A 72,089-nucleotide genomic window follows, 5' to 3' on the forward strand; every position below is an offset into this window, starting at 1 on the left:
ATGCATATGAAAAGATAGTATTTACTTGCTGCTCAAATTCACAGTATTGCATATGTATTAAGATGCTATACTGTTTCAAAGGACATTATTTTGTGAATGAGAATTGTGAAAAAGAATAAAGAAGAGATATGCAAAAAAATTTAAGCACATCTGATTTCTAGAGCTATTTCCTACCTTAACCTTCAACTATAAGCAAGATTTTTGTGCTAATTATCTGTGTGAAGCAAAGGCAATATCTAACTACATCATTTGTATAATCATAAAATATTGCAAAGGTTTTACATTTTCCAGATTAAAATGTAGTCTTTTAATATGTACAAAATGGTTTGGAAAACTGTGGGCAATGTTTCAGAAGCCTGAAAAAAAATATTGTCTTCTGTCTCTGAATTCCTCTTCCTGTAAGGATTAAGCATAAAGAAAATAGAGAAAAGAACCTGGTTCTCTACTTGTGATGTTAATAAGGCCATATGATACAAAAAAAAAGTTTTTCCATCATGGTTGCACCTGATTGGCATGAAGCATCTTTTAAAGGCATCCATCTCTTTATGAATGGAGTAGTGATCCATCACAAATAGTTTTCTTTGCTTAAAAATTAGGAAGCGAATTAAATATACTTATGCTGATGTGCTAGTTTTGGCTGCAGCACAGCTGATTTTCTTCACAGTAGCCAGTATGGGTCTGTGTGTTGGGTTTGTGCTGAAAACAGGGTTGATAATGCAGGGATGTTTTCATTACTGCTGATCAGCGTTCTCACTTTTACCCTTTGGATTTTCTCCCCGCTCATGCTGAGAGGCAGTGAGCAAGTAGCTCTGGGCCTTAGTTGCCAGCTGGTGTTAAACCATGGCAGCTGGTTTTCTTCTGTCTCTCTTGAGATTATTCCTGTCACCTGTTTGACACTCCTGAGTAGACATGATTGTCTATTTTTATTATGCAGTTCTGTGCAGGCATCCAGAGGAAAAAAGTATTAGCAACTGAAGTAAAGCACATCAAATGAGATACATGTCATCTGACATCCAATGTTCTGTATCTGCCGTAATCTAGTTGTCTATATTTTCTCCATAGCAAACAGGCAAAACTAGTTAACGTCATCTGGTCCTTCACAGGTAGCGCTTTTTGAGCTTGAATTTGTTATTTTTAATCTGTTTCTTCTTGCCAACAGACATAATTAAGCAATTCATTTTAGGCACTTAGCTAGAGTTATGTGGGATGGTTAATAACTAAAACAAATAAACAGAAAATTCAATGAAATTAACCAGAGGTCTATTAATTTTTTTCAAAATTTACAGATGAACCCCATTTCTATGTGCAACTGAATTTAAAGCTTAATATCCTAACATACAACCTTGTTGATAATCCTTCTGCATTTCAATATTTAAAATTGATGTATTCTAATAATATAATTGGATATTTATGTATTATTGCACCCATTAAAATCCCATAAAAATCATTGGTATTTGATTGCATTAAAACCAGAGGGGAAAAAAGACACCTTTTTACTTACTATAATGTAAAAATCCTACCATCGTAATTTTGGATACTATTTGCCTGGCTTTGAATAAATTAATGAACTTTAATGCACTACATTACAGCTTAATCAGCAAACATCTGGAACGAACTGGAACACATCATTAAATATCCAGGTTAGTTCGTGTCTTGTAACAGAGGAGCTGCCTTAGTGAGTTAGTGAATTGCTTCATTTGCTCCAAACTCTTGTTTCTAGATCTGGCTAGTAGTCAGTGTTTCTTAACAAAAAGTTCTTGCTGTTTGAAAAAAACATCTTTACTCTTATAGCAGGGAAATGTAGAGACTGATTTAGGCTCATCTCTCCTGCTATGGAGAAGCAATGAATAGTCTTGTAGCAGGCTAGCCAGTGCTAGAAGCAGATCAGGCAAAGTTTGCTAGAATCACAATTAAATCATAAAATGGGAGAACATAAAAACTTACAAATCCCTTATATTATTCACAATTAACATGCATTTTTGTAGTTCTGATGATTGAATCCTTTCCCAGTTCACCTTCAGTTTATACCAAAAATATACTTTTTTTAATGCAAAATGTACTGTCCAAATCTATTACTTCGAGTGACAGCATATTTTTTCCCCAGTATTCCCTTTTCTCTCTTTTGGGTATGTTTTTATCACCTTTTTGGATCATGAATTTCAGTGTCAGGAATACTTATGTGAATTACAAGAGGTAATCGGAGCTGTTAACCTCTTATTAGAATACAAAATCTATATGCAGTGTCACTCACAGGCCACTGTCTGAATTTTAAGCATTCATAGCCATTTATCTCATAATACAGTTCAGGCTTTCTATCAGTGTTTAAAAGAGTCAAAAATAAAAACTCTTATGGAAGTTAAAAAAAAAAAAGAAGAAAGAAAACGTCTTTCAAAAGAATAATCTCACAGTCTCCTTTAGACTTTTCTAGATTGAATAAACTGAGAGAATAATAGTTTGAAGACTAGCTTTCTTACACAGCTACTCAATTAAAGAATATAAGCAGAAAAATATGGGGAAATTTGGTAAGAGGAGTCCTTCAGAACCTCTAAATATGAACATAATGTAAATACATTTTCATAAAAAAGAAGGCCTCTGTGTGGAAAGCCTCAAAGAAAGGCCTCAGTATTGCTTTGGATTTTCTGCTGGTTTTTGGTTGTAAAACTGTCCTAGTCACAGGGACAGGAGGCAGAGTGTAGCATTGTGTTGAGGTTCCATGAGTGTGTATTTTACACTTCTCCAGCTCACTGTTAGTGGAGTGCGTTTTGAAGGCGCCCGGGGAAGCAGCGCCGTGGTCATTCTGCTCAGGCCCGGGGCTGGGAGGGGAAGGGGCTGCCTGGCTCCCACCAGGGCCGCCGTGGGCACGGAGCTTGCCCAGCACCCATCGCCCATCGGCAGAGCAGCTCCTGGTCCAGACCAGCTCTCCAGGTTTTGTCCTGCCCCTGGATTTGCATTCTTCCTTGGCTGGGAGGAGGAGGCTGAGCCACAAAAAGAACCTCTCTGGTGCGCTATCCTTTGCTCTCATGAGCGCCACATGGCGGACGGCACACGGGGGCAGCCGCAATTTTGGTTTTTCTCTGGACAAGGAGGGGGGCACGTGATATCTTGCCTTTGTTGGTTAAGCCATTCTTCTTTTGCGAACTCATTAATTATTATTGTTGCATTTATTACAAGCCTCTTTAGAAAATTGTGACTCTGACTTGTCTCCCTTAGCATTTATTTCTCCATGCTAGAAAAGGGGTTGTCTTGAGTGGCTTAATTTCTCCATTAAGTTTTTTAACCCAGGAAAAAACTAAATTAAAAAGTGTGAGTAATCCATTTCCATTTGTCCTTCATAAGTTACTCAACTTCCCACAGTATTCTTTTTTCCTCTTACTTTGTCACTGTAACCTCTCATATTATGTAAATCTTACCTTATCATTAATCGTTTGTGTCGCCTTTCCATGAATCTCATTAATCTCTGGTACATCTTTACTGAGATGAAGCAACCAATCTCAAAATAAGGTCATATGAGGACTTTCTTATACATAGTATTTTCTATATATATTTGTATTTCTATTTATCTGATTTATTTTATCTTGCTTTAAGAGATTTCTTTGGACTAGTTTGTTGATTTGTTTTGTAAGAAAAATGTTTCTTTTTCTGTTTCTTCTGAATTTGCTTGAGTAAAGTAAAAAGTTCTCCTTCAAACAACCTTTACTGATAGCCAACAAAGTAGTTATTGATGTATGATACACTTCAACATCTGCAAGCCCAAACTATAAATAATGCATGATACTGAATAATAATTTTTGTGGTGTGATATCATTCAACACAGCACTACATGGGGTACTGTACAATCACACACAGTGCTGTAATTTTAAGTTAGGCATTTTATTTTTCTGGAAGAATTTAGTAATTCAGAAATTATACCGTCACAAAAATTAGATAACAGAATCAAACTGTTGAAAAACTTTATATTCTGTTTAAACATCTGAATTGATGGCAACAATAAGTTCTTTATAACTGTAGATTTGATGTCACCATGCAAATAAAAATAATCCAATTTTTTTCTAGAATCAACATCTTAGATGAATTATTACAATAATTAATGCAAATAATTACAAAATAAAAATAATCATTGGACTAAAACTTGTTTCTACATTTACCTCACTGACCCAATAATATTTGAGGCACTTGGCAAGAGAACCATCTGTTGGTATCAAACTGATTGTTTTTAACAGTAAGAGTATTTTCCATTAAGTAGTACTGTAATACATATCTAAGATCCAGGGTTCTTTTTATTCCACATAATCAAAGAATAATTTAAGTTGGAAAAGACCTTTGTGATCATTGAGTCCAATATTTTACCAATAAATAGCTTGTCAACTAGACCATAGCACTAAATGACATGTCCACTTGTTTCTTGAGCAACTCCAGGGATGGTGACTCCACAACCTCCTTAGGCAGCCCATTCCAATGCCTAACAACTCTACATAAAGAAGTTCTTTCTGTTGTCCAACTTGAACCTTCCCTAGGTCTGCTTAAGGCTCTCTTGTCCTGTCACTAGGTACCTGGGAGAAAAAGCTGACACCCACCTGTCTAACACTTCCTCTCAGGCAGTTTTAGAGTGATAACGTTTCCTTGAGCATCCTCAGGCTAAGCACCCCCAGCTCCCCCAGCTGCTCCTCATGACTTGGCCTCCAGACCCTTCCCCAGCTCCTTTGCCCTTGCCTGGACTCACCGCAGCCCCTCAGTGTCTTTCTTGCTGTGAGGGGCCCAGGACTGGAGCCAGGATCTGAGGTGTGGCCTCCCCAGTGCCGGGTACAGGGGGACGATCCCTGCCCTGCCCTGCCCTATTTCTGGCACAGGCCAGGATGCCATTGGCCTCCTTGGCCACCTGGGCACAGCTGGCTGGTGCTCAGCAGCTGCATTGCCCTTTTCTGCTGGGCAGCTTTGCAAGCACTGCTCCCCCAGCCTGCAGCACTGCAGGGGGAGGCTGTGACTGAAGCAAGCACTGGGCCTTGCTCAGCCTCGTACAGTTGTTGGCCTCAGCCCATCAGTCCAGCCTGAATACCTGTATGCACAAAATTGACACATAAACACGCTTTTTCTTCTTTAATTTTACCTTCATGTAAGAAGTTGCATCAACCCCCTGTATTTTCTTCATTAATCTTACATTTTTCCATTAGTTGATTATTTTTTTTCCCCTTGGACAGTTGCTTTGCTTTCTTATTATTATTTTGTTACTGCTGAGATCTGAGGTGTGAAATACAGATTTTAATTCCCTAAAGAATTGTCAATAATATTAGCTTATGCAATACAGTGCTTCTCAATTCAAATTACTTTAAATTATTTCTCAGACATTTCAGAAATTATATAATAATATATAAATGTTTTATAAATATATAAGTGTTAATATAAAGTGAATGCCAAGAATAATGCATAATGAAATGTCAAGACTGCCTTTGCACAAGCATAGAACCATATTGATTTTTTCTGAATGCACATCTGGGGTTTCTTTTCATTTTACTTTTTCCCATAGTTTTCTTTGCTAACAAACTAAAAGGATTTTCTATGAAGATTATTTTGTAATCTTTTGCTCTGCATTGGACTCTGCGTTTTGTGTCCCTGATGATAATGAAGATATGAAAAGAGTTGTAGAACTAAGATGGTAAAACTAATATCACAAAGTGTATTCTAATAGAGTCCCCTTTGCAGGTTGTGTTATCTGTAGGTAGGAAATTTTCCATCAAATGAAGACTGGAAGTGATTGTGTTAGCAATGTTTAAGATTTGCAAATATAATTAAATGCAACAATTTAAAAATTACTTCTGGAAGTACTTTTAATGGAGGATAATGAAATAATTTCAAAAGTATTTCAGAATAGTTCTTGAGGGTTATAATCGCAGCTCTTTTGATGAACCTTTACAGAAATCTAAGTGATAATATGATAGTATTTGTGAATGAACATTTGCCAGAATAGACTAATGGCAATTTGATCAATCATTGGTTATCACAGTCACAAATAAATCCAGCATGCTTTGCACAGGTAGAATCCTAAATGAAATTTACTGAAGAAAATGGCAAATATTTCTGTTCTTGCTTTTTACCATGTTCACAAATTCTATCATGTTCAGTGAAGCTGAGGTATTCAGTGAGCAGGAACTAGGGTTGGTCACTGAGATGAGAAACACAAAATATTTCTCCCACTGGGTTGCACAAAGAGGGCCTCAGATACCAAGACAGAAGTCAAACGGATCCATCAAATGATTCTGTGTTGTTGGATCCCAGGATCAAGTGAGACCTTTTTATATGCTTGATTAAACTCAATTCCAATTTGGATATAACTTGCTCTTAATTGTATGACCTCATCACAGGACACAAAGGCAAAGACAATCATCATGTATATTTGTGCAGGGTGAGCTTGCTTTCTTTAAGATGTGTCATATACAATAATAGGAAATTTCCACCAGAACAGTGAAGGAATGTGGAGACCTGGACAATTAAACTTTCCAAACTACTCTGGCCCTTCATATCTACTTTTATCCGCACATGACCAGTTTCTTTCTCGCATACTTTACAACTTCTTCTTTAAGAAGGTTAAATGAGCAGAGATTTTGGGTTTTTGTTAGAGTAATACTTTTTTGTGTTTGAATCACACTCTTCCTCAAATTAATGCAACCTGAAGCAGAGCATACTTAAATTTGCGCTTTACTTTTTCCTCTGATATGCTTTTTTATCTTCTGGAAGTCTATGATTTTGACTTTTTAAGTGCCAGAAATTCTTAAAAGGGTAAAGTATAGTATAAGTTTATGCCCAGTCAAAAGCATGTTTTGAAAACAGAAGTTTATGGACTTTTCCTCCGAAAATTAAGAAAACCTGATAGCTACAGAAATTTTGCCTCCATGTACAGCAGAAAACATGGAAAGTATGGAAAAGGCAGAAAAAATCTGACTCATTATGTCATGAGCAAATATTTTGACAGTTCACTAGATGAAGAGAAAGTGGGGAAAAAATTAATTGCAAATTATACATGGTTTCTATTTATTTAAATTTTTGGTTGATGGTTTAAATTGCAAAGGGGAAATGAATATAATAATGAATGTTTTTCATAAGACTATTGTTTATCTGCCTAATTAAAGACTTCACAGTGCAAAGACAGTCTGTTTTCATATGCTGGAATGGAAAATCAGGGGAAATGGTAAAAAGACATTAAAAGAATGTATTCTAACTACTTTAAATTGGTAAATGAATCCCTGAGAATAGAAGAGCTCTTATATTTTGAAGTATTTTGAAGGAGAGGAGATTGAGAACAGTGTTGGCCAAATGCAAGAATACAATTGTGACTCTCAAAAGTATTCTGCTAAGCCTGATGTGCAATCCAAAAAACCACAAGAATTACAATGTTTCTAGTGCCTTTTTAAGAACTCCTCAGATTCTAAAAGAAATACTAGAAAGCTCCCTCCAAAAAAAAAAAAAAAACCAAAAAAAAAAGGATATATAATGAAGATGAAAAATCAAGCTGCTGCTGCTATTCAGTCAGGATGAAAAATATTAGGCACTTTTACCAGTTGGGCTTAAAGTATTCCTGTAGCATTTTCTAAATCTTCTGAGTCACTGGATGGATCTTCAAATACGCTAGAGGAATGTTAAAATAATGATCTAATCTCTTCCCTTATATTCTGCATCAGCTGTGAATTGTATGTGTGGAGACTGAAAGTGACTTCATCAACTGGAAACAGATCCATTAGAACACTGGTCCATGCTGGTACAGTATACCCAAGCTAGAGGAGGAAGGAAGCCCTAACACTTTATTGCTGCAATTTTTTAAATACTGAACTGGGTACATAGTGTCTTTGTTTTGAAAACACTTCACCACCTTTCCTACGAACATTGCCCTTATTTTCTTACATCAGGATGGACTATATATATCCATGATATTTACCTTCCCAGTAAGAACTGGGGAAGTTCACATGAAAGTGAAAATAGCTATGTCTCATCTCAGTTTATTCTTATTCTTGTATGTTTTCCTTTTGAAATTAATAATTTTCATTTGCCTTTTAAAATTACAGTAAAAAACAAGATCAAATGTAAAAATCACACTTCTCTGCCATCCCCTGTCACTTAATGCTCACTTCAGATAGTTGGACATTAATTTCTCTTAGCACATGCCACACATACTCCTTTTCTCTCTGGGAATTGTGCAAATGACTGACAGCAACAACCAGAGGGGGATGAATATATTGGAATATGTGGGTCCAACATTACAATGCAACACTTGTAAATGTTAACAACAGAATAACTGATTTATTACCCGTTTGGCCTCGGTGTTTTTTGGCTTTTTTAATTCTTGTTTTTAATTTGGTAGTCATACTGGTACTTCATAGAGGCAGCCACTCTTGAGAAAACTTGCACTTTATTTTAAGCACTGCTGTTTAACACTTATGCCCTGTGGAGATGTCATGAGTAGCAGATGAGTGTAATATGCCATATTAATTTCATAAAAATTAACTTTATTATATATATATACATACACACACTATATACTGATTTATGGAGAGTTTTAACTCTTATCTGTGAAGAGGCTTCCAATTGGACTTCAACCATTCTTTTTTTGTTGTGATCCAAAGGGAAAATTCTTTTACCAAGGCTAAAATACTGATTACCATAATTTCTGTGTCACAGCAGTGAGCTTCCAAACAGTCCATAGATAAACGTAATATTTGATGGTAAATGACATCAATTACTTAGAAATGTTTTAGATAAGTAAAACAGAATTCTTCTTCTTCTTCTTCTTCTTCTTCTTCTTCTTCTTCTTCTTCTTCTTCTTCTTCTTCTTCTTCTTCTTCTTCTTCTTCATAATAATAATAATAATAATAATAATAATAATTCATAAGAAATATGCTTTACAATTTACTGCATAGGAGGAGAATTCATCTATCTGCAAGTCTGAATGTTTAGACTGGCACTATGCAGCATAAGTTCAAAGAGCTCTAAACACTTCCAGACATCTTAAACTCCTTTCCCAAACTTTTAAATATCTTAAAAATTAAAAGTGGATTCTTTTTATACCAGACAGCTGAAACCAAGAACATTATACCTGCCAACCTGAAACAAGATCTTTATTCTTGCTCTGCTGTTAAATTTTCAACTAAAAAATTCATTTTTTCTCATGATCACTAACAAGTGAGGTTACCTTTAGTAGGTTTGGTTTTCTCCAACTAAAAGGAATAAATGGACTAACCTCCATTGTATCTTGCTATTATTCTTATATCAATTGGATTTTGTTTTTGAAGAAATATTACACATTTAAAAAATAGAATAGAAGAACATATATGGATGGAACCACTAGAGTTAAGTCTGCCTTACAAATATTAAAATCACAAACAGAACATCGTCACTAGTTACTAAGAGATCTCATTTTCACACTAAGATTTTGCTTCCCTCTTTCCTCGTTGAACACATTTCAAAATACAGTGGCGCGTTTTTCTTACTCAGCTTGATGGTGCATTTAATTATACGTGCAAGGTAAATATGATTATTACTATTACAATATTTTTATAAAAGAGACTGCTGAGGAAGGGAGGGTGTCAAGAGGATGGAGCCAGGCTCTTCTCAGTCGTGCCAAGCAAGGGAGAGCAAGCAGAAGCTGATGCACCACCTGGTGATTGAAAAGAACTTTACTGTGCAGGTGACCAAGGGAGGTGATCCCCAAGTATATCAATACATTCTTGATATATTCAAGAACCTTCTGGACAGAATTTTGTGCCGTGTGCTCTGGAATGACCCTGCTTGAGCAAATGGACCAGGGACTTGAGCAGGGACCCAGCGACCCAGTTACTGCGTGGCTCGAAGAACTTGACCCATTTGGTGACTCTGGGATTCTGTGAATATTTATTTAGTTAAGGTGAAGTAGGATTCCTACCAAACTGATGTGCAGACTTGCCAAGAAGTTAAAGTTGCAGTTGATAAACTATTCCATATTTAAATTGCTAAGTAAGGACTGAAAAGAAACCTGTAGGTAGTAGATTGTATAAAATACTTATATATTCTATTTTAAAGCTATTTCTAGTATGAAAAAAAAAAAAAGACTGCCATGCCTAGAAACAGCTGAAATACATTTTCTGTCACAGGTGTAGGGCTGGAGGGAGGCTGGGGGAGAAGTGGTATTTTTTAAGAGATTTTTTTAGTATTTTGACAGTGAGTAGTCCATTGGAATATCCTGCTAGTCAAAACCAATTCATTTTGACAAAAATGTTGATAGAGAGAGATGGTTTTGCCTCTATCTGTTATAATTTTTATGCTTGATAAATACAGTTGATCTCACTCAATTGGACTATTCACAATAGAAATTACCTTTACTTATAATATTTATATTACTTTTTATCTTTTTAATGCTGCATTTGCGTATGCTAATTTTCAGGAAATTAATGATTTAAATATTTTCTTCATTATAAATGTATGTAAATGTAGAATTTTTCTCAGGATAAATTCTGATCCATTCTGCCTACTCTGTATATATGCAGAGGTCGAAGTGACAATAATTGGAGAGGAGACCATGCATCACAAGGGGTTTTAGACCTGGATTTCGACAGCAGCAGAGGCCAGGATATCTGTTTCCCTAGACAACTGTAGCTTTCTTCAAATTTAGATGCTTGTATGTAGGTGCTGAAAGCATCAACAGTGTAATGTCAGAGTATGGAATAAGACAACATTCTCCTTGGACCATGGTCCTCTGTCCAGCCTGACAGAGAATGTGTCAGATCTTTTAACTCTCACGGCCTAATTTCCTTTGTACTACATTGGACTTGTGAGGGCAGCAATGGGATGTTTGCCAAATCTTTAAAGGTGAAGTTTGGCATATACATACACACACACACACATATATGCATGCATATGTAGGTATGTAGATGCAGCAATCATAATTTTTTCTTATTTTACTCTTTGATCACATCTAATGAACTTTCGTTAATATGCTTGTTTTCTTCTCCACTTCATATCTATTAAATACAGAGAAATACTGCTGTAAAATATAATAAATATCATACTTTATCATATAATTAATCAAATGAAACAAAATTTTAAAAAGTTAAAAATTCACAGAGGAATTGTACTTCATATAATACGGCTTTCTCTTGCCTGGAGAAAAGGGGAATCAGAAGTGACCTTATCACTTGCTACAACTACCTGACAGGAGGTTGTAACAAGGTGGGGCTCATCTTCTTCCAGGCAACCAGGGACAGGACAAGAGAACACAGCTGCAGCTGTGCCAGAGGAGGTTCAGGCTGGACATCAGGAAGAATTTTTTCATGGAAAGTTTTGTTAAACACTGGAATAAACTGCCCAGGACCATTCCTGGAGGTGCTCAAATAACGACTGGACGTGGCACTCAGACCCATGGAATAGTTGGCAAGGGGGTGATCAGGCAAAGATTGGACTTGAAGATCTTAGAAATCTTTTCCAACCTGTATGATTCTGTGATTATGTGAAAATCTAAAAATCTCAATGCTGCATTGCCAAATCACTTTGATAGTTCTGAATAGTACATAAATGGTGATTAGTGTTCACTGGAGAGGAAATCATAGCAAGTTGCTTGTGAGAATACTATGATTTAATTTAACTTCATGACTCTTAGTCATATGGTTCTAAATTAATTTTTAGGCTTTAGTTTAGTTATTACTTGCTTAGAAATTAAATGCTGGCAGATGCTTAAGTGGGGTCTGTTACATTGCATAGGTTGAAATATACTACATATTGAGCTGGGATAATTAGGGAGCTATAGCTCTTTTAACCTCTTTTGAATTCTCACCCTTTACTGCTTGATTAAGAAAATGTTTCTTTCAAATATATTTAATAAGTTAATAGACAGGGGCATAGTGGATTTGCTCAAAATACAGTTTCCTTTTGAGAAGTGACTGTCTGCTAATTTCTTACCATGTAGTCCAGCTCTCTGTGCATAAGATGTTCATACACCTGCACTATTGCCTTCTATTTGATTTAATCATAATAATTTTGTTTGTCTTCTTCAAACCAAAAGCTACTGTTGGCTTCTGGTAGTGATGTGTATTTTGATAGGCAAATAGTAAAGAAAAAAATGTGCTCCAAGTATTTTACAAGCTAAAATTACTAATAACATTTGCTAGTATTGTATTCTTCATGGAATTAAAGGAAATGGACTGTTCCTTACCAGTGACAATATTTAAATAAGATGTGTTTTTCTTCTGTCAGCAAACAAGGGAAGTCTGGTAGATTTAGAGCTCAGATTTGTCTTTTCTCTGGCTGTTGAAGAGAGCGCTGAAGTACGCGCCTTACTTAGCTTTTATTCAAATCTATGCATAATCTACAAGTTCCTCACTATGAGGAGAACAGAGGTTTTACCATTTGGCTGTTTCCAGATTCTGCCATTTGTGGCACCACAATTTGCCATTTTCTGCTTCTCTGTCCAAAGAATGCTTTTCTTCTCAGTGATATTTGCAGATGTACAAAATTACTGTAAAATTCCTCAAAATTGTTACAAGGTATTTATGTAAAAAATAATCATAATTATGACATCATTAAACAGAGTTAGAATTGCAGCAACTAGTCTTCAATGCTAATCTTTTGTCAAGCAAGAATCCTGCAAAGTCCTTAGCACATGTACTATGCAGCATGTAAATAATGACACATTTATCCAGAATACTTCCCTAGAAACCTCAAAGCTGATCTGCAAACAGGAATTAGACTTTTCTTTGAATTTCAATAACTATAAATATTTATAAATCAACTTTTTACCTCTCATAAAGAAATTTCTGGAGACAATTACAAAACATTACTGGGACCCATAATTTTAGCTACTTAGAACTGTGAGGGAGTGAAGTGTTAAATGTTAATGAGATTGGCCATTTGCAAAAGCAGTGGGAGATTTGCTGAGGCCAGGTTTTCACCCCACAACCTAAAGGGAGCGGGAGAGTTTTTGGGTGTGTTGGGATGAGGCCTCTGATCTGTGTAAGAACAGCCCAGGTGCAGGGGGTGAGCATCCACCACGGCACAATGACCACACCAAACCAACTTCTGTTTAAATAAAGCAGTTTAGCCCTGCAACCGTTTGTGCTCTTGATAACCTGGGACTGACTGATGAGTAAGCCTGAAAGTGTTCGTCCCTTCTGATAAGGCATAACTGTCTGAACTATACTGGTGTGAGAAACAGCTATGATGTGTTAGAAGGTGTTGTAAACCAGCTGTGATGTGTTAGAAGGTGTTATAAACCAGCTGTGATGTGTTAGAAGGTGTTGTAAACCATCAAAGAGCCCTGAAGCACCCCCACACTCATTATCTTGGGCCTTCCACCAGAGAACTGCACATGCGATGCATTCAACAATTTAAAACTCCCCCACGGGTGAGGCACTTGGGCGTTCCCACCTGGAACCATTGAATTTTTTTCAGGAGTTCCCCTCAACCCTGATGGATCAAGACTACAACCATCGCTTTGACCAAAGGACATCAAAATTTGAACAAGTCCCATTGCTGGATCCATGGGTGACATCTGTCCTCTTCACTATCTACTCTTATCCTTTCTTTCTTTTCGTTATTTATTTTCTTAATTCATATTTTTTTACTCATGTATTTTTACATTTCTATAGATAATAACTAAAATAGCTGTATGGCTCCTTTCCAAATTACAATCAAGTTATTCTAAAATAAACCTGCCATAAATACACTGGTCAGTCAATGTTGTTTCACTCTAAGCTGCCACAGGGGATCTATTATCAATAACCTCAGTTACCCCTTCTTCAGGGGCAGGTTGTGACAAGGATAGATAAAGGAAAATACACAGTGGACCTGTACCCAAAGGACTATTTTTTTATTCTTTTTTGCAGAGAGCCTTGTTTTTTTTATCTCTTTGTGAATGTACAAAATTTTATTTTCCAGGGAAAATGATGCTTTTGATTGTTTTTATGATTCAGTCAGTGATTTTCAGTCATAGGTTTGGTGTTTGGGAAGAAGGGTGGCAGATTCACTGGTATCATAACTGCAAACTGTTGTCTCTCTTTGGTACTTGATTGTTAAATTGCCTTTGGAAAGCAAGTAGTTTGTTGATAGCAGATGTATACATGCCTGCCCTTGAATTCTTAAAGTTCCACCTACCCACAATAAAAAAACCCCAAATCTTTGTGCATTTCTTTGTCATATTTGAGAAAGAACAATAGCTCTTAATTGCACATCCTCTTGGAAGCATCAAGACTAAAATGTTGTGTGGCATTGTTGTGCCTCTCAGTTGTAAATAAATTAATTTTCAGATAAAAAAAATAGAAAGAGGAAGTGTCAGAATGCAAAAATTAATCTTGAACAGTAGATGGAAAAAATTAAGGAACTGAAAGCAGCTGAAACTACAAATATATATATCTTTAAATTTATTGAAAGAATAAAAAAGTAATAAAAAATAGAATATTTTCTTTTCTAACATTCACTCCAGAGATTTATAAATTCATGCATATTATATGATAATACAGATTTTATGCAAATGTTTTCTCTGCAATCTGAACAATAACAATAAATATTTTCTGGGCCAGTGTGAAATACCTGATGCTTGTGTAAGCACTTGCTCTATTCAGTTTTCTTTCTGACTCATAAGATTGTATCTGGTTTCTGTTACAGCTTAATTTGCATAATTCACCTCAAATCCCTGGTAACAAATATTTCTGCAAGCAACACAGTATGCAGTGTTTGGTATGAGTTTTAGCGAATTGAAATTCAGGCACTATTTTCTTCCATAATAAGATCACAACTAAAAGGTCTTAATTTCCCAAGGAAAACAAATCGTCAGGGAAATATTTGCATTTTACAGTTTATGTAAACGACTTTATGCCCCAGAGAAACAGAGTACTCTTCTTCTCCACGAGTCTTTAAAATTCCAACATATAACCCTGCAATTTGAGAAAGAATAGATCATTGCCAATGATGATTCATAAGTGTTTGTATCATTCAGCATCATAGCTCATCAAAATTTATTTCCCAGTTTTGCATGGAGTAGAACCTCATTCGCAGTCCGATATTTTCATGCTCAAAAATTGTGTTTATCCTGGGTTTTTCATTAATATTACGAAGGGGGAAAATATGAGCATCACATTACGCTATAGAAGACTTACATAAGAAAGAATAGGATTGATGGAAATGTAGTACATAATTTTTCTAATTTGACCAAACTATAGAAAAAACTTAGAAAGGAAAGCAATGCATCTGTGTACCAAAAAAAAAAAAAAAAAAAAAAAAGAGTAAACAACAGCAGTAAATGCTTACTGCTAAAGTTACTTGTTGTATTTATTAGGAAAAGCTATGTGTTTCTCTATTTTCTCTTTTTTTCTTCAGGTCAGGTAGTAACTTGATATATGTAGTACATGAAAGCTTCTTCAAAAAAGATGTAATAAGATCATACTAAACACACACAAAAAGGAGGGCAAAAAAAGGCAAAGTTTAATGAATTACATGATTGCTGTAATACATATTTCTATTTCTGGGAGTAATCTATTGGTTTGAAACAGGTTAAAACTTCTGCCTCACTTCAAAAAATACAAAGTTTTTAAAGATACAAAAAATCTCTTATTAGCAATTGCATTTATGCCTAGTATTTCACAACCAACATTTTAAAGTGAATAAAGAATCAAACACCATCTACACATTTCCTCTTGAAGAACTGGCAATATATATAGTAATGCTTCTCTCTACCCTTAAACTCTTTTTGTTTAGCTTTGTAAGCTGAGGCAGGAGAAATTACTGCAACAATAATTTCAATAAACAGTTTTATTTTCATTTTTTTTTATAATCATAACTTTAACCATTTAGATTGTATTTTCTTGAGGATAAACGGTTTGGTTTTTTTTTTCTCCAGAGAAGTCAAACTGCTGTTCCCCAGACAAATCTGTTGTTTTGACAGTGTTAAAAATAGCTATGAAGCCAAGCAATTGGCTGATGTCTGTATGGCGGTCTATATTTGCACCAGCCATGAGAGCAGGGAAGTACTTGGCATTTGTATCCCTGATTCACAAGTTCACAAGCATCCAAGTATTGGGTGACTCCTGAAGTGTACAAAAATGTCATTGAATCTGAGTCAGCCCAGGTGGGAACAAATATTTTCAGGGTACTGCTCCTCCTAGGAGAACAGCGTTGGGCACAAGAAAGTCTTAAGTGGTCTGATGTTAATGAATCAACCTCTGATAGTTTCTGAAATGGAAACAGACTTCATATAAAAGAGAAGGGAGTGCACGTGGCAAAAGGCAAGAGAAACAAAGCTAAGGGATAACTTAAATGATGGAGAAAAATTAGAGATAAGACAAAAATAATCCAATACCACTACAAAGATAAATAGATTCTGCCAGCAAGTGTGCTGTGCAGCGTTTCAAAAGCTCTGCATCCTGATGACATAAATAGGACACTTACCTAAAGCATGAGGTGGCTTCTTGGGGGTTACCTACCCACAGAAACACGGATTCTGAAAATATGGTTTATACCTATCATTGATCTTGGCACAAAGTCACGATAAATAAAGGGTGCACGTTGAAATCCCTCCATGTAATAGCTACAGACAAATTGATACCTTCAGTCCATTCAACATGAAGAGATCAGTTGCGACTAAAAAGAAAATAATTTCATAGGAAATATTCAGCTAGGCCCACTCAGAATCTGTTCCTTTGCTGTCAAGAGATATTCACAGAGCCCTCTCAGAAGAAATTAATGTCATCTTTTACCCATATTTTAGCCTAGCTTTTGGAGTTATTTTTGCTATGTAAATAAATTATATAGTGTTTAAAACTTGTCAACACAACAAACCCATTGTTTTTACTAGATTATAATTTGCACATGTTGTCTAACAGAGCTGAATGCTTTCCTGGGATCTGAAGGAATCGCTTTGAGGTTTATCTAACTTGGAACACTTGTTCTCAATTCTGTCAGTATAAAAATAAACCAACATCAAAACAGATGTCATGTTTGTTACTCAAATGATGTAAGTCAACTGACAAATGCTGAAGCCATCATTTACATCAACAGCTATGAAATGCTACTGTAGTAAGTGGTTAGAAACCACTGGTATTGTTAAACATTAAGAATCCATTAGGCAGCTATCATGGAGATGTTGAAATAATTCACTAAAGTTAATACCAATATTCTGTTGCTATCTAAACAACTATTTCAAGTATTTTAAAAAACTAATTTGGCATCTTAGTTACAGCATCTTTTACAGCTGCATGTTGGATTTGGATTTAAATCCCAATTCATACTTTCTTTTGCTAGATGGAAAACTTTTGGAGTGCTTGCAAGTGGCTTTCCCACTTGTTTTGGCCAGGAAGAGACCAAGAAAGATGACAGTCAGCTTGTTTTCTCTGTGGCAGCTGCTGTTAAAATCTTTAGCTCTGTACTTGTATCATGAGAAAAAATAGGCAACAACCTAGCAGAAAAAATAGGAAGAGTTTAGTAATGAAGAATTTTGATCAATAAACTACATTAAAGCTTTTTATTTGCTGAATCTTTCTGAAGAACTGATTTTTCATAAAAAGAAGATGTCATTAATCCATTGGATTAAGGCCTCGGCTCACCAAAAGAATCTAATTTCAAGCTGTGGCCCTTAGTTTAGCTGGGAAGGTCATGATATGGGGGTTAAGGCAGTAGAAAGAAAATAAAAGCACAGCAAATATCCTATAAAATCTAAAATACTGTGAGATAATGGATGAAAGGAAAACAAGAAAAGGAAGTGAAAATTTTCATGCACACATTTTAATACAGGGAGAAAATCAAAACATAAACATTATTTCCTATTTGAAAAAAAAATTTTAATTATTTCTCTTGAGTGAATTTTGAGTGAAAATTGTCAACAGAAAAAAATGTCATGAAAGGGATTCTAATCAGTGTTATTCTAATACTGATTAGATCCCTCACTACTACTTTTTTATATTGGTATAGAGCAGAAGGTTAAACTGGAACAACCACTTCATTTCTTCTCCCTTTACAAAATGATTATTTTTCTACTTTGCTTCTCAGGTTTCTATCAAAATCTTTGAGCCTTCACGAATTAGTGTAACAGTCTGCACATGAAGCCATGTGCTGCACAAGAAAAAAGCACAATGGAGAATGAAATGGTGCAGCAGATCTGCAAACAGGTTTTCCATCTATGACACCCCTGTGGAATAGCTGGTTGTAGTTACAAAAAAATACAATCACATTACCTGCCTCAGAACACTGTTTTTGCCACTGCTTAATGAGAAGTAACAAAATTCAAATTTTCTCACTCTTTGTTGTGCAATTGATGAGAATAATTTAAGATCTAGATTTTGTTGTCACTTTCCAATTATGTCTTTCACAGACACTAAAGACTGCTTTTCATTTCCATTTCTTAATACTATATAGTCTTACTGGAATGGAGCATTTTTGTCCCAAAGCAATTAAAAAATACAAATTAAAATAGAAAGTTTTGAATTTTGAAAAAAAAGATGCAGTATTTTTTTTCTTTGAATTATTTTAATGACAGTAAATTTACAGAGAACATGTCAAAAGGGGTCAAAGTAATTTTCATATCAGAGAAAAATATTACAGAAAAATGGGGTTTTTTGGGACTTATAAACCTAACATACTTAACACCAACAGGTCAATTAAAATAAAAGTATGATTCTTTATCCCAGGATACTTATTGCAGTCCACTTCCAAATTACCACAACTTGATTTAGCTTTCAGTGAAATCAAAGACAGCATGAGATGTGTTAGAATGGGTTGTGGATTTTTTAAAATATTTTTTATTTTGCTATTCATTCCACAGTATATTTTTTTTTAATTTTAAGGTGGCATGATAGAAATTTAAACTGAGAAGGACAGATTAAAAAAAAAAACAACTTTCTTTTTGGATACAGTGTTAAAAAGCTTATGCCCTTTCCTTTCCTTTCTTTTCCTTTACTTTCCTTTGAGCTTTCCAGTAACTTTTCCCGGGATTCTTTCCAAAAAATTGCAATTTTTTAATCTAACCTTTAGAGTTTGACTTTGTTCCTGAGTGACCAAATATGTTTTGGTCATGATTAGGTCTATTTTATAAAGTAACAGGAATGTTCATAATAGAGCTGCTTGCAGAAATATATCTAATATATCTATATCCCTAAGATAGATGTCTCTAAATATATCTTATATATCTAGAGTATCTAATGTATAGTTGCACTGCTAACACAACATAATTATTTAGGAATCTAAAACCAAATATCTAATTTGTTTGGGTTTTTTAAAATATCAATAGAATTCTTAACAGCAACCTTGTAATGGACTGAAATATAAGACATTATTGGAACAAACATTTTATTTCAGTTTTTAGTCACAGAATCCCAAGATGGAGTACAGTTTTGGAATTTATTATTCAGGCCCTTTCTGAGCCTTCAGAGAAATCTTGTCATGTATTATAAGGTGTCACATCTTGTCATGTCTGTAAGACATAATACTTCATCCGAAGCACATTTGGTTCTACAACGCTTGTGGAAACTTTGCTTTACATAACATGGCATCTTAGCAGTTAGGGTATAGAATTTATCCATTTTAAATTATTTTTCATTATCTACTGAGAGAATCCTTTCACTTCCTTTTCTTACATTTTAAATTTTTAACTTTTTTTTAACCCATTATTTTTACTTTATCGTTATGAACTACAGAAACAGATTCTGAAGTTTCTACTTGGCTTGGGAAATACAATTCTATCAGAAGTTTGATGGATCTTATCACTGCTCAAGGACACTCATCTAGAAGGGAAAAAGTGTTGGCCAAAGATAATGTAAAACCAGTCCAGGGAAGGCATAGAATAGGATTAAAATAGAGATTGAAGGGAAAAGATTATATGAATTTGAAAAATTACTATCTAAATGACAATAATATAATGGCATACTGTTAATTGTTAAAGAAAATGCTTGACTGAAATACAGTTCTAAGCTAAATAAACTGACTGTGTTATGGGTTAATGAACTGTCATAAAACCACATTTCAATAATTCATTTAAAATTTACAGATTCCAGAAATTTCTATTAGCTGGGATTGCTGACTAGGCACGTCTCCTATCTGGTAAACAACTGCTTTAGAATTGATTTCTTGTAGCTTTTACCAAAGAAACCAAAAAACTGTGCTCTTCCTTGTTTTTCTTTTTTTCCCTAACTGTAATAATGGAGGATAAACTCCCCCATATCAGTCTCCAATTTGTTATCTGCAATGACAGAGATTGTTTTGAATAGATGTTTCTTTCCAGTAAAAAGCAAAGCAAAATACTGCTAACAAAGAATGTCCATTTTCAAATTCAGAGTAGCTCGAAATACATTTGCCTGCTGAACAGCTCCTTATCCTCAGACTTGAACTCCCATTTGAGCAGAAATACTTTCTAGCATGACCCATTTTGCCACTGACATGTCACTTAGCCTCTTTGAAATGACAGTTCCTATATGCCCTTCACACTGCACTTATTGCAAAGCTCTTTTATTTTATTCAGAGCCCCCATCAATGTTTTGATTCCTTTTTATCACTACTGGCCATCCCTGTCAAAGCTTCCTAGGCCTAAAAGTAATCTTAGGAGGACTGGCAGAAGTAAGGTGGAAGTCTCATGCAATTTTGTTCTTCGTTTTAAAGTACTTGGTCATTCTCTTGGGATGCATGATTACCTAAAACTCTACATGCAAATAAAGACTGAATTCACAGGGGATCTGCCATTCTCAAATTTACTGGTAAGCCATTTTTACAGAGAACATAGAGAAATGGACAAAGAAGCAGAAAAAATATTTTCTAGAATTTAAATTCTGTTGAGGATATTTCTACTGTGACGTAATAGATAAAACATTCAAATATTGAATAGATTGGATATGGGTATGCATACAAATACTTTCCTTTTACATACTTAAAGATTTTTAACTGTCTTCATATGAGTGTTAGAATTCATATAGTATCAGGAGGATCTTTTTACTTCAAAACTTCCTAGCCTGAAGCAAAAGTTTCAGAGAACACCTGATACTGTATTCATCCAAGGAGCTCAAGCCCATTTTCATAATATAAGAAGTTATGATAGCAATCCTTAGTAGGAAAACCAGTTCAAAGTGCAGGGTGTTCACAGTTCATGAGTGTAAATACAAATAAAGTCACATGCTAATAACAAAACCAACAACAACAACCACCAAAAAAAAAAAAAGAAAGAAAAATGGACTCAAAATAATGGATTTTAATTTTTGCTAGTGGTCATAGAATGATAGAAAGCTTTGGATTGCAATGGACCTTAAAGATCATCCAGTTCCAATCAACCTGCCATAGAAAGGGACACCTTTTACTAGCCCAGATTGCTCAAAGCCCTGTCCAACCCTGACCTTGGACACTTACAGTGATTTTACTGCTACTCCCCCTACTACACACACATGCACACCAAAGCAAAAGAATTGTTCCACTCAGAAAGACATTAGGAACTTGATCAATTTCAATATATGTGTAATTCAAGATTGGATGCTTGTCCAAATGTGTGAAGAAATATAAACTGTATCCTTTAAAAGGAAATGCTTTTTAAATGTAAAGAACTCAGGTCAATGAAACAAGACAGAGAACTTTAGTGCATCTAACTATTTATTCTGATTTAGATATGAAACATTAGACTTACTAGGAAATACTTCTTAAAGTGGTTAATATTATGTTAAAATATATTACATCTTTCCAGTAAAATTTTATGAAGTAGTTGGATACTGTGACTAACTTTTAATGAGACAACAAGTCTTTCATCTTACTGCCAGTAAAAGATTCAGACTGGTAAGTAGCATTTTTCATTTTTAACTTTTTTCTACCCTTACAATTACTCATAGATTTCTTACCTTCTGCTGCCATCATGTTAGAACAAAGATGTGAGAAAAAAAAAAAATTGAATGTGACATCTCTTCATCTGTTTGGAACTAATAATGCCTTCACAGAAAACAGTTGTTTTGGTACATGCTGGATACTGATGTAAAATAACAGTGGATGAAAACATATGGAATAGTTACCTAATTTGTGTGTGCATTTCCTGACATAATTGGGTCATTCCTGCAAGTTTTGCAGAATAAATTAATTCAGAGGGAAACAGTCAGATTATTTTAAAAGAATGTTTGCTCTATAAACCAGGAAATAAAAATAGAATGTTTTGTTTCTTTGAATAAAATTGTCACAGTTGAATGATACTTTAGTCTTTTTATTACTGTCATTTTATTAACTTTTTACACTCTAGAAATATATTCAGTTCTCCATAGAAAGTAGTACAACATATTCCACAAAAACTAGCCAAAACCCACTATCCAGCTCTTGAATATGAAATGTTACTGATTAAATCTTACCTAGGCAGGGAGACCCCAGCATCTCCATTGCTGTGCTGCCTCACAGGGTATCTCTGGCCCCTCCATACAAGCCGTTCCTTTAACATCTGAGGTCTGCTCTGCTTGCTGTGCTCCTCCTCACCAGCTCTACAGAGGTGTCCATCTCAGCAGATATCCGATAACCAATCTGCCTTAATCAGCAGTCAAAAAAATACAACTGCTCACCTATTGGAAAAGAAACACCGAAGGTTCTTCCCTCCCAAGGCGCTGCTTACAAAGACCTGTGTGCACGAGGTGGGAACGACTGCACAAACACTGCCATGCTGGTGACACTATTCTGCACGTGTGGACATGTGAACCTAGACAAAAGGCCTAGGCACAGTATCACTGTGTCCACTGGTTCTTGACACCATCAGGATTCAGGTGGCTGTGAATAACTAGAGGACTTTAGGAGACTGTAAACACTCTGGTTTGCATTAAGAAATGTAATGCTCTGCTCTGAAGCCAAGGAGGGTAATGTTAAACTTTCCCCAAAGGGAGGTCACATTTTCCAGACAACATAGGCATATATTAAGCATATGTTCTTAAGGGTGAAACCAACATTTTAGCAAATATAAAATTATTCTGTACTCGACTTTTATGCAATTTAAAGCATTTGTAAAATGAAGAGACAAAAATCATAGGTTTCTTAATTGATAAATTTATGAAATTAATTTGCAGTTCTAGCTAGTAAACAAAAAGGTAAAAAACCAGATTATTTTCTGTTAAATTTATTTTTCATTTTATTTGTTAAACATGACGAATCTTGCAATAAATACATTATAAATAGGGTAAGGATATTATTAGTAACTACCAGAGAGTTGAAAGAAATAGCCCAATCTAAAAGAGTTCATTGTCTACAGAAAAAAAAAATAAATAGCTTTGAATACCTTGAAATGTCAAAATTAAGCTAAAGAAATGTTGATTAATGTCTTTGCTTTTTATGACCAAATAAATAGTCAATGCATAAAGACACATTAGGAAATGCATTAAGATGCATTATTTTCTGACGTTATCAGTGTTCTAAGTCTGCATTTTTTCTGAAGTGAGCAAATAGTTTAACTTGTGTCACTTAGTTTGGGATTTCATAACCATATTGTTATAAAATTATGGCAGATAATGTTCAGGGCCAAGGAAAAAGAGTCATCATTCTACTCTGCAAATAAATCCGTGTATGTGTGTGTATATGTATGTATATATATGCATATATCAGGGAGTACTAAATCTGTAATGGAAGTGTCCAGAAGACTAATAAATTATGGCCAGTTTTAAATTTCTAAAACCGACTTCAGTAAATTATTTTATTATTAACACTTTTCATGCTAGTGGTTGTCTTACACATTTTTAATTATTGTCTCTGTGTGGTCAAAACTAGTAATCTCAACAACTATATTTGAGTACATACTCAAATCTACTCAATTAATACTATTCTCATCATGCCCTCGGCCCACTTAACCATACAAAAACTGAAACAAGCCCTTGGTCACAAATAAATCATCCTGAACATCAGTCATTTTGTAGAAAAGTGCTACTTTTCTACACTTCTGGTGTTTGAGAATAAGTGTCTAGTTACTGATATTTTCTGAGGGAGGAAGAAAATGAACAGTATTCATAATATTTTGCTGTGCAATAAAGATCTTTTTATCTCTACAAGCATGTCAGACCAAAAGAAAAAAGAAAAATAAACATAGAGGGAAAACAAGAAACCCTGAAAAACTCAAAACAACACACCAGAGATAGGAGTAGAGTTTAGCACCTACTACTTGTATGCTTGATAGGAATAAGATTCCAGATATTGTGGTAACTAGGCTGTGAAGAAATTGTGCTATCATTTTCACTGTAGCTTCTTTCCTACACGGGAAAACTCCTGAGCTCTTCATTAAAGGCAGCACTGAGCACTTCATTAATAATAACACATCGTATGTTCTTTAAGAAAAGGTTTTGTCAGTTGCTGCAGTGGGTGAAACGCTTTTTTGGCTGGGGCGGGGGTGCTGAGGTTCCTCCCCTGGGGAGGGGCAGTTTTAGGGCTGTGCATCAAGCACGGTCCTCGGTGGGACGCCCCAGGGACGAGCGCTCAGGGGTCACTGCTGGGTGGTGTCTTGGTGTGGCCAGCGACAGCCGAGCCAGGCAGCTGCGCTCTCTAAGAACTTACAGACACAGCGACCACGGACACGAATGTGAAAGTTGCAGAGTAGCAATTTCCATCCTAGCTATTTATCAAACAACACATCATTCATGGAATTATAAAGACACTTGTTTTCTATCTTAAGAAGATCAGGATACACAGATAAGAGAAATTCTATTACTGCATTTTTTTAATGCAGTGTGCACAGACTAAAGCCGGTGGTAATATGTTTGATTATTTCAGAATTGGAATATGCTTCTTCATGAGTTCATCTATGGATTTTTTGAAGATCTAATGCTTTCTGGACACTTCCAATGAGTGTGTATATATGAAGAAAGAAAGAAATATGAAGAGCTGTCTTACCATCACTACACTTCAGCTAAATTTTTATTTCTTCAATCCTGGATAAAAAATGTAAAAGGATTAAAAAACTTCCAAAGCTGTAATGAATTATAATCTAAATAACATATGCAGGTTCCTTGTAACACAAATGGAGAAATCAAGAATTGAAACGTGAAGGACACCAGACATTTTGTAAGTATATTCAAGGAATTAGTGTCTCTAGGGTTGGAAGATATCGGCAAACTGCATAAGTGAAGTTCCTCAGTGGTTATTTGAACGTTTTATTTCATATATGATGGGAAGAGTTATGATATATTGAAAGTGTTGAATTTAGAAAGGAAGTTAAAAGTAGCCCTAGGCTATGCCTAGAGGTTGCAATATCATAGACACACTTTTGGAGCAACCACAAAGTTTCTAGACCTCAGAACTGTGAAGAAAGTTTTCCAAGTGTTAAATGACTGCAATACAACATAATAGTGGGTCAGCTGCAGACTGAGAGCCTGAGGCTGGGTTTATATTACAAAGTTTTGCTGCCAGAGCTATATCAGCCTGAACTACAACAGCAGCAACAAAGAAAACAGCAGAAACCCTCTGTGACACCTGAAGGCTGGCAAGTCCTCCGTGTAACTCTGTCCACAGAAGAGAATTTGTGGCTGCCCAGAGCAATGCATTGCAAGGCATGTAAGAAGGTGGAAGTGATACAGTTTAGTGGCAGGAATGTAGTGATGATTGTTAGATTGTAAACACGTACAAAAATCTAGATTGGTGTGGACAAAGGGTAACCTGCCCCCCTGGGACCCACTTAAGCTTCACTGCCCACAGAGTTTGCAAAGTTCACTCTGAAAACAGTTTCTAATTGGGAAGTGCGGTTTTTCCCAGCTGCTACAGTTGCCAGTGCAGACACCTGCCCAAAGCAGCCTTTCCTGTTGCCTTCTATATCAAGGCAGGCGACCTGGTTCTGAGGTACAGCTCGACAGCCCACTCTCCAGGGCCGTTTGGGCCAATGACACACGCAGACACCAATGTGGTGGACGGTCAAAAGGCGTTTATTACTTCTTCTCATGGGGTCTTATAGTCTAAGGGGTCTCTACGTCAAAAAGGGGTTTGTCTTTCTTATCTATAGTTAGTAGGGAATGGAAAAGTACTGGGTAGGGAGTAGAAAGTTGCTGACTTCAGTGGGGCAACATTCCTACTGTTAGTGGGGCCACATTCCTATGTTAATTTCTTATCTGTGAGTAACTGAGGGTCTTATCTACGGGAAACAGAGGGTCCTGGCTTTCCGTGACATCGCGACAATCTTCCGCAGCGCCTCTTCCCTAGCTACCACGCTTTCCAAAGCGGAGCCTCTGCCTTCAGCAAATGCTGCCAGGCCAAAGAGGGAGCCTGCTCTGACCCTCCAAAGGGACAGGCACCTCCCAGCCACCCCGCGATCCCAGCTCTGATCCGCTGACAGTGTCCAAGGGACAGTAACAACTCCGGGGCACAGATAGGTGTGGAATGCAAAAACATTTTGGGTTGCCCTGGACACCCTGAGAGCTGGCTTGCCCCTACAATAACACATATTTCTAAAATGAATTTTGCTGAAGCCATCTCAGAGTTGACTCAAGCTATTATCCAAATGAAAACTCAGAAATTTGTATTTCCCAACATTTGATACATTTGAAGATAATTATAGGCAAACTCCATGTGTTTATTTTTTATGGAACTTTATGTCTTTTTCAGTACACCCTGAGCTTAATCGCACACTTCATTTTATCTACTTTACAGTAATTGAGCTATAAGCTAAGCAAAGAGTCCCTTATGGCGTGATTACTTCCATATAGCAAATATTAAAATACATCTCTGACCAATATTAAAATACATTGTGTTAAACTTGAATTTTAACAATAATAGGAATAAAAAACAGATAAGAAAAAAAGAGGGAGATAAAAATTTTCAATTACCTTCACATCTTACTTTGATTGCTAAGAAGTTAAACTATCATTTGCTATTATAATGGCAAATTATATGAAATATCATATCACTATATGAAATAAAATCCATAGGCATAATGAAGGAAATTAAGAAATTAATATGACTGATGCTTCCTACAGTATAGAAATGATAGACTTTTTGAAAAACAATTGTGATTTTAAGGGTTTAGATTTGGGGGGAGTGGGGCAGGGGCACAAAATTCTGTGGAGAAATCACAAGTTTCATTGGATCTTTTAAAATTATTCTTTCCCTATACAGTTGCCTTGACCCTAATCAGAATCTATCAATTTTACTCATAACAGACACTAGCCATACTGCCTTACAATAATCATAGAGAATTAATTCGCCTATAGCACACTTTTCTGCAACCAAAACAAATGAGAAAATGTGGTTAGTACATTTTACTGTACAAGTAAGATATAGCATTAAAAATATAGCCTTAAAATTGAATTTACACTTCTAATGAATCTTATGGTAAGTGATTTAAAACACATTGATAGTGATCATCATCATTCTTACATTCTCAATAAGTGAAGGTGGGTGGAAGAGAAAACCCAATTCTTGGTTTTAGCAGCCATGGGAAAATCACCTGTTCTCAAAAATATGTTTTCTGCTCACACTCACTTTTTGAAGAACTCGATCTCAGTATCACTTTGAGGTACTTAAAATGGTATTTTCTTACTGTCTTCTAGTTTCTAGTCAGAAGATATTTTTAGCCTTATTTTTCATGATACAAGAAACATGAACATTTGTCTCAGATACAGCTTAGCTTTCAAGCAGCTCATCACATGAACTTACTTGTCAGGTAAGCATTTTCGTTTTAATCTGCATATAGCAAAATTACAAGCATCAATTGTATCTGTAGCTGGTAAAAAAAACCCCACAAATAGAACCTTAACTCAAATAAAAATTAGCAAATATTTATAAATGGAAAAGATGGTTATTAATTACCATCAGTTGAACTTTGAAATTTGTGTCTTGAGTAAAAACAGTCAAAATGAGGGAAGATTTTTCAGTGTAAGTTCAATAACTGAGATATCTAGAAAAGGCAAAATGCAAATGAAACATGACACGCTTCTTCCCTTGTGGGTAGCATGGATATTTTCTTCTCTATCTCTAGTTAGTAGATTGGCAAAAATATAAACTATAATAAACTTCATGATGCTTGCCTAGGAAGTTTTAAAAAATCCCACACTGCACTAATGAATTTCCCTTGTCAAATTGTCACTACTACTCTTTGGAAAATGAGTAAGAAACTCAGCAAAGCTCATCCCCAATTTGAGGAGATGCATTATTGTTTCATTTCAGTTTCCTTATCTGCAACAGTATACAAACACCTATCTGAAGCCCTGAATATGTGTAATGCAAACAAATAAAATGTTCAAACCTAAACAAAACCTAAAGGCAAAAGTCAATCTAAGGTCTCATGAAATATCAATAAGACAATATAGTCAGAATATTTCACAATTTGCTAATTATATTTCCTGAAACTTTTCCTAAATATTGCTAATTTCCACAAGTGACAAATGGACAGCTTGTTCTATTTTGCAGTTCCAGGCTGGACAGACTGTTTGGTCCAAGAACCTTACAATTTATTGGAGTTGTACTGTGCTGATACTACTTATCTTGATTCTTTGTTCATTGACTTATAGTAGATTTAAGTATAAACCCACCTCTGCCTGCAAAGCTAACAAGAATTTTCACCCTGGAAGACATGCCAACATATATACTTGTTCAGACTGAGTGAGTGGGTCTGCCTTTTACCTACACACCATGTATTTCTATTAATAATAGGCACAGATGACAGCGTAAATGTTACTACTGTAATATAAAAGTTTCTGCAAAGAATGGAAGAAAGGAGGAAAAATAATAATAACAGTAATAATAATTTCAAAATTGAATATATTCATACATAAAATCATAAAATAATTAAATTGAAAAACAGAATGTCACTCTTAGTTCTTTGTAATGTTATATCAGAGCAATGAAATGTTTACAGAGATTTAGCCCACCTGATTTCTACTCTCCATATTTTTGAAAATACAACATGAGATATAAGACAACAACATGGAGAATAGCTCTGTTTTGCAGAGATGTCAGACAGACTTTCTGAAAGAAAGTATAAAAGTGAAGTCGATGCCTACAGGGAAAACTAGAGAGAGGGGGAAGAAAACAAGACAATGTTCTTTAAAAACAAGTTAGATAGTAGAAATGTCATATTTGTCTGGATTAAAATAAATTATGATGATTTATAATTGTTTTTAGAGAAATTGAGATTAGCTACAGCTCAGAGCATAACAGTAAAGCATTAAATATTCTAGTGTTTGAGGTTTTTGGGAGAAAATGCCTAAATATACCTCTGGTCAGAGTCATAGATATGATACTTGTTCAGGGAATGGAGGAGATCTAGAAAAGAGAGAGTTTTTTTTATCTACTTTGTAATGAATTTTGTTGAATTATCTACCGATTAAGAATGCTGTAAGTAAAGATGGGCAATGCATAGCACATTTATATGAATATTTATGGATCTATATGAACGTGCACTTCTGTTTACTGATAAATTATTTACTCAATAAATTAGATGGATACCTGTAATCTACATACCTAATAACAGTCTAATTTCAGAGTTTATGGACAAAAGTACAATGATTGAGGGGAAATCCAGAATAAATTCTCTAATTGTTTTGTGAGCATAGTCCTCTTTTTTTCTTAATGGCTACTCTACTATATTGAGACTAATTAATCAAGAACATCATATACATATCAGAACAGATACTAAGACACATTTTACTCACAGCAACAACAGTGGCCCCAAGAACAACAGACATTTTTTATTAGTGTATTCTGTAAACCCTGCCAAACCCAAAAAATTCTGATAAAAGACTTTTCTGGGAGAGGAGAAAATAATAAATATATGATTTCTAATTTTAATAAGGCTTTAACAGTGTGTTTAAATACAGCCCAGGTGAAATCATTCCACATTTTCAGTCATTTTCAATAATTTTTAATAAAAAATCCAAAAGAGCAGAAGAAGTTATATGAAATTTAAGGGATCATAAAATGAGACACCTTTGTAAGTCTAGTCATTTTATGATTGGTCAAGAGTAGCATCATATATGAGATACAGGAGGTGAATAAACTTCTGTACTGTAGTGTTGATTAAAAAACAAAGTTTGAGGTTTTTCTCCAATAACACTTTCTCAAAAGATGAAGAAATTGGAGAGTAAAATTTCTGAAAAAAGTTAGAAAATAAGATGTATGATGAAAAGGTAAAGGAGACGTTGACCTAGGAAAAGAAAGAGTATGGTGGTATATTCTGAAAATGTAAAGAGTTAATGTAAAGAAAGTAATCAATCATTTGTCATACCCACTGTGTGGGTAATGAGGAAATTGTTTTGTTTTCAAACCCATAAAATTAATGTTAGAAATTCCACCTATAAAGAATGTTTAGTTATCTAGGGAGGCTGGGAAATTCCCCATGTGAGATATTTTACAAAACATGCCAAACATCTACCATTGACTTCTTTATATAAAGTACCAAAAGAGTTCCCACAGGACACTTCCCATCAGAAAATGTGTAAACATTACGATCTTTTTTTATGTTTCTGTAGTTGTAGCTTGTTTCACATCAAGGAGGATGGGTATTTATTACTTCCATATCCTTTGGCAGTGAGAAGAATTTCTTGGAAATATGTAATGAAAATGTATTGGCTTCATGCTGATCTCTTGTTTTCAGTGGAAGTTGCCTACCCAATTAATTATTTTGTAAAATATGTTGTTCCCCTTGAGTGTACTTGAAAGCAAAATGATCATACAGCCATTCATATAGGAAGATTTTAGAAGAGTCAGTTCCTATGTACACAGTCTGGTGACAAAGCCTTGAAAAGAAATTCCAGGCAGATAAACAGTCACAAACCCTCAAAAGTCAGAAATGGCAAAGCCACGTCTCACTTTGCCATCTCCATGTTGAGACTTCAAATGAGTTTGATGTCAAATAAAGTTAAAAAGTTATAAAATTTCACCAAAATTCTCTAGAAACTGTAGGCTAGTTTTGAAACCCCACAGCAATGGCCAGAGCAATGAAGTAGTGAAGTGTCCCCACGACTGGAATGTTAAATGAAGAAACCTTGTGAACAACTAAATGTTTGAAGAGGTTCAAGCAGAAGCTGTATTAGGGTAAAAGGTTAAATAATAACTTGGTGATAGCTAAGAAGATGAAAATATAATCCAGAGTAACCTCAGATGATTATACCACAAAACCACAAATCCAGAGGAATTTTTATATATATGTATGCTAATATAATGAGCTGGACCAAGATCAGCACATGCACACTAGGAATTTTGTCATAGGCACGGTCAAGTAGGAGTGACCAATCACCTCTGATATTATGATTCTTTCCTTGTTACCTTTTTGTGTAGAAGAATGCTTGTTTCCTAGGAGGTGAACAATCTGTATTAGATGCTTGGCATCCTGTTCTGCAATAAAATAAAATCATTTTTCTTGGCAAGTTGATCAGCTCTTCCAAGTAAGGTGAAAGAATCTTGCTTTAGGAGTAATAAGTTGAAAACAGATCATAACTTTGGCAGTAGCACCTCCCATTTTGCTGATACCTGTCAGGCTCTAGCCTCTTGTGCCCTTATTGTCATGCCTTGGCTGGAGAAGGTGCATCATTACCTTCCCTGCTGGCTTCAGGGAAGACTTTGTCAAGTGCCAGTCACCTCTGTGTGTGGGATGAAGGGATGAGAGTGAGTAAAGGACTCTGTACTGGAAGCTGGAGTAGGTCTGCTGCCTTGGCAGATTGTATATACAAGAGGTACGGACTGGGGAGCCTGGCATTCCAGGGTAGCTGCTGGGCAGATGAGCTACTCGGGTGTCTGAGACCAGATACTGGTGGGATATATATATCTGTATATATATATCTGTATATATATATATATATATATATATATATGTGTGTGTGTGTGTGTGTGTGTGTGTATGTGTATATATATATATATATATGTATGTATATGTATATATGTATATATGTGTGTGTGTGTGTATATATATATGTGTATGTATATATATATATATATATTATATATATATATATATACACGGGGATTTTTAATACTTAAATTCTGTATCATAAAGCAGAGATTCACAAACTCCCTAGACATTTTAGATAAACCAACAGAGCAGGAAAACATTCTATACCACAGAATTATCTAAACTTGAAAATTTTTATTATCAAATTCTGTGTATCATTGTAGAGAAATGCGTTAATTTCTAAGCTACTTACTATGCCATTGTTTTTTTCTTGAAATTGAAAGACTGTGATGTTTATCAACATGCAATGGTGTTTGTTTCGTTATGTTGATTTTTATTACAGGATCCCACAATTTGAAACAATTATGAAAGAAACAACAGAAACAGATTTTTGATTGTTCATTGTTTGTGGCATCTGTAGGAAATATGTCGGCTTGACATCAGCTGTTAACAAGCTTTATTTAAAATTTAGGGGAAAACAGTTGTAAATTATAAACATTGTCTATAATAAAGCTTTGTAGTTTACATAATTATAATCTGTGAAAGAAGGGAGGCAAGCTTGGTCTTGGACTTCATTTTTCCATTAGAAAAGATTCCACTGTCTTCATCCCATGATACCAGCTGCACTGCGCTTTGTGTGAGATCACTGTGCTTAATTTCAATAGCCTGCAGAAAGAGTTTGTTTTTTAAGTCCTGTCTTTTGCAGATGTGCCAAGGGAAAGATAATTTTGGTTTCTCTAATCATATGCAGAAAGCTAGTCCTGTTCTTAAGCTTTACTTTTCATGGTGCTTCCAGAATAGCCCGTACAGAAATCACAGTTTCAAGTTGAAGTACATTTTAAATCAGTTTGTTTCCCAAAAGAATTATCCTAAAGTACTTAGAATTCGTACTAAATATGAATATTTTTTTTACTCATGGGTATACTAAATGCTATTTGAAAAGAATGTGTGTGTAAAGATTTTGCAAATATAAGACCAATATTTAAAGTAATGTATTAAAGGGTGATGATAGGAACATAAAATTGGACTCAACAAAGCTTTTAGATACAACACCCCTTGCACCTTCATCAAGAACTTTCATTGGGGCACTGAATGCAGATTTACAGTGAATACAACAGAAAAAATTATTCTTTTACAGGATAAATTTTCATCTTGCTGATCTAACTTAAGGTAAATGCTCGTGAAAAAGTCAATGAATTTGAAAACTTTTAACTCCCTTTAAAATTATCTGAAGGCATAGTGTATGTACTTCCTTCTACACAAATCCTTTAAAATAAGCCCATTTAAGTACTTTAAGTACTATCCCTTCCATTAGGCAAGGGATAGTGCTTAAAGTAATGTCTCTTGGAAGTGGAATTCTGTCTTGTGAATGTTAAAGAAGGTTTTAAACTTCTGTCCTGGCAATACAGATGCTCAAGTAAATAATTTTTTACTCACAAACTTTACTTATTTTAACTGAAAATCAACATTGGATGAGTTATTTCCTAAACTTTGGGGAACATTGGCAGTGTTAATTAATTAATTAAATTGCCCAATTGTCAAATCATTTAAGATATTTAAAATTTAAAACTATCATATCTCATTTGAATAAATTAATAATCAATAACAATGTTAAATGTACTAGGATAAAATAATCTCTGTGATTTTTCTCTGTATGGCAAATATTCATTACTGTTTTTATTAACAACAATCAAGCCTTTAGTGCATATGCACATGCTTGGAAATATTTTGAAATTATCTGATTATTATAAGGAAAACAGATTAAATTAAAGAAAGGGAGAGCAATGGAACAGCCAGTCAATTTTATTGTGTGGATCAGAAAGCAAGACACATATGCACCTAGTGGCAAAAGCTCCTAAGAATTCACAAATATGAATAGCAGCAGTAAATGCAGCTATATATAAAATACACTAGAATCCTAAAATTATTATGTGAAAATATTACATTAGCTTGTGCAACATCAATAACAAAGTAAGCTCTCTAATCTTTAAATAATATTTGTGCCTTGCAATGAAGGAGCAGAGAAATAATGAGACCATTTTTTAATGTTAATCCTTTCTTAGAAGATTAGAAAGCAAAACTAGCCAAGCAGATCCTAACTATTTCTGAGAGCAAGCCTTTAATCACATTATAATATAGCTGAACACAGCTTGGTTGGGTGCTTATTTAATTATAATTAAATGCTTGCAACACGTGTCAGTGACAATATCCCTTTTCCTAGACATCAGCATTAGGACATATGTCTAATGATGATTCCACAGTTAAGCTGTTGGGAAGTGTCTTGAACGTAGTCTCCAATGGATTATATCTGAGAAAAGAGATTGCAAAAAAAAAAAAAAAGTTCAAAACAACCCTAGCACTTCATTACCAGTGATTGGGAAAAGTGCTGGAGTAACAGCCTGAGACACTACAGACTTTATTGGTACATAGACAGATCACTGAGAACATTTCTCTAAATTGAAATGATCTATGCATTTTATATTCTTACTCAAAAGTGCAAAGCCCGAGTCCAGTTTAGGTAGAACAGACATTCTGCTCTAAATCCTACAGAGAAGCCACATTTACTGTTGAATTTTCCACCATCCTATGATATAGGTCCTTTTATTTTTATTCAGAAAAAAGATTGAAATATCTTAGTTTAATCCAAATTTTAAAAATTAATATTTGACATTCTGCATATGATTCTCTTCCAGATTCAGTAATAACTTAGAGATGTTTTTATAAGTCATTTTACTTCTCCCTTAGGAGTAAACTGTTGCTGTGTCACAAGATCTTTGATTTCTGTGGGTTTGATAGTGACATAAATAATGTTAGTGAAACAGCAGAGAAATGGCACAAAATCTGGCAGATCAGACAAATATATATGTAAGTAGACTGTATATATCAGCTGTAATCCATATAGAGAGCTATTTGAATTAACTGTCTATTCACCATCGCTCAGTGCAGCTAAGACATGCCAAATTGTCTAACGGTGCAGACAGCTCTTTCACAAAAGTCTGTGCAGATGTGTCAAAGGCCTGCTCTGAAGGGTGACATCTGGTAGTCGCTGATCTACCACAGTTCAATGCACACTATTGAATTCTGGATGGCCCCTAATTACCGTGGGACTGACACTGTAAATACTATGTGTGCCTTCTTCAGATAAGGAAGGGGAAAGCTCCATTCCAAGGAAGGCAAAGTTTCTTTTCATATTTTTGAATTGCCTCACTAAAGCATCATTCAACTCTATTTAGAATAGTATAAACTGTTCTAAGGTAGCTAGTCTGCAAGCTTTACCAGGCTTGGCATCTCCTGTTACATCCCAAATGTAAGCTCCAGGAAGGCTTTAATTTTCTCTAAAGTTTTCTGGGCAACAATAGGCTCTTTGATGCCTGTTGGGAATGAATCTTCGTTTAGAGAGCTACTAACATACTGTTGTGGTGACAGTAGCTGTGAAGCAGGTGCTTGTCAGACCAGCTTTATATGGCTGGTCTTGGTTCTACCCTGATGCTAACTCTCATTCAGCAACCCCAAGATATCTTATCTGTTATGTAGTGGCATTTCAGAAGGAAGGGGAGGATTCCTCTTCCTAAGAGCAGAGACCAGTCTTGTTCAGTCTCCTTTGTCTCATAAACTGTTGAGTCTGTCACTTCAGGTTTCAGTGCAAGCTTACTACCTCTTTGCAAAGTCTGAAGTCAGGGTTCTCACTAGCTTCTGACATTTGTGGATTTGACAGGTGGATCACTTGGTGGACAAGGAAATGGCAGGATGGTCACACTCAGAAGAGTTGCAGTGTGTGGCTTGATATCTGGGAGGATGTCAGCGACACATGGTGCTCCTCCGAGGTCTGACTGGGACAAGAATTACTTAAATTTTTGTCAGGGACATGGACAGTGGCATTCAGTGCACTCCTCAGCAAGTCTGTGGATGACACCAACCTTGCTACTCTGAGGGAAGGGGGGGAAGTGGTACCATCCAGAGGTACCCTGGCAGGCTAGATAGGTAGTCTCATGAAAAACTCATGAAATTTGCAAGGCCAAGTAGTGCAAGATCCTGCACCTGGGTTACGACATGTCCAAGCAAAAGTACAGGTGGGGCAATGAGTGCATTGAGAACAGTCCTGCAAAGGACTTGGGGATATTAGTGGCTAAAAAGTTGTATATAGGCTGGCAATAAGTGCTTGCAGCTCAGAAGGCCAATGGCATCCTGATCTGCTTCAAAAGAAGCTTCGCCATCAGATCAAAGGAGGTGATTTTCCCCCTCTACTCCCTTCTCATGATCCCATATGGAATACTTGGTCCAGCTCTGGGGTCCATAACATAAGAAGGAAATAAACATGTTGGAACAAGTCCAGAAGAAAGCCACTAGCTCGGTAGAAGACTGATCTCCTATCAAACCTCTGATAAGAGAGTACCCCTCCTATCAAACCTCTAGGTTTTGTTCAGCCTAAAGAGAGGGTCTGGAGTCACTCTCTAGAACCTCCCAGTACCTAAAGGGAGCCTAGAAGAAATCTGGAGAGGGACCTTTTACAAGGCCATGTAGAGATGAGAAAAAGGTGATGGCCTTAAACTGAAAGAGGGGAGGTTTTGACAAGATATTAGGAAGAAATTCTTCACAGTGAGGATGTTAAGGCACTGAAACAAGTTGTCCAGAGATGCTGTGGATGTCTCACACCTTGAATGTCTCACATTTCCTAAGCCTAAGTCTCAGGGAAAAACTTCAGCTTTGCATGTCCTGTCTCTCAGGAGGGTCTTCAACCACACTGCCATGGTTACAAACCAAGGAGGTGGATCTTCAGTGTTGAATATTCAATACCAATTTTTTATGGAATTGTAAGCATGGTGATGTTGGGGGCCAGGAAGGTGCAGGTTTTCACAGGGAATACCAGGACACAGGAACCTTTTTTGTTTTGCCCCGTTTGCAGAAGGGGAGTGGTGGTATGTCCTTTGAAAACAAGGAGCAGAAACACAGGGAGCTATTTTTGCTCTTCCTGGCTGCAAGGCCCCAAAAAGCTTTCTAGATGAGATTATTAGAAGGACTTACAGTGTTTGGTGTACTCTGAGTTAGAAAGAAATATTCTCAAGAGGTCAAAACAATATCTTGCTTTTTCTCCAAGGGGAGCATGTACAGTTACCTGGGAACAGAAGCCATCCTGGTTTGTTTGTGCCTTTTTTGGTTAAACAATGCCCTCTTTTTTACAGATTTCTTCTCTTTATTGCTGTGTTTATTGCTATTTTCATTAGTAAATTGCAATTCTGATATTTTTTACTTCTGGTAATTTGTTTTTCTTTTTGTTCCCCCTACACAATTATGGAGGAGGGTGGGGGGTGCTCAAGCTTAACCTCTTCCCCACTGAGGTTTTTACTCCTTTAAAGCCACTACACACACAGTATCATCTAGAGGGAAAACTCAGCCAAGTATAAGCAGGCCAGGAAGTTCCTGAAGTGCACTGATGATAAATTTCTCCTCCAGCCACTCAGTTTTGCATTTTCTGCAAACCTGATGAGAATGATCCCTGCTGCAATGTCCAGGTCACTGCTGAAGAGCTGAGCAGTATCAGACCAGTACTCACTCTTGGGATATACCACTGTTTACTTGTCTCCAACTGAACTTTATGAAACTGTTCACAACACTGGAGGTGCTGCCAAAGAGTTGATTTTCTATTCACCTCACTGTCCATTAACCTGAGAAGTATTTTCTCAGCATAGTTAAAATTCATATTTATAAAAAGGAGAAATAGAGTACTGACATGGTTATCTTCATTCTTTTCTTCTGCAGCAGTTACAGAATTTGGATTTCATATTTAGAAGATCTTTCTCTTCTCGTTTCCTTGACTGAAGAATTCTTTTCAGTAAGTGTTTTCTCTCAGAAAGTTCTAGCTTTGGAGTGAATCCATAAAGAATTGTCAATTATTTGATTTGACAATCCCGCACATATGAGAAAAAAAAGGACCCAATACCCAATATCATCTACACAAGCCTAAAAATCACAACCTTGGGTATTATTCTGTACTTATAAATCAAAAGCTATAGTATAACCTTGTACCAAGCATGAATAATGATTTAGCCTTTTTTTTCTACCCCATGTTTACAGAAGTGCAGTCTCTTGTCCCTTGGTTTGTTGTTTAGTTAGAGGACAAAGACAGGTAACCAAAGACATAAAGCTGTTATACATTGATCTCATAGGAGAAGAAAGAGCTTCCTAAAAGTTTGTAGCATTTTTGGGTGTATATTTAAAACAAAAATAGACTTTATTCTTTGACACTTTTCAGCTAGCTACATTTTCACACATTTCAAGACATCACTTACATTTTCAGGTTTTATTCTAATGAGTGTTAGATAAATGATTAACCTGTGTTTGAAAAAATAAAGAAAAAAAGGGTTTACTTGGGGTAAATTATAGTCTAGAGCATTTTCAAAGGGTTGTCTGAATCCTCATTCTGCAGATCTGTTATGACAGACTGATGTCAGTACCTCACATTTGGCTCAGAGGTACATGTAAGCAAAAAAAGCAAACCAATCTGGCTTCAGACTGACTGTTTCAATCACCAGCTGGCTAAGAGTACTAAACTATACATTTCCCAGGGAAAGATTATAGAGTAGAAAGCCCTAATCCCCATACCACCTCCAGATTCTCATGAATTAATGCATTAGTTCATAAATAAATTACATACTCAAACCTCTGCCTAAACTATGTTCAGTCATTTCCTTGCATCCCTATGGGTAGCTGAGTGTTCACTCAGATTTCTTTAATTACTAGTTGACATCAGAAGGAACATTGAACTTTCTCTCTTGCCTCCCCCATATGTATACTACACACTGATATATTACAAGTAAAACCAAAAGAATCGATGGATGGTAATGAATGAGCTCCATTTTTACTATTTCCTGAAATAACACTTATTAATTATTGATATGTAAATGTTAAAGTTTCATATTCTTATGGCAAATAGATAAGGATACTTAAGATATTACAAGTTTTAAATGGTATGTTTCTTTTTTTCTCTAATTTTTTAGGGGTCATTTGTCCAATATTTTCTGCTAGTTTTTATACTTTACACTATCTACTAATTAAGGACAAATCTGTCAGTATCCAGTTACTCAGTTCTCTGGAAGAATTAAAACAATAGGCAGCCTATGATATCAGTAGGCACCATTTCATTCACTGAATGTCATAGAAAAGAGTAACAAGACTAATTCTTTGCATCCATTTGTATTGTCGAGGGCTGGAGGAGATTTGATGATTTAAATAATGGCTTTACTGTGGCTCTCAGACTGAGAAAGAAATTACAGGTTCTGTGGAAAAGTAGAATTTCATGTGTTTTTCTTTTATTGACATCTACTACATGACTTAGGCACCTCTACATGGTTGATGGTTTTCCGAGGCATCAAATTCTTATGTATTTACCAGGTAGCCCAAACAAGAAAGTTAACTAAATAAATGTTCTTTTCTTTTTCCAAGAAAGCTCAAGAACTGCTTATGGTGTTTTGGGGTTTTTTTTAGCAGAATAAATTAATAGAAAAACACTACTAAGAACTTAATATAATGTCTGCAAAAATCTCTCATTTTTAACCACAAATAGCTATATTCCTTTGGATGACTCTGAAGAAAGTAAGTCAGTAGAAACTTATAGAGATGGGAGTGTTTTTCAGAAAGAAAAGTAAAATAGGTGATATCAATACCTGCATTCAGGCTTCCAATCTAGAAAATTAAGATGATCTGAGGGCTGGATCACCTGTCCTATGAAGATGGGCTGAGAGAATTGGGGTTGTTCAAGGTGGAGAAGAGAAGGTTCTGTGGACACCTTGCAGCAGCCTTCCAGTACTGCCTAGAGGGGGCTTTAGGAATGAGGCCTACAGCCATAAGACATGCCATGAAGGACATGGCAAAGGCATTTCCACGGGCATGGTGGCCTGTTGCCAGGTTTTCAGACAGAGGCCCGATGGCCATTATCACTGCAGAGAACGGAGCGATGCTAAGGTGTCACAGTTCTGTTCTGTACTTGCACAAGACCCACAGTCTTTATAATCCCTCTCTTTATAACTCTCAGTGTCTCTCATTCATAAATAAAGTGGTTGACCCACTACCATTTATGATTATTTGACTACAATTTCATCTCCACTTCCCCAAAAAGTATAAATTGGCTTTTGAAATCCTCCATGGCAAAGGATGAGGATACGAGCACCTTGCAAACGAGTTGACATGCTTGTTCTTCTCTCCTCCCCAAAGGAAGGACAACCTTTTTGTAATATCTGAGTCTCTGACTGCATTGTAGTATACCTGGGAACACTTGTACCTAGCACTGTGCACAACGGACTGCACCCATGGTGGAGTGGTTGCAACTTAATTATCCTTAAAATTAACCCTTCCAACCCAAACCATTCTATCATTTCATGATCTAGAAGTCCTAGACAAGAACTGTTTTTTAAATAGTGATACATCCAAAGGCTCTGAGCAGCAAGGAGGCAGTTAATAAGAATCTGAACTTCTATTACTAGGATGATGCAGGTGAAGATATGTAGAGAGATTTTGTACTGATATCTACTTGAAAAATCTCCCATTATTCCTCCAAGATTACCTGCCATTCCTTCCACCCTCTGTAGACTTCCTTTTTCAGCTAGAGTTTATCCAGGAACAGCTTGTTCATCCATGCAGACTCGGCGTTTTTGCCTGACTTCCTCCTTGTTGGGATGCATCGCTCCTGAGAGCAGAGGAGGCAATCTTTGAGTATCAGCCTGCTTCCTTGGGCCCCTCTTCCTTCCCGGCTGTCCTATGGCACTCCACCAAGCAGATCCCTGTAGAGGCCAAACTCTGCTCTCCTGAAACCCAAGACAGCAACCTGGCCCTGTCCTCTCCTTGCTGCCCTAAAGATCTTGAACTCTGTCATTCCATGCTCACTGCAGCCAAGGCTGCCCTTAGGTCATGGACTTCAAACAATTTTTCACATTTGCATGGCAGATGAACATCAATGGCTGTGACATTCACAAAAAAACCCCCCAAAAATAGTGGTAAAATACCAAGTGCCATGTTTTCTGGAAATTTCTTCATTAAAATTCTACAGACACAGTGTAAATAATGATTCAATTTTTAGATATTAAGTCACAAATTCAGTCTGATATTGTGCTAAACAGAGATCCTCATTTGTTATATGTGATCTCTGATAAAGATCCTGCAGACAAAATTTAGGCCCTAAGCTTGTTCATCTTTTGCCAGTAGTGATGTAGCAACATAAGTAGTAAATAAAATAAAAAAAACAAGCTTTTTGAAAGCTGCCTTGTCAGACCATGACTCAATATATAAACATATGCACAACTCTATCTTACACAGCCTTTCATCAGAGCTCAACTAATACTGAAACATAGGTGGTCTACCAGATATTAGCTGATTACATAAAAATTTTGCAAAATTAATTCCAAATTTATTATTTTAATTTATATTTTAATATATGAACATTAAAAATGAACATTATTAGAACTTATATTTTTAGTTATTTAGTTATTTAAAGGTAGGATTGATGTGCTGTGATTAAAATAATGACTAAATATGCTTTCCTAATATCACTGAAATTTAAGCTTCACATAGGTTCAAGTTACACACTGTGTATGATAATGGACACTGAATAGCAATTGTATTGATTTTCATTTTATTATTCCAGTCTTACTGTCATGTAAATGGAATTACAGACAGAGCCACAATTTATGATGTTTAAATCTAGTTTATATCATGAGAATTCTTATTTTTAAGAAAGAATATTTCTGAAGAATATTTGTGCATTCCAAATTGCTGAACCATGGGAATTGTACTTTTATTTCCTTTAATTTTCCAATTAAATAAATTAAATCCAATTCCTAATCCCCATGGGAATACACTTGTTAGCTATAGTACTGCATATTTTTTCTTGTCTCTTAGGAAGTAGAAATTTTGAGCGATCTTCATTAATATTCACAAAATCCAGTGGTTTCCTAGATCCAAATCACACTATAAGTCTAAGGAAGGTCAAACAGAGAGGTGAAGCAGAGAAAATTAATTTCTGGTAAAGAAAGGGAAAAAGAAACACTGCTTCTGAATCCTGTCTTCAAAGTCATATCTAAAAAATATTTCATTTTGCATTGAACAAGTGGGCTCACAAGTCATTTCATAAAGCAATAATGAAGTATTGATTATTAAATAGCCAGGAAAATAAACTTCATATATGTTTTGCATTTTCCTAGCGAATTTTATTAGATTTCATACAGAAAATGATAATTAATCGGTGGAACAGTTTTATAGAATTTAAAAATATATAAACATAAAGTAGAACTAGCACAAAAATAGTGACATATACGACTTATTGATATGGCCAGCACATAAATAATGAATTGTGTTCGGCTGATTTTGGCTGGCTGCCATATGCTCACCCACCCTACTCCTCAACAGGAAATATAAGATAGAAAGGCTCATGGGTAATGATAAAGACAGGGAAATTACTGACAAATTACTCTTACAGGAAGCCAGAATTAACACAGGGAAAATTAATTTGATTTATTGGCAATCAAAATTAAATTTGGATGGTGTGGAAAAAATAGAGAAACTTGACGCCTTCACCCACCACTCCCTTTTCCCCAGTCTCAATTTCATCCTTCATTTTCAGCTCCTGTGGGAGTGAGGAGCTGTGGTCAGCTGATAACAGCAGCTCTCTGGCCTGACTCCTTCTGTCACTTCTGCTCTAACATTCCAAAGGAATGCTCTAACATTCCAAAGGTCATTCCCATGGACTGCAGTCCTCCAGCATAGATTTGCTCAAGTTTGGGCATGGGCAGCAGTTTATCAGGGAATATCTGCCTGCTCTCATCCTCCACAATATTAGCTTCACCATGCTCCTCTCCACCATAGGATGGAAAACACTCTTTTTGAGTGGATTAACATAATTACATTTTTACATTGTAAGTAATTTGTTTGATAGAGTTAGATGTCTAGTCCAAGATTACTTTTATAGCCATTGGCATCTCCAAGAGTGACTACTGAACTGCTGCTATTCTAGATATAGGGCCAGATAGGAAGGTTTCAGCAGAATGCTGCACCTGACCACATAGATTTGGAGATGTTAGTGAAGGTAGCTGTATTTCTCACCTGAAAACATAACTTGTATGCAGCTAAAGTCAGCTAAATTGTAGCTAAAAAGTTAATAAATAATTGCATTAGAATAAACGGGAATATGTGCACTATATTTTATGGACTGTATCACATGCTAACACGAACTGCATGTTTAAGGGTTTTTTGAAACTATTTATTAAGTGCTAGCTTATTAATCATCACTATTTTGGGAGTCTGCTTTTAAACTTGATAGATTCTCAGTGAATAATATTATGAACTGATGATAAACAAAACCCAGAATAGTTAAAAGCTCACGTTAATTTTTGCTGTAAAGTACAAATAATGTCAATTCATGATGGAAAGGATGTACCTTAGACAATTTCCTCATCATTACTACCTCAAAATGGCTTTATTATAATACATTCAACAAAGGTTACATCTAGTTTAAGTAGTTTTTTGTTTGGTTCTCTCAGGTGGATAATAATGTCATCTGCCATTATTGCATTCGTAATTCATTATCATTATGCATAGTGTGTACAGAATTTGTAAGTAAGGAATTGAAAAATACAACTGCTATAGAATGATAGGCAGATAACTATCTGATCTAAGCAGATAACTTTGCAAATATCATAAAATAATTTTTGTAGGTATTTTGCTTTCTTACAATTGTAATGACTTGATAATAATGTCAGAAATCAAAATTCTATGCTGATAAATATATTAATCAATAAAACATTAAGATCTATACACGTATAAATTCTGCTGAATTTTTTTTCTTTTGAAACAATTTATAATGGAGATAACTGTGTATTGATTATGAAAAGACTCCTCCTCTGCTATTATTTAAATATATTAAAGTAGATAGAAAAATATTGGTGAGGTCAATGGTATTAGAGACTGTTTTGTTAGAGAAAAACTATTAGATATAATTCTTTAGTGCTTTACAAAAATACTTACCCTTAAATGTAGCAACTTTACTGTGGCAAGAATCTCTCCCCAATCCATATGTTGTGCCATTTGACCACTGAGAAAAGCTTCTTATTTGTTATAGCTGAAAGCATTTTAAATGGACGGAAAATGAGTTGGTCAGAACTCCTTGGAGGAGGAATACAGCCATATCTTGAGCTTACAGTTGTCTGCAGCAAAGTGCCAATAAGCTACCGTGAAAACTCCAAATTACTAATCTGCAGAAAGCTAAAGCCCTTGGCTCCAATCATTTCACCTAGTTAGTGAAATTTTATAAAGTAAAAATTTAATTTATTATCTATTTTCTCTCTGTTAGACTTTCCCTTTTTTTTTAAGTGATTGAGTGATGAGTTTTCATGCAAACATCTCTGTCAAAATAATAGATTAGAGATGGCACATCCCCTCAACCATAGGTTGATAACCTTAGGACAGGCAGATGTTTAGATGTTTTCCAATGGGACTTCTGCTCTCAGTAAATACATATGATGTTCATGCATGGTTTTGATTTCCACACACTTAGCCAGCTGTTAAAATGACACCTTACCTGTTAACAAGCTAGTCATTTTGTTCTCAATATATATGGAAATCAAGTAAAGATAGCGGGAGGTGGAAGAACTCAATAAAGATGAAAAATGGCTGCTTCCACTAAAAGTGTCTCAAATTAAACTATACTCTGTCATATTCATCTACAAATCTCTAAACCCCTTAAAAATAGTAATTGAATAAAACAACTATCACTGTAGTCTTTGTTTTATTGAAAAATACTTTATCATATCCCTTATTTTGTATATGTTCTGGGTTTTTTAAACAGCATTTAGAATTTATAATGTCTTCAGTCAATATCAATAGCTTTCTTATGTGCATTGCTGTCTTAACAGAACTTGTGCATTTGACACCAAATAAGTATTATATTTAAAATACTGTTTGTATTTTGACTTAAGGAAATCTTATCAACATTTTCATATCAAATTTCAAATCACATTATTCTGTAGAATTTTTAATATTAAAGAAAAAAAGGAAAAAATCAATAATTACTTAAGACTTTATACCTCTTTTCACCATTTGCTGACAAGACTGGTTTCTCATGTGAGATCCATGTTTCACCATGTTAAAATCCAATCATGATCTAGAGATTTGACTACTGACATTCTTAAAAGCCAAATATAGAAATGCAAACCTAAAAAAATATGGAGGGTTTAAAATGTAATAGTCTCTTTATCTGGTTATCCACACAGGGTTATTTTATAATCTGGAAATTTTCAAACTTGATTAATAAGCCCTTTGTGATATGATTTTCTTGGAAGTTATTCCTAAAAGGCATCCAGATGCCCCTTTCTGTCTTTAATTTCTCTATGAAGAACAATTGTGATAAGATAATGTTAGAATAACCTGGATAACCTTAAGTTTACTTTTCTGTTGTTATTGCTACTGGTTGTGTTTGAATATTTTTTATTATATGGGAGATACACCCCTGAATAATTACATTACACTAATGATTAAAGATTAGCACTTCACCTGGGAACTTGTTTGTTCAGGGTGTCAGAATCAACCAGTAACCACACAAAATATGTGTACTTTGGACACCTTTAGCTTTCAAGCAGCTCTGAACGTTAAAGTGCCAGAAAGCTGTAAACTACACAGAACTTCACTTTTTTCAGTACACTGAACATTTAATGAGCAAAACATGTAATTAAATTCACCTTGTAGATGCATATTATGAGAAGAAATTCTGAGCATGAATATGTAGGGAAAGATAAACTATCTTCTGCTTAGAAGGAAGGGGACTGGCTGGATAAAAATTGTCCAATTGTTATTGTGTGGAAACAATAAGAGGGAAAGACTGAAAAACATATATGTAAAGGCATAAGAAGGTTCAAAATAAAGAAAAAGTGTAGACATAATTTTGGAATTAATACCTGTGCTACACATCAATAGCTGAGATCCACTTTCAGATTTGTATTTTACTTCATTTATTGAAAAGAAATAGAGGCATTTAATATACCTCCTGTATTTCTGAAGTCTACTCATCTTTGGTCTCAAATATATTTACAAAAAAATATATTATTATAAAGAGAATTCCCTTATCAGGGTACCAACCTGAATATTTTGTGAGGTGATAATGATTGTGGACTTCTTTTGGATTAAAAAATCTTCACTAGAGATATATGAAATCAGAAGTTCAGATAAGATGCTAAAAGGTTAAAAGACAGAAATATACCTTTGGCTAAAGGTTTCATTTAATGGTTTGTCTTAACCAACTGTGTGTTTAGTGCAAGAATACTGATATGTAAGCAGATTATGAAATTATAGATTATTAAAATTCCTAAAATATTTATATCCATTAATACATATTTGCATCCAGAATATATAATTTTATAGTGTTTGATAAATTTCCCTAGTAATTTTCATTCTTCACAGATTGTGAGAATTGTATTTTTAACACTGTGCTAAAGAAAACAGCATAAAAAAATCCATTTGGTAACTTGTGTTTCTTAGCTATATAAATTTCAGATTTTTTTTATGTCTTTCACATAAAAAATAAAGTATTTTGCATTCTGAATAGAACGTATTTTACTAAAAAAATATGTCACTACTAGCTCATTTCTCATCCTGCAAACCTTTTGTCTTTTGTGTTTTGACAACAGTCTGGACCTAGAAAATATTTTATTGAAAAGCAGTCAAATTGTCACAATTATTTGTTTTGCATTTTAGTTTTTTTGAGTCAGTAACAACCCATAACAAAATGCTTTTGAATATATTTTTCACCTGTACTTCAGGGTAAAGGATGTTTTTAAACTATTGATTTTGACTTGCATTTATTATATATATAACATCACATTGACTTTCAAAGTCATGTGATACTGTCTCTTCTCCCAGATTAAGAACTTTCATATTAACTGACTGTTATCAAATAAAATATTACCCACTCCAAAGACTAGAAATTCTTGCAAATTCTTAACAATGTTATTTAGAAATAGGTTTCAATAGTTTCTAATGGAGAACATGAACAGTAAAATATTTTCAAACATAGAGAATGTAGAGTTATGTTGTACAGCAGATCACTTCCTTTTTTATTTTTCCATCCTCACATCTTTCACATCTCCACATAATTTTCTTTTATGACTGGTTTTGTAATATATTTATCCAAAGATAATAAATATGAGATGTCTCTATATGATTCAATTTTTCTATAATGTTTTATTAGTTTCTTTTCAAGTCTTTATTATAAATATTAGTCCTTTTTATTAAATATTATTGTAGTAAAAATTGAATTATACTTTAAAATTATTATTTCTAGAATTCTTAAATCAGCAACCAGAAACAAGCATACAGCATATTCACATCAGTATTCATTATTATTGTGTCTTTTTTCCCTTATTTGCTATGCACACAGCCTCTTCAAGCACAGATCACTCTTTCCCCATGTCACTTCTATATGCAAAATAATGGAGTGTGAATCCCTACCTGGAATTCTAGGCAAGAGTTCAATTAAGATTAATTTCAATGCCAATATCAAATCAATAATACAATTACGATTACGATTATTATTTTTCTTGCAATTGTTTTTTAAAATATTGACTTTTGGTAAGTATTGAACACAATGGAAATCAAGCCAAATAGAAGCCACTAAAAAGAAGAGGCATTTCAATGAAATGCAATCAACCATCATGTCCTGTTATTACTGCTATTAATGACAAGCAACATCAGCAAAGGCAACACTGAAATAGTAAACATATTTGAGTTTCTCTGTGTGAAATATTTGGGTTTGGACCAAATTATTTCTAATTTATGTAAATTTTTAGAAATTTTCAAGCTCATAGTTCTTGTAATTCAAAAATAAAAACCACTGAACAGTATTTCTACATTGATTAAAACCTGAAAAAAGACAGATACTTATTTTTAGCACTTTTTGTTGTGATTAAATAAACACATTTTCTACCTGTGAGTCCATTGGGTTAAAGCAGAGCAGAAAACAGAAATCTTTCCCCATACAGGGGGAATAAAAACCTCTTCTGTTTAATATATTTAAAATAGATGAAAAATAATCAATACAAAACTTAAAGCGATGTGATGAATGTGATCTGTTTTCATTTTCTTAACGAGATAAAATATCATACAGTTTTACATGTAAATCAGTAACAACTGAAATGTTAATTCATAATAGAATAAACTAAATCAAATTACAGTAAAATTAGTACAACATATTTCCTTCAAATTATTTTCAGATAACAGTTTTGTGTAACCTGACAACTGTAGTTGACAGATGAAAATAAAATTACTAGTACAGTTACACTTTTTCATCTAGGAAAAAAAATCTCTTTATAAATCTAATGTCTTCATTAGACATTAGAGAAATATAAACAGAAAATAAGCCAAGTTCAACAATAGAAGTGCCCTTGAAAATGTGCATACTTCAATGTCAGAGAAAAAGTCAACATGTAAATTAAATATTTACAGGGAACATTGTGGAAAACAAAGCAATTTTATGAAATCTACGTGACAGACATCTCCAGCTAAGCAGTTTAATTTATATAGCATTTGCGTTTTGTAATTTGAAAATATTATTGATTTGAACATTTTTTTTAAATTTTTTTTCTAATTATAAAGGAAACCCATCTGATGCATTCATTTACCTGTAACTGGAAGGATTTCCCTTGCTGATTTAATCCTGCAAAAAGTGAATTCCTGAGAGTGATAATAATTATGTATGTCTTTTGTCTTTAAGATGCTGATTATTGCTCTCCTGCTTTCTTTCCTGTCTCATCTCTTTCCATATTGCTTGCAAGGAATTTGTCCTACTGCTCTAGATGTGTCAGGCTAATGTTGGGAGAAAGTCAAAGTCCATTACTTTCTATTAAATTGAGATAATTGCCCTGTTGTCCTGTACTAAACTATAATGAGTGTCCTGTCTCCTCCAATATTGGGAACCAAAGCTCCAGCCTGATAATCTAAGAAAAAGCACATTGTGCCTAAGCTTTACACACAGTCTTTCTCCATCTGTGTCCCTGTCTTGTGAGAGTTGATAAAACCTGAAAGAGCAGTTTTGCGGCTTCGGTCTTTTTTGCAAATTGGAGTTATGGCAGGTAAAATAAATGTTGGTCCTGCTGAGGACAGTGAAGAGAAAAAGAGCAGAAGAAAGGACTCAGGAATGTAGGCTAAACACATTGGGCCAAAAGTACAATGAATATATGCCCAAAAGGCAGTTTAGCTGGTATTAAAGGAAACTGGTTAAATAATATCAGGAAATTTATTCAGAACTATGGAGCAATTGGACTATATGAATTGTTTATCTAGAGAGGAAGTTTACCTATCTTCAAAGAACCAGCCTAGAGAAGAACTGCATATGGATATTCTTATCTGTTATAGGAAAGTCAGAAGAGAGTAATTATTAATTTGAGGGAAGAAGGACAAAGCTCTTTTCAAGGTTGTTGCTTATCTCTGTGGCAAGCTGAACTGTTATTTTCCAAAGATTGTGACAGCCTTCTCTGGATCTAACAAAACTTGTTACTAGACAGTTGCTCAGTGATCCTTCTTTTCTAGCCCTTTTTCGGGTTTTTTTTTTTTTTTTTTTTTTTTTTTTTTTTTTGTTGTTGGTTTGGTTTTTTTTTTTTTTCTTTTTTATTCTCTTTTTTTTTTTTTTTTGAGATATACACTCTTTTTAAAAAGACCTGTTAATACTAATACTGCTATAACTAGCTCAGTTAGTTGGAGCATGATGCTAATAGCACAAAGAGAGTGGCTTTGATCACTCTATGGCCCATTCACTCAAGAGCTGGACTCAAGAATCGTTGTGGGTCCCTTCCACTCCAGGATTCTGTGATCATCACTCAAGAAACCACAATACAGGACTCGTTCAGCTCAGGTTTTCTTCTGTTAGCATTGTTCTGAATGTGAGCTCACTACCCAGTGTGCAGTGTGAATTCACACACCAACATGACGCATTTCTATTTTTTTAATCTAGTTTGCAAAAAGCAGGGAGTACGTGGTAACCCACAAAAGGCTGGTTCCCTGATCATCCAAAATTTATACTATTTATACATTTTAACAAACAAAAGCATCAGCACTTATTGTCTACAGAGTATATAATGAGTCAGTAGTCAGGATCTCCCACACCAATTACTTTTTCACCAGGTACTGCTCAGTTCTGCTGACTTCATTCCTGGTGGCTATTCATCTTGGGATTGCCTTCCCTATTCCCTAAAAGACTAGCCAAGCATGAAACATTTACAACACAATTGCTTAACCACAACTGTCCAGCTACAGCTACTGATTAACAACTAAAAAAATTGAAAAGTTTGATTCAGATCTTGAGGAACTCAGATTTTGAGAAGTTCCATATAAGTGTGATGGGTCAAAGCCATGATACGAAGCGTAAATTACTGTGCTTCCTAAAGCTAGAAATCAGTCAGAATCAGGCAGTGGTTTGTAAGTCTTGAGCTAATGAGGAGATATAAAAGAAGGCAGCCAAACCTAGACATGGAAAAAAATAGTAATTTTATACAAAAGGCATCTGACCCATAACCTCCTAAGCAACAATACAGTCCCTCACAATTAGTATTGACTTTGTCATCCAGTATAATAGAAACATTATGCGTAACATTTAAGTATATATTTAACATTAAATTTTCCCTTGATTGCAGATTGACTCAAATAAAGAGTTAATGTTTTCTTGCATGGTTTCCCTAGGCCTACAAACCAAACTGTGCAGGATATTTTTGGAAATCCAGTATGTTAGGATGCATTAAATATTGCATAGCATTTTCTCACACCTTTGCAGAAGAATATCCTCTGAAGAGGGATCCTGATATAAATCAGTATATCTTTTACTAATGCACCAATAATTAATTCATATTTACATGAAAGACTGAGTGAAGGACTGACATACTGGAGAGAATTATCATAGCTGTTTTTTTTGAATATGTGCCATCAGTAAAAAAACCTAGAAAAAACAATGTATATACTATATGCCTGATTGTATTATGGATGAAAAGCTTTTATATTAGGGTTTTTTTCTATCTAAGGATGAAGTCACTACATCATTTTTTACATAAGATGCACACTTCTTTCATGCTCAGTGAAAGCTTATTATACACATGCAGGGAATACTTATAAAACCTCTTCTATTAGAAAATATAAAATGCTTATAAAGCTTCTATTTTCCTGTATTTTAACCATATAATTAGATACAATAAATAAAACCTGTATTTTTATTTCCTCTTTTTTATAAATTTCTCAAACCTCTTCAATAAATGAAAAGAAGATTGGTGATTATTCTTTCTAATTTCTATTTTAAAGCAATGCCTATGAAAAATGACTGATGAATCTACGAGAACTTCTGAGCTCTTTGCTCCAGTCTATTTCAGTGATCAGTCTGATTGCAAAGGGTAAGCAAACAAATGCTGCCATGCATTTTGCACCCCATAAACCTCTTCAAATCACAGAAGAACTAATCAATTAAAACATTTTAGAGGCTCTACGAGTTTCACTCTTTAAAAACTTAAATTTTCACCCACTTTTCTTATTTAAGAAATTTTGAGGGGAGAGAGGTAGGGAATCAAACTGCATTTTAAATGTTGTTTGCATCATAATAACAGTTTCTCAGCAGTAATCTCATATTCTCTCATTGCCTTCTAATTACTATTTAGCAAGCAGATTAAGTTCCATTGTGTTCCAAAGTAGCTTCAACTTGCTGTATTGCTTATCAGTATAACCAGCTGTTCAGTGGTAGATGTGGTGATGACGGCATTTTTAATTGCTTTTTTCGTTTGGCTAAGTAAGTTCAGATGGTCACTAATTAGTTCTGTCATGCTGAGGTAGTTTTGTTATGAACAATGCAATCAGTGTTTCATTGAAAAGACAATTTTCCTGAGATCAACACTGCTTAATTATCCCTAGGAATCTGTCCTCAGTTTCTTTTTTTGTTATCACTGTCATGAGTAAGGTGATATGAATTAAACTGAACTGCCACTTAAAAGAAAGCTTCTACTAGTGAACATAATGATTTCACATTTTCCTCTGCTCAAAAGCAATCAAGTGCAACAGTCAGAAAGACTTATTCTTTATTAAGGTCTATGCCTTGCTTTAGGGCAGCCCAAGTTATTTCAAAATTATAAGGCATTGAAGCAGTTTATGATATTCACACTTGTGTCTGTGTATCTCTTGCATAAAGCATCATGAGATGACAGGCTTTTTCTTAGGTATTTTCATCTAATTTCATGTAAGAAAATAGTCTCCCTGAAATACCAGAAGAAAGTCCTAATGGCTCTTTTCTTCAAGATGAATAAAAAGAAAAAAAAAAATCAACTAATGTTGTTGAAAAATCATGAATATTGGTTATTTTTTCAATGTTGTTTTGATTAAAAATCTGGGGTTGATTTTTTTTAATTATAAAGGAGTGAGTTTGTATCTTATAGTACAAAAACTCAGTTGGAGACTAAAGGATCAGTGGAACTCCCAACAGAAGTTTTACTTGCAGATTTGTAAATACCTGCTTTTTTTCCCTATTTTTTTTATTAGAGATCCTCTTTCAGAGATATTCGATTATGCCTTATGGTTGTGAATGCAAATGTATACTCATTGAATTGTCACTAAAGATTTACTTGTAATGTATCGTTTCTGCGGAGAAGGTACACAAAATTTTTGTAAACTTCTCTGAAACACCAAGTAAACATGTAAAATTGACTGTATAGAGTGCAGCATTTGTGTAGCAGGATTTTTTAAAATTAATTTATTCCTTAGCTGTTTGTATAACTTTAAGATTGAACAGTGTCTCTTGACATTCTCACAAAGCTGTATCTCTTTGAGTTTTATGTTTATAAATATATGAACATGCTCTATGGTATTTTGATAAGACATTTTATGTGTTTGGGCTAACAACTATTTCTGTTGACTGTAGGATCAAATCATTAGAGGATAATAGATGAAAGAAGTGAAAAAAATTGAGTTAAAAATTGCATCCTGCAGGAAATAGGTTGTAAGGAAGGCTGGGAAAAATATACTGTCATGATTTGCTTGGGGAATATTCAGCTGCATTTAGTCATTTTGCATTCAATACATCATGGAAACTCCATAAGAGAAATTTCCATCTGAAGAGTCAGATGTGGAGGTAGAACCGAAAGCATGGTAATAATTATGCAGCACTGAAGAATGACTACAACAGTAGCAAACAAAAATGGATTTAAACCTGCTCATAGAGAAAAAAACGAAAAAATCCAGTTGTACAGGTAGTGACTTTATCCATTCCAAAGCATTATTCTAACATTAGTCGCTGAATAATAATTTCTTGCTTTCCACCAACTCCTATTTTTAGCCCAAGAATACTGAAATCCAGTTTATTAGGTATATAATACATTTATGCTTGTGAAAGCAATCAAACAACCTCTTAACATTTGTTCGATGTAAATATTTGATCACTCAACATTTGTCTGATTGTACAATAATTGTTCCCTGTAGACAAAAATGATGGAAGGGTAAATCAGGAGTACCTATACCAAACAGATAGCAGGAATAGAAAGATATTAAAGGTACCTGAACACAGTTCTTATCAAAAATATTGTTTATATATATTACATATATTTAACATATTCACCTATATGGAAAAAAATGAGAAAGCGAGTTTCACATAAATTACTTATAAATTCAGATCATGAAATAAGTGAACTTTAAGTGGCACAACTACTTCAGAATTACTAACCTTTATTTTGACTGAGAAGAATGCTAAAACTTGGAACATATCTTTGAGCACTATAAGATTGTCATGCTTTGTGCTTGTAAAGATATACAAGTTGTAAAATTATACTTCTTCTCAATAAGGTTAATTTTCAGTCAACATTAACCCTAATCAGTATGCAGCTTCTTTGTGGTCCTGAAGTTGCTATACGATGAGAGAAATGTGATTTTTCTAAAATAATAAACCACAGGATCACAGTATGTTAAGGGGGACCTTAAAGATCATCTTGGTGGGACCTTAAAGATCATCTAGGTCAAACGCCCTCTGCCATAGGCAGGGATATCTACCACTAGATCAGGTTGCTCAAGGTGTTATCCAACCTTGCCTTGAGCACTGCCAGGGCTGGGGTATCCACAGCCTCCCCGGGTAATTGTTCCAGTGTTTAACCACCTGCATAGTAAAGATATCTGGATATCTGACTTAAATTTCCCATCTTTCAGTTTGCCTGCATTACTTCTTGTCCTATCACTATAGTTCCTGACAAATAGCCCCTCTCCAGCCTCTCTGCAGGCCCCTCCAGAAGCTGGGAGGCTGCTGTGAGATCTCCACGCAACCTGCGGTGCTACGGGCTGAAGAGCCCCAACTTTCTCAGCCTGCCTTCCTAGGGGAGGTGCTCCAGTCCCCTCATCAACGTCATGGCCCTTCTCTGAACTTCCTTCCGGAGTTCCATGTCTTGACATAGAATCAGACCTTATTTTTTCTTTAGAAAAAGAAAAGGGATATATAAACTCACAGTAGGAATCTTATATTCCTAAAAAACAGTTTAAGATAATATTGTATGTTTGTTTTTTAGGGAATTTTCTCCCATCCAAAGGGAAAACTGTGTGAGGGAAGGAGTTGTCTGGGAGATAGATAAGGGTGTGAGAAATGATACTCACTTTTAAAAAAATTAAAAGGTTTATTAAAACCTTATCAAAATACAACAGAAGACTGAACAAGGAAAAATACAGCACCCCGAGCAAAGGATTCCATCACCAGGTACTCGTCTGTGAAATGGATGTTCTGCCTTTTATAATTCTAGCTCCTCCCAAAGTCTTGACAATCAACTCCTTCTTCACTGTCCAGTGGTGGCGATCACTTTCTCATCTTGATTGGAGGTCAGGTGTTGCCACAGTAACAAGCCAACCCTCCAAAATGCCCCAACTACTAAGGTTATCCCATGATAACAATGCAAGAGGGAGGGGAAACATAACTGTAAATCGGCAAAACTTCATTTAACATATACTTAATGCTCACCCCTTAATTGTGAGAGTCAACCATCGCATTACTCATCTATAAGGGACAGTTAAAAAAAAGTATCAATCACTCTTCAGGGTGCTGGGGGAAACTAGAATTTGGGAGTCATGCCTGGGGGATAGGGGAGCAGTTCGGGAGTTGTGATGTAGATAACTGAGAGGCACTCGGGAGCAGACTCCAGGACTCTTGTCTGGGGGTGCGGGACTGGTTGCCAGTCCCTTTTTTGGTTTGCCCCTTTTTTTCGTGGAGGAGAATGGCCATGTGTGTTACAGAGGTTGCTCAGGGATGTTGCTACACTTCAGCTCCCCACTGTGGGTCTTCCGGTCTCCACACTGCTCCTTTCTGCTCTGGGGATAGTGCTACAGTTTAGCTTGCCACCAGAATGTTACCGAGACCAGCTGCTGGCTCTTCTGCCTGTGAGTTTGGCAAACACCAGCCATCTCCTGTGCTCACCCAAGCTCCCACCAGCACCTCAGGAGGCTTTCCAAGCCCAAGGAAATGGGGGAGCCATGGGTGGTTCCCCCCTGATTCCGTGGGGGAACCATCACAGCCCCTCTGCCTGGGCGGGAGCCACCGCAGCCCTGTCACCGACATGTTTTCATAAAAATCCTTTCCTTGGGATTTTTCTCTCTCCTGGGAAGCTGAGGCCCCAGAAAAAGAATGTAAACAATGGTTGTCTGCTGCTGTGGAATGCAACAGGTGTGCCTGAGATTGGCCCATGTCGCATGTGTACAGTTAAGGGCCAACCACAAGCCGAGCTCTCTCTGGGACAGAATCAGAGAGAGCTTCTTTATTATTCATTCCTTTTCTATTCTTAGCTTAGCAAGCTTCTGAGACTTTTTCTCTTCTATTCCTATTAGCATAGTAATAATGTAATATATATATAATAAAATAATAAATCCAGCCTTCTGAACATGAGGTCAAGATTCTCGCCTCTCTCTTCACCCTGAAACCCTTGCAAGCCCTGTAACACAGCCCCTCTGCCCCACACCAGCCAACAGCAGCCCTTGCAGGTTGTGATTGTAACCACAACAATGGGAAATTACTTGATGGGCAAAAAAAGAATGTTACTGGGTCTTCTGTTTGGTGGTTTGTTTTGGGTTTTGGGTTTTTGTTTGGTTTTTTTGTTTGTTTGTTTTTGGGGATTTTTGTTGTTGCTGTTGTTTTGCCATCTTTATATATATATATTTATATTCTAGTAAAGAACTGTTATTTCTTTTTCCATATCTTTGCCTACTAGCCCTGTAATTTCAACATTATAATCATTTGGAGGGAGGGGTCATCTTTTCCATTCCAGGAAGGTTCCCACCTTCCTTGGCAGACACCTGTCTTTTAAACCATGACAGATAACAATATCAGCCTTTTATCCAGAACCAGTGACATTGGAAAGTTTTTTAGAGAGTTGGTTGTCTCAGAATTCAATCTCAATCACTTTACACCTAATTCATGGAACTGCTCAGAGATGGGCAAATTTTGAGGGATGCTATTTTTACACTAAAACGTAAGCAGGGTTAAAATATTACCTCACATATTGTTATGCATTTATCTATACCTTATAATTAATTTAATTGTCATTTCCTTTCAATGTGGTTGCTTTTGCCATCTGGCATTTTCAGAGAAAATCCGAGGCACACTTCAGGGTACATATATCGCACGTACCATTCCCAAAGGGTACTTTGAATGTGGCTGTTTGTCTTGGAGTAAAACAAAGTTTAGTTACTTTACTATGAACCAGGTAATTCTGCTTAGACTCAGAATCACTAAACATTTCCTCTCAGTAACATATGCCTTGCCTTAATTCCATACTAATTCTATAGTAAGGAGTATAGAGAAACGCATTGGTCACTTGCTCTTCAAAGCACAAAGAAAATAATTTGCCCTTTTAGAACAGGGTAGGTTTTTTGAAAACCCTCTTCATGACAAAAACATTGGGAAACATGCTCGAAATCATAGCACCAAGGATTAGGTTTTCTTCTTTCCTTAAGGATACCAAAGGGATACATTAGTCCTTAGTTTCCAAATACCTTGGCAAAAGGGATAAGATAACAATAGGTTGTTCTTCCTCTCATTGGGATCTGCTTGGAAGTGGTTTTATGTTTGCTGGCATGCTTTCTACCTTTTTTTTTTTCTTGTCCATTATCTGCAACTCCATATTAACTTTGATTTTATCATTTCTATCTTGGTTTATATATGTTTGACCATATTAATTTGCTTTCTGTGTAAACAACAATTCTTTTTTGTCCAGTTCCATATCTCCGTGTCTTCATCTGCACACTGGGGAGGGTTCTTGAGCCATGGAGTCTCTGTGTGTGCTTGAGCCTCATCTCTTACTAACTCATGCCTGTAATCTAGCACACTTCGTTCTCTGCCGTCACTCCTTAACATTTCTATTGTCATACCAGGGGTGATCACTGTACTTGCCTGAGTAGGGCCATGTACTGTGTCATTACTCTATAGTCAAAATCATCTTATTCTACACCTAACAACTACTCGTTGCTATTAATTATATATTAAAAAAGGTAGTTTTACCACACTGAAGTAAGAAAAAGGAATTAGCCATAATCACCTGGTCATTAGGCGAATTGTCATTACAGATAAACAAAGTGAAAACATAGCTCCAGCCAGGTCACTACAAGTTCAAATTGAGTAAATCTGGCACCATCCTGAGACTTCACAAAATCCACACAAAGCCTGGGGCTTCCTACTGTCTGTGGCAGAACTGTATTACTGGGCCACAGGGCTATATTATGGGATGTAAAAGGCACGGGGTCAATGGCAGTCCTCTATAATCACATGAATTTGTGTCATTGTAGAGAAAGTAATCCAAGATGCACTGTGACAGTCGGAATAGGATTCTTAGCTACTTATAGCAAGAAAAATATCTTCAGGGTAATTAAATATTTGTCCTGTCCCAGAATTATTTCTGCTGTCTTTTTTTTTTTTTTCTTAAAGAATGAATAGTTACACCATCTTCTCAACAGGAGGAGATATGGGATTGAAATTCTTGCCTGTGTTAAGAAGTAACTTGATGTCTCTAAGACTTCTGATGATAATACCCTCATGCCTCTGGAATTTGCTTTCAGTCAGGTGAGAATCTTTGGTATCACAACTTTAAAAGCTGTATCTGTCCTCCTTTGAGGAAAAAACAGATAGGTTGCATTACTAGTGGTGTTATTTCGTAGAAACTACTTGAGTCTGAACAACTGAACATCTTTAGCAAATTACTTATAATCAATTTATATCAGTTCCAGTAATATCAAAAGATTGCAGAAGGTTTTGTAGGATGATTGAAAAAAACAAAATATGGGTGCAAATTCATCTGGTTTTTGATACAGTCATGCATGTTTAATAAAGTATCTTGCAATAAGAGCAAAATCAGGACGTGGGCACATAAACACATTCTTGTCAGGGGATCCGTGGCAGCTTGTATATATGCTTTTCCTGTGTGCTAACTTCTGTGTAAATAACAAGTAGTTTGAAATACTATATTCTTCTGTCTTTGAAAGTAAGCTAGTTTGCCTGTTGATAAATAAGTATCAATATAGTTGCATGGAAAGTTATCATTCAGTGGATGAACACATGGTAACTTCTAATACATGCTAAATTTCTATTTTACGTTGTTAAAATATTAGTAAGTAAGAATACAGGCCATACTTGGAAGATAATTTTGTATTTTGGCAAAATACATTCCTTATATATAATGAATAAGTTGGACATTCCTTATATATAATGAATAATTTAATGAGTTAATGAACATAAAACTGCAGGTGTTTTACTACAAGGTAAGGGAAAGCAATAAAAAAAAGTTGCAATAGACAAATGGCATTATTTACACTGGCTAATTAGGTTCTATGGCACTTTCTCCTGTTATTCAATCAACAGTCAAAGAGCAGAGTGATGAGAATGATAACAAACTGCAAGAAAGGTCTTTCACTAGGAACCACAATGACCTCATTTTTTTCACTTAAGTAATTTTTGCCCAGAACACAGCTATCCACTTACATACTGATGTGGACAAACAGGAATTCTACACAGAAGATAGCACCTGGCAGGTAAAAGTATGATTTGGTAGTTGAAGAAATTCTGACTGCACAAGATATTTGTCATGTGAGGAGCCGGGAAATGTACTTGATGATCCCTTTAATCTTGAAAGATTCTGTGATTCTATGACATATTGCTGGGATTATTTTCTCTACAAAATCTCAAATTTTGAATGAAAATTAGGAAATTTAAATTACTTAACTTCTAAGTAACTTCTCTTTTTTTGCAGGAAGTCAAAGTAGATCATCACAGTGATGCTTCTTGGCCCTATAATTTACAAATATATAAGGAATAAATATTAATAAGTGCAATATTAAAATCATGCTTCAAGAGTTTTAGTGCTCTTACAAATCATAAAACATTCATAAGTTTAGCTATGAAAATAGCTGTTAATATCTGAAAATAGCCATTAGTTTCTAAAGCATGTGGAAACCCCAGACTGGTGCTTCTTAAAGCATGTAAATTCTTGGTCACAGATTTGTGTTCCCTATCCCAGAGCCATGAGGAACAGAATTGGTTAAATGTTTGTCTTCAACAGTTTCCAATATTTAGCTGCTTTAACATTGAGTTAGAACAATGGAAAAAGAGATACAGTACATAAAACAGAGTTTGTAAGTGAAATTTACTGTAGAGAGATTTGCAGACATATGCACTGAGCAGAGGTAATTTACTTGTCCTAATCTCTAAATTTCATATTTTGTGTTTGAAAGTGTTCTTCATATTAGTGAGCAGTGGTGATGTGCTATTATATCCTATATTTGATCTTGGTATGACATCAAATATCAATGATGACACTTCTAAATATTTTTTGAAGTGTACCACAATACCTGCATAAAAAATTCCAGACCCTTTGTACTTTTTCTGACATTTGGGTTAACACTATTCTGCTAATAGGTCTACACTGGCATTTTAACATAATCATTTCAAACCAAATTAAGTTATGGATGAGTGATTATTTTTCAAGGAAAGTGAATTCAAGAGAGCATAGGAAGTATACTTATTTAATATGCATGATCTAATTCTCAAAGACATACACATTTGAGAATTTGGAACCTACAAACAGACTGTAAATGTGCTATGAACTGTTACTGTATATACTAGGAACAGAAATGAACCATTAAGGTCCAGAAAACATGTATTTAATGTACCTGTTGTCAACGATAATTACTGCCTAAGGAAATATGAAATACTTTGAGAAATGGCTGATATGTAGGACCTTAACTTTGTGGCATAAAACATTTTACAGCACAGTGATAAAGTTAGTAGTAAATAGTAAAGTTCCTTAGTAGTAGTATAGGGAAAATGTTTTATAATTGCATATTCATTCTTACCCTGTCATAGCACCTGATGCCATTGATAGAGTCTGCTCATATTTGCTTTTTAGACTGTAATATAAATTTTACCTTAGGTACAAAATAGAAACATTACTAATAGGATTGTTGTGGGTTGACCTTCTCTGGCCTTCAGGTGTCAAGTAAGATATCTTCCCACTCACCTCATTAGCAGGACAGGGCAAGAAAACAAGATGAAAAACTTTGAGATAAAGGCACTTTAATAAAGAGAAGCAAAAACTGCACACAGAAGCAAATTATACAAAAAAAAAATTATTCTGTATTTCTCAGCAAGTAATGTCCAGCTGCTTCCTGGGAGTAGGACCTCAGTGTGCATAGCAGTTGCAATCTTCATGCTGTGCAAACACTGCTGAGCCATAGTCAAGACATTGGTGTGTACCATCTGAGCTGCAAAATACCCCTCTATAAGGACGTCTTATAAATATAAATATAGGAGATCATTTACAAAAGCAAATTAAATATATTCCTACATTTTCAAACTTTTTAATCAATTTAATATTGTAATCACTGGGTATCTAGTATTAACAATCTAACAAATTAAGAATCTAATCTAATATTGACTATTGTAGAAGATTATCTTACTTTGGAGAAAGAGCCATTAAATAATTTTTTTCACTTTCATTACTACTATGTGTAAATTGAAACACTGTGTTTTGCATAGCTGCTAAGTCACAACTACAATAAAAACAGATATCTTATCATCTTAAGTGGTGCCATTGCAGTGACTGACTATAGTCCTTCTCCAACATTCTTCTAATTATCTATCTGCATCATCATTTATTTTGAGTAATTCTCTTGGCAGGTAAACTCTGTTTGAAAATCAGTGCTTGTGGAAATAAATCAGCAAAGACAGCAAGACATAGACCCCCTCATTACCACGATATTGATTTCAAGTGAACATTTGTCTTGTTAGTGTTCTTTTAATTGGAATTAGCATCATTACAATCCTGATCAATTACTGTATTGTAATTTCAAATTCTGTGCTCTCCATCTGCCCAATTAACGTGAAAGTGTGTTTTGTTTTGTTTTTCTAATCTTAGAAGCTAAGTTGAAGCAGATGCTTAGTTTCTAGAAATTAATCCATCAAACATTTTCAGTACGTGCTATTTCAAATATTAAAATCAGTTATATTGTACTGCAATCACATTTTGTCGTGGCTTGATATTTAGCAGAAATACTTGAAAATAATTTTTAGAGATGAGCAATTCCAAGATTTCTATAGTATATAATTTATTGTTTTCATTTAGTTGTATGTTATGGATGGTCACTCTAAGCACAACACAGGATTCTGGAACACTAAAAGAGACAATTGAGAAACAGAATAGGAGGTGTTGTGGAGAATCTTAGTTGATGTTTTCACCATTTGAGAAATCATGCATTCAACTGTTCCTCAGAAAAAGCTGACTCTTTATAATTCTAAGTCACACTGCATACAGTTTTTGAGTTTAAGGATGTTTTCCATGCAGTGAGAAATATCTATTATTAAACATTACACATTTCAAATCATAGGACTACAGTTGGTTCATGACATCCTGACACATTTTCAAGATTGATTTTCCTGCTTTCCTTCACTTACTTTTCACTTGTTTCATCAGGACATATTAAATGCTGATTCAAATATTTGATGCATTCATTCACATAAATTTAACTTTCAGATGAAGTTACATTCCAAAATGATTTTCTTTTCCTGAGGGTCTGAAACCCTTTTTTTTTTTTATCTCAAAGTGGATCCATTACAAAAAGCGCAGAGTACAACGGAAGTATTAATGCCTTCCAAGGAAAGCTCAAAAAAACTATGGTGAAAGTTTTTATCAACAGAAACAGAGTGACACTGGCTTTCAGCTCAAGAAGAAGAAAATAACAGCATCCAGTTGAGGAAAATGTTCTCATCTTTGTCGGTATTCCTGAAAATTCACAGTGATTTTAGTCAAGCAAAATCTCTTTGCAGAGTTTTTGGCCATCTTTTGGGATTCATTTTCCTTTTTAAAGCCAATGCTGTATTTAGTAGAAAGAACAAAGAGTCACTTTCTGTACTTTCACAATGGCTGTTGATTGTTATGATCTGCCCCTGAAGGCTGGGGTAACTCAGGGTCTTGTTTATAGATCCCTTGGGGCAGATTAGAGTGAAATATCACTGAATTATTTGTGTTTATGAAAATATATACATATATATGTATGTAGGGTTCCTATTAGAACAATTTGGTTAGAGTGGAAAGGAAGTATTGATCATTATTAATAGTAATATGTAATAGTAATATAAGAGCATGAAAATAACACTTGAGAAAATGTATAAGGAAAAGAAAAGGAACAAAAAAGAGTAGAAAGCAATCACTACATGTGGATTCCATAAGGAGATTTGATTGTTGCAATTTAGATGTCCATTGGTTGAAATGATGACCACAGTCTTGATCGGCTGGGGGTGGATGAAGCCCAGGGAACACAAAGTTCAGAGGGTTGATGTATGCTGAGATTCACACGGGAACACTCCGGTACCTCCCCTGGAGGGAATTTTACACTGTTGCAATACTGTGGACTGTGCTGGTGGAAGGCCCCAGAAGTAAGTTTTGTGGACACTTTGGGTGTGTTTGGTGGTTTATGGCACCTTCTAAGACATGACAGCTGAGCCAATTAAACCCCATCAGAAGGGATGGGTAGTGTGAATGTTCCCATACCTTCCCCTCAGGGGGAAGTTGTACAAGTGAGCCAATTGTGTAAGGGAGGACTGTGGCATGGTAAGAGCTATCCCACCTCACATCATCTGCCTCTTACCGACCTCTTTCCTTTGGCTCAAACTCCAGCTTGTTGCTAAATAAGCCTTGATTTGTTGTGGTCATCCTCAGGTGCCCCTGCCCTCTGCACCTGAGCTGTTGCCTCACACATCTTTGGCAAAACTCACGCTCATTGTTTGAGTCATTTACCATTAACTTTACAGCCTCCCAAGGATTCCAGTCATTCAATACATGTCAAGACAAGGAAATTTAGTTCCACAAACCTACGACGGAAACTCCATCTAGCCTAGCAAAGTTTGGTGTCATAATTAAGAAAAACCTAGAAACATGGTATCTGGTTTTATTTCTAAGGGAAATGGAAGAAAAGTTGTTTTATATTTAGGTTGAGAATTGGTTTCCTTTAAAGTACTGGCTTCATTTTATGTGTTGCAGATCCACAAAACATTCTGATTGAATAGTTTGCTAATTGCTTAAATAAGTTAAAAATGTTTAAAATAAACTAATATGTATCTGAAAATGCATAGAATCAGAACATGTCTGAAAATGCCTCTCTCTCGGAGCAAAGCATTAAATAATATTGTGAATAATACTGACCTTAAATGCTCTCACAATACCTGCATTTCCCATCCTCCACCAAGTCTATCCTAATTCCATTGTGTACACTGTTTGGTTTTAATTACTAATACTGGATGAGAAACTAGAGGTTATTGAGCAAACATTTTTACAAATGTGCCCTCTTCACATGTTGCCATATTTTCTCCATATATTTTTTAACTTTGCTTTATCTTTTACTACTCTAATCTCTTACAATTATGAACTATGCTTCACCTAAACTTTTGAAAATCCTAACCATAATCTGGCAGTAAGGGTATTTATGAAATTTTAAATAATAGTTTCAGAGGTTTTTTAAAATTTTAAGTAAAGTTTTATAAAGATAAGAATAAAATATTTTTGGAAAAATAGTATTTTATACACCAGTTAAGACACTTCCCCTCAAATGCACAAGAAGGTGCTTTACAAAATAAATATATACACAGCATAATATATGTATACCAAAAACATTGCTGGTTTTCAACGTAAAGAACTATATTTAAGACTATCCAATTGGAAATATCAATCAAATAACATTTTAGCAAATGTGAAAATACAGAAATTTTCTTTTATGTTTGAGAAACTGGAGATGATTTTCAAGACTTTCAATTGATTTTGAAATATTTTGTCAAAATATTTTAATTTAATTAGTCATAAAGATATTGTGTTCAAGAATCAGCAGTGAGGATTATTTTCAAAAAATAACACATATGTTTCAAACTTTAAATGCAATAATTGTTTTATTTAATAATTTTCAAACATTAAGTTCAGTAATTTGCTTTCCTTTTTTAAAAAATCACCTTTGTCCGTCAATATTTTAAATCAAATTTTAGCATATTTAAAATATTTTGTTCCCTCTATGGTTTAAAAACTCATATATATGAAGCATGCACATAGATGTATATAATATATAATCAAATAGATTTAATTTAATTAACTTTAATAAATATATATATATGTATTTAGAACAAAATTCAAAAATACAATGAAAACTTAGATGTATATGAATATAGTCTGAATTTTATGAAGTTAAGGAGCTGAAGTTTCATGCAAGTGATTAAATTGTTACTAAGGAAACAATTCTGTACACCAGTGTCTGTTCTGAAAGTTACAGTTTTCAATTAGTAATTCTTTTCTTACCCTTATCTTATTCCATCACAACTCCATCACTTCTTACACAGGATTTGCCAGAGTGCAAAACAAGCAATGAGATGGTTTTGGATTTTTTATATAGCACACAGTTTGACTAGTAGATACACAAAAGGATCCATATGAGCTGCTTAAAATAAAATGACTTTTCTTTATTTTCTGAAGTATTTTTTCACTTTTTTAGTTTATAAGTTGAAGCACAGTCATTAAATAAAAAAAAATTTTAGGATTCGCAGAACCATATTTGAAGCTGTTCCTTCAAATTTTGCACTGACTTTTGGAAGAGATTTTGTAACCTGGTTTTATTCCATGAACATTTTTTCTCTATCAGCTAGACATCAAAGAATTTGAACTGATGCTACAAAACAAGTTTTTTCTTCCCTCTTCACTTCTCTTCTCAATCTGTCATTTGCATTTTGAGTCTACTTCAGATATCCTAGTTTTGGCAAATATAGCCTCAGAATTAATGAAACTGACAAAAGTAGTGTACATAATGTGAAATTTCATGTCCCCTTGAATTCATTTTTGTGAAAGTTAAAGCATTTTTCAAATATGGATCTTGAAGTGGAAATTTCAGGAAAATTTCTTAACACAACAAAAATAACACATCTAAACCCCATTTGACTTCAAGAAGAAAATCTTTATTAATACTGTCCTAGAAGTTTTCATGACATAAATAAAGTTCTAGAATGTTGAAGGCTGAATAAGTCTCACTGGTATTTGAGGATGTGCATATTTTTATTTATTGGTATTTACTAATAGTTCTCTTAAAGAAGAATACCAGAAAAAGAAATAGCTCTAGCAATCCTAATTTGTGCTAAAAAGCACAAATTAATCAATATGGAAACACATGTAGAGCTTTTGTAAATTGGTAAAGTTGTATGTTGCAAAGATGAACAGAAAGTATATATACATCATTATGAAACAAATTCAAACTATATATTCTCTTGGCAATTATGCCAACTCTCTGAAATTAAAATAAATATACATGCAATGGGGCATGTTTGGCTTTTCTTTTTTTATTCCTTTTTTTGTCTCTGCATGCAGGTATCAAAAATGACTGCCACTCTTTGTCATGGTGAAGCTGGTATTTATGTTTGCAACTTTCATGGAAATGTGTATGGTTTATTAATGTGTCTAAGCATTATTTGTGTAATAATGCTAAGTGGCCCAAGAATCAAGTGTGGAGCCTTAAGATGTCCTATATTTGGCATTACACAGATCTGGAAATATATTTAACCCTTAAATGAAGTCTGAAATATGTTTTTGGGCATATAGCTACACCCATATAGACAAGGAATTTCCACTGAGTTTTAAAAGAATTATTTTGGAGATACTAAAGTATTAACTGTACCAAATGAGCCATATAGTCTTTTAAAGTGAAGATAAATCACCCATTCTGAGGAAAATGGGTTTATTTTATTTAATCACTTAAAAGGCCCAGAATGTTAAAAAACCAAAACCATTCTGGATTGAAAGACACTTAATCAAATGCTCAGATTTCCTGATAAGAAGTGAAGTTGTTTTTTGAACAGAAGTTAAGAAGGTCTACTCCTAGTGCAGAGGAGCAGTGAGCAGCACTCACAATTTAATCAGTTCCCACTAAGAAGCAAAAATCTTCTATGGTTTGAATCTGTGCTTTTGATATTGTTTGCATAAAAAGCCAGCAAAGTAATTTGTAGTTTCGCATCTTTTTGTCGTTAAGATCTCCTTAATTCTTTCCTTATCTCCCTAGTATACACAGTAAAATATCATCACAATTTTCTTTACCATCCCTCGGTTATTGCCAGAGCAAATATCCTAAGGGAGGGGCAATCTCACAACATTCTTCTTTACTAGGTCAGTACAGACAATTATTTTGGTTGTGTCTAAAGGGAAGGAGATCTAAAGATAGAGGAGATATTATTTTCACTACCATGTATTGACAAGGTCAAGCCAGTTTGGAGTTTTACTTCTGTCATGGTCTGCTAGTGCTGTCGTTGAATTCTCGTGATCTGGCCAGGTAGCGCCTTATACTACAAAAGTTCTGTTCAAGAGGACGACCAGGGAAGGATTACTACAGGGAAATAATCTTATTACTGCCCAGGAGCCACAATCTAAAGGGCTGGGTTGATAAAGAGGAGTTGACTGAGTCACCTAGGAAGTTAAATCACTCATTAAAGGCTGCAATGAGCTTTAGAAGCAGATTTTCTTCAGTCAGATCTCCATTGCCAGCATGGCCCACTCTAGTCACAGAACTGGTGTTTTATTTCTAATTGAGAAGCAATTAAAAAGATAGATAGGAAGAATTATCTTATTTCTTGATATTCAGCAGGGAATAAAATAGTATTAATTCTGCATTACTGTTGTGGATGAAAGGCACAGAAGAATGTAATGTAAAAAGAAAATTACTAATAATATGAAAAAAATTCATTAGGTAGATTTCATAGGTTTGCATTAAAAAATTATAAGATGGCAACTTGATCTCCTCATTTTTGTCACACGAGATAGACAAATTTAGACAGATATTTATGCTAAAAATACAAACTGGTCAACAGGACTTCCTTCAAACAGAGGTAAAGGATAAGATTACTGAAGACAATGGCATTCTCCCTAACCAGTTACATTTTTATTTAGTAGAAATAAAAATGGCACATTATTTTACACCAGTTACATTTTTAACTTAATACTAATTAATTGTTTTTTTCAACAAAGGTTGGCCCCAAAAGCATGAGATGGTGTGAGTACAGAATGCATTTATTATTTCCACATAACAGGTATACTCATTTGTCTTATTCAAACTCAAGACAAATACTCTACATACCATTTAGAATAAGTCTTTCTTTTTTTTAATTGGTTGATGTTGGTATTTATTCAAGGTCAATTTAGAAATAAGCATAGTTTTGTGCCTGGAAATACTTAAAGTGCTGAGGGGTTTTAGGGATTTTTTTCTTTTCTGTTTTCTAGCGAAATTAAAAGTGCTAGACTGTTTAAAAACTGTCCATGTCCATGAATGTTTAGCGTCCCTACTAGTGCAGAAACCTCTCTAGAAAAGGCTTTTCATCCCCTTTTGTAATTTTCAAATATTTATTTTCTTTTTAAGGAGATAGCTATAACCACAAAAAACAAGGTTTGAAAATCATCTGTTGAATCCACTTATCAGGCAAACATCAGGTTTAAGGATATATTTAGCAATGCAAATTTGTTTATTTATTTGGTTTAAGAGAAGAGAATTTTAGAATAGATCATGATTGTGTATTATTTTAGTTATGTAGCACTTCAAAAATAAATTTTATGAGACTAAGATATCAAATGAACACAGACTGTGCTTCTGTAAAATTTAAATTATATTATATGCAGTAATGGGAATAATTAGTATATGTTCTTATATATTACCAGAGAGATTATTTTGTTAGGGAAATATCACAAAACATTAAATGGATTTGGAAGTGTTTGAATGTTTTTAGATTTAGAAAAAATTGCATTTTTTGGTATTCTAAATGTATTGCAATTATGCATTATATTTCAGAGAGGACCAAAAAAATCTGAGCAGTGGTCATTATTTTATCCCTATTCATGGAACAACAGTGTTGGTTTTGCCAGAACTTCCAATAAGTCATGACTTATTTTATTCCTGAAAAAAAATTAAATAATAGAATATTTCCAGTTGGAAAAGACCTGCAAGGTCATCAAACAGAACAGCTAATGTAGCACCATCATGTCTCCAAGTGCTACATCCACAAGCTTTTTGAACACTTCCAGAGTTGCGGATTCCCTAGGCAGCTTGTTCCAAATAATACATAAAAATGTTTCTCCTTTGTTTCATAACATTACATTGATTTCAAGATTCCAAATTAGTAAACAGATAAAGTAGCAAACAAGATATTGAAATAGTTTCAAATCCACATTAGTTGTTAACAATACCTCAGTTCATTATTATACTTCAAAGTTACAATAAACTGTTTTGTAAAAAGATTTCAAAATTATACCTACCCTGAAGACTCCCGAGTGGAGTACTTTGGGTGAACAGATTAACAGGGTTCTCATATGTGTTGCTGTATAAAATCAAGCCAGAGGGATCTAAAATTAGTAAGAAAATAGGACCAGCATGTGCTAAATTTACTTAAATTAATGGAGAGATATATGTCAATGCCAATGACTGTCGAATAACACCTATTGAATTATGAAGGTGATTTTTTTGTCATTGAATATCTGCTAAGATAATTGAAAGTGTTTAAATTTAACTATCTTCACAGGATTTTGAGTCAATATATAATTTTCAGTAGAAATAAGAATTGGGTGTCTGGTATTGATTAAAGCAAAACCAAAGCTACAAATATTTTTTGTATCCACAATTATCAGTTATTAATTTAGGTTATTTGTATAATGACTTGCTCTAAATTGTCGCTAGTGTTTCTTACAGGATTTTATTTTTTAATTGTGCTAGTCCAAGTTACAAATATGTAACTATATGTGCTTGGGTTATCATTTTGTTTTTTCACATCATATAAATTTAAAAATAACTAGTACATGAAGCAAAAGCTAGTGCATAATTAATTTTTTTGGTAGGTTGTTGCAGTTTTTTGTAACAAACTACTAAAAACTTGATGGCAGAAGACAGAAGGGAAAAATATAAAACTCATTTTTTCTGAGTTGCTTCAGAAGAATAAATTTGTCTAATTTTCATTGTCTAGTTTGTGGTCTACTCATACTAATAATTTTTTTATACTCATACTTTATAATTTTTTTTTCATAATTTGTCACATTCCTGTCATTTTCGGGAAGGTTATGTTGGTGAAGGTTAAGGAACTGGCACCCTGTTTGCTCTTTAACACTTTTTCCCTGACATAATGAACATCTTTTCTCCACTTTTGCTATAGTCAGCACTGACTGGGATCTAATAAAGGAAGGTCTTTAACAGCTCAAAATTGTCCCTGACATTGTCTTGTCAGTTGTATTAGACCTTGAATGGTGCAGACGGTGAAAATCTTTCAAAGACATTTTGACAAAGTGGCAGAATGTTTATAAAACTAGCAAAATTTTATATCACTTTAAGATACATAAACTATAATGAAAACTGCTTGCCAGACTATTTGATCATATGTTCTACAATATTTATTTCCAAGGTTAATGCTTGTTGACTTTGCAGTATAATGTGCATTGACAGTGAGGACTCATTGCCATACAAAAGCTTAAAGATCCTCTCATAGCGGTTTTAGATCAGCAGCTTTTTGTGTGCTTTTTCTATGCTTTCTGAGCAATAAAGTGTGTTTTTATATTCATGAGCCCAGCATTTGTCAGCTAAGTTCTGTAAAGCCTAAGGATGTGTATAAATTTAAATGCACTGACATGAGAAGAGACTTTTTTAATGTGCCACAGCAAAAGTATAAAAAATATATTTTTAGACTCCTTATGTATGCATTGTTTGTGCAAGAACACAATTAAAATTAAGAATTTAACAAACTTTCAACAGAAAATATTATGTCAAAAATCATGGGAGGAAAGGCAGATTTTCCAAACTTATTGCTAAAATTTCAAATTAATATCGGTTTGAAATAACCAAAAGTTACTCATGTTTCAAAAACATCATATAAGCTTCTGTAAATTAAGCACTGAATCCAAAAATATCAAGTCAATTTGCATCAGTGGATATTCATGATTTTATTTTTTTACTTTATGCAAATGTTGATTTGGACATTTGTCAGAGAGAGAAACCCACTCAGATTTTATTCTGTAGTAAGAATTTCTTCTGCTATTGAAAATACTGTCTATCATACAGGACAAAAGAAAAGCAGTTTCTAACTTTAATTTTCATTTCTTCTGCAAAGGAAAGATGAAAAACATGTATCTTGGTTTGCTTTGCATTTTTGCAGGAATAATATACGAAGAAGGGAAAACATGCAGTTATCAATAATAAAACTGAAATAGTTTGTTTGAAGGAAACCAAAAGTGACAGTGTCCAATAAAAACAAACATAAAAATCATCTCCATTATCATCATCATCATCACTACGAAATTTGGGAAAGAAATTATTTCTGTTCCTTCATTCTAGAAGGCTGCATAAACTTTTATGCAGGTAAATTAGGCCCTAACTTAGTTAAAATAATATTTTCAAAGGAGGAAATTTTCTTAAAAGTCTAAATAAAGCTATAAAATATTTAGAATGTGTCCAGGCTATTAAGGTATGAGTTCAAAGATTATAGAAATATGGAAAATATGATGCCATTTTGTGTCCAGGGGTATGATACTCTTTCATTCCTTGACACTAAATATACTTGAAAATATCATGAAACCCAGCATCACAACCAGACTCCCATAGAAGAGCATGCTGGGAACTTTAACAGTTTTTTGCAATATTTACAAGTAGCTGATATCTAAAACAGAATTCCTTATCCATTTATTAAAGGCCACCATTATTCCCATTAATTCCATTTAACATGGGAGTTAGTCTCATGGGAGTTTAACTAATAAAATTTATTGGTAAATTTTATTAACTATCCCCTAGATTCCCTTTCTGTTGCCTAAAAATTAACCTTTCACTTATGTATGAGAGAACATATTTTAAAAAAGAAATATTAAAATGTGTATTAAAAAAACTAAAAAAACCAAATATTCCTCAGTCATGAAGTAATTTTGTTAATTTTAGCGATTTTATCCAGTCAAAAGCAGGATTAAGAATGGTATATTCCAATAGCTGCATTTCTATAACCTCAGGACAGACAACCATCTGGTACTTCCTGGCTAAACTTGTGTCCTTCACAAACACAGTTTGTGATTATAGATGGTCTCTTAGATATTTGTACTCATGTCCATCTGTTCATATGGCATCATGCCTACATGCAAGTCAGTCTTTTCACTAATTCACTGGTGCCGGACATCGGCGAGTTTAGATTGGCCATCTGGATGAAATTGCAGTTGCCATATTTTTTAGCTGCACATAGCTGCCTCAGTGTCATCAGTTTCATGATGGACTGACACGCTGCTGGACATATAATTACAGAGTGATGGAATTACACCTTCGTATCAGTCAATTAATACTCATGAAATTGTCAAAAGCAGTAATAAATCCCTCTAAAGCAGGGTAATCTGGTGATCGAAAAAAATTCTCTTACTCCTATAATCCACTCAACACCATGAGAAGTTATTATTAGCCTGAATCAAGCGTAGGCCAAATGAGAAGTATTTTGAAAGAATGTGTGTACTTGGTCTGGCTGGGATGAAGTTATGAAGTTTTTTCTTCACTGGAGTCCGCACAGTGTCACAGTGGTCATAAGGGTTGCAGGATGAAGACAGAGGCGAGGATGTTGACCTCGTGTTCAGAAGGCTTGATTTATTATTTTATGATATATATATTACATTATATGTTATAATATATATTACATTATATATTACATACAATATATATATATTATATGACTATACTAAAAAGAATAGAGAGAAAGTTCTCAGAAGCTAGCTAAGCTAAGAATAGAAAA

The sequence above is a fragment of the Ammospiza nelsoni genome, chromosome 4 (assembly GCF_027579445.1).
Source record: "Ammospiza nelsoni isolate bAmmNel1 chromosome 4, bAmmNel1.pri, whole genome shotgun sequence".
Lineage (NCBI taxonomy): Eukaryota > Metazoa > Chordata > Aves > Passeriformes > Passerellidae > Ammospiza > Ammospiza nelsoni.